The sequence below is a fragment of the Elaeis guineensis genome, chromosome 13 (genome assembly GCF_000442705.2).
Source record: "Elaeis guineensis isolate ETL-2024a chromosome 13, EG11, whole genome shotgun sequence".
Lineage (NCBI taxonomy): Eukaryota > Viridiplantae > Streptophyta > Magnoliopsida > Arecales > Arecaceae > Elaeis > Elaeis guineensis.
In genome coordinates, this window is record NC_026005.2 from 32,294,210 (window position 1) to 32,366,298 (window position 72,089).

Genomic DNA, 72,089 nt, shown 5'->3' on the forward strand with positions numbered 1-72,089 from the left:
ACACATTCTACCATATCTAGAACACCCCATACATGACTAAGTCATGAATAAGTATGAACCAAAAAATATGGATTCATGTATACAAGGTTCTATGGTAGTCTCAGGTCAAAGGATTACATGCACAACTCCCACTATAAGAAAACATCTCTTGACAGGTAAGTAAATTCCATAAGATGTTTCTTAAGTCGGATCAATTCAGTGAACTCATTCTCTAATGAGCACCCACTTCCTTGTATTAGTGTCTCACACAAGTGGCATATGAGATCTGCCACCCTCTCCATCGAGCATACATAGAAAGTGCTAATCTATCCGGAACATTGATCTCCTACTCAATGCTCCTATGACTAGAAATATTCTAAATCAGAATTTTTAGGATTTTAGATCTCATAGGTATGATCTCATCATAACCCTAAACCCATTTTTCTGATTTATGGAGTTCATCATAATCATTACTAAAGTAAGATGCAATATATGATGAAAATGTCTTTTATTATTTAAAGAGTCAATACATAAGTCTGAAAGATTACAAGAAAAACCCATCAAAATATAAATTTTGATTGGCTTGTAGGGCATATTCCTTTCATCCACACCACTTGGTTATGAGGATAACTAACGCATATGGCATACAACGACCTACACTTGATAAGTTATCATCCTTGTTAATAACTTATCATTTGATCATGAACAATTTAAGAACCATCCGATGAATCCTCCTTTATCGATTGATTATGGTTCTAAGGATTTCATCATAATTTAGAAGTTTATTTAAGGAAGATAAAATTTTTATGATGAACCTACCAAATAACTATTATTATTAGATAATTCATATACTAATTCCAATCATCTACCACTTAGATGATAGGCTTTAGGACACATTTTCCAATAGACTAAGCCCATAATGCCAAAGATAGACATCCATGACATTATCTAACTTGGGTTGTATATTACACTTAATAGGCTGTGTAAATGTTAAATATCATTTCTTTATTGTCCATGTATTATTGTAACATTATTCATAATAATATCATAATAATCTTCCTTTATTAATGAATGATGATCATCTTTGGCCAAAAGGCCAACAAAGATTATATTTATCATAAACAATGGACAATAGTAACAATTACTCTAAATGATAATATTTGAAAACAAGCTCTACAATTCCTAAAGTTGGGATTGGAATAAGACTTCCATCCCTAACATTCAAGAATTTCTCAATATTTTTAAATATTCCACTTTCTTGTAGTCCTAGCAATAAATTGCATAAGTCCATAGTATCTAATACCTAGGTAGTAAAATTATATAGAGAAACTTTAAGGTGTTATTATATAATATCCTTGATGAGCAACTCTTGCTCCTTTCCCTTGTTCAGCCTATTATGGTCAAGGGAAGTAAGACAATTCTTCTTCCTATGATCCTGCTTCTAACAGTAGAAGCAACATGCTTGATTTGGATCAACTTTGGACTAATTATTTTGACTGGACTAAGAAACTCCAATACGAACCCATTCGTACTACTAAACCAAATTCAACTTGTGATACTAATTGACAAAGTTGGGTCCCATAAGTCATTACTGTCTAACATCGACTGGAGCAATTAAGGTTTAGCCTTATTTTGAGAAAAGAGAACAATGACCTAATGTATGAATTATTTTAAGCCTAGACACTTGGATTTTAGTCTCAAGGTTCTCCCACTATTTTATTCAAATTAGTAGCCTCTACGTCCAATTCGAGGAATTACTTTAATTTTCTAGTAGGTACTAGAATCCACATAGACTACACACAAGTCCGACTTTGGTCGGCCAACCCATCTGCATCTACAGATAGGATCATTAACCAATTGTTTCTCCAAACAACTTCTTGTAATTTAATTTTGCCCCAGAAACCTAATCAGTAGGCTTTGGCCTCCACTGTAAAGATTCGGTTAGGTCCAACCATTAACATGAGCATACTTGGTGCATCTAACCAACGAATGATTAAGCCCAACTTTGGTTGACCAACCTAACCACCATTGGAGAGACACTTCCAATTTATCATATGATGAGTGATAATTCCATTAGTCAACAAGCACCAGGCCTTTGGGTCTGTAATGATTATTGAGTTAATGGACCTATTATCAAACACCTTAATTGGAGGCTATGACTCAGTTATCTTCATAATTTTATCATTTTTAGAACCTAATAATTTTAGAAGATTTAAAATTATTAGTGATTTAACGATAGAAAGGACATGGATCAATTTGCTCCCACTGACTTCATCAAGTCAAGTCCTCCCACTGACTTCTCAAGTCATTAACAAGGACTAGGATCAAATTTGGTCTATGGGCACCTAGATCAGTCTAACTGAATGAAATTAGACTCACTGATTTCCTATGTGACATGGGTTAGCACGAATCAATGAGCAACCTAATCAAGACCTGATTAACCATATTGGCCAGGTAAGTATGATCGGTGGGAGGGTTTGCCAAAGCTTGCCTTAGACACCATAAGAAATGGCCAGGTAAGTGGGCTGCCAATTAAAAACCATCGGTCAGGTTTACCTTAAATACTAATTGGTTTATCAGTTTTGATTTGGTCTACCTAAAGACTTGGGCTCAGCTGCTGAGCCACGATCAGTGTCCATTTGTTAGATATATGGACTTTGATTAACTACAACTATTGAAGTGATCTATAGAAATGACCTAATCTTAATTAACTTTTAATTAGGTTTGATCAATTTTTTAACTTAGTCCATATTTAATCTAACCCTAGGTCTAACCCAGTTAATGACCTGATCAAAGCTAACCCATTACCCTTTAATCCATGTTTTATGAAATTATCTTAGGATCTTTAAATCACAAACCTAGATCCTAAACAATCACTTAATTCTTTTAATTAAGTTCATGGCTCAGGGTTGGGGTTCGGCATTTCGAAAATTATTTTCATCTTTTGAAAGGTTTAATACAATCTAGTGTTGTTTCACTAAATAGGTCGATTCATTTCAAAAATGGGTCGGCTTATTTCATTAACAAACACTAATTGTAGGTTGAAATAATTAAAATTAGTCAGAAAAATAAGTCAGCCAACTTTTCAGTCGAGCTGGCATGCTAGTCGAGTCGGCCTGATTTTTGAGAGCGCTGACTCGATCAGCAAACAGAACCTTCGCAAGATCCTGTTTTTAGCTGATTTTAATCTATGTACATTACATAAAAATTTATGAAATGAAATAGACCTAATCTAAAACATTCATGATAAGATTTATTTAAACTCTTTTTAATTTTCTAGATTGCAACATACCAAGACAACCTTTTGCATTGTAAGGGATAAACCTTACAGCAGGACAACCTACAGTCCGTGCGATCATTTTTTTATTTTTTGGATTTATTTTAATGCAATCATGAATATGTTATAAAAGAACCTAGATGCTCTGATACCTCTGATGGAAAAAGTGCAGGGTTTCATGCATGAATTTCATAATATTTTTGAAATGTAACGCAGTGGAATATGTAAATTAAATAATTTAATATACAAATGCATGTAATCAGATTACTAAACCCTACAACTAAGACCTATAACATGTCATATTATATTTATAAGTCAGAAAATAAAAGCTTTGGTATTGATCAAATCAATACCCTAGATCTAAAATAATTTTAGATCTAAAATCTAGATCACATCTAGATAAGAGAAGAGATCAGATCTCTTACCTTTATGCGGGTCAAGAACTCTGTGATTGATTTTCTTTATTATTTTTGGATCCGTACATGCATCCGACCTCTACAGGTGATTCACACTAGGTTGCAATAAAATTGGAGGTTCGTCGAATGAAGATCTGCTCAAAGTGCTAGCTTTTGTGGATCCCTCCGGATGGTTAATCTAAAAATATTCTCCGGATCTCTTGGACATTCCAAGAGATGAAGAATATGAGAAGGAATGAGGGAAAAGTCAAACCCTTTGACTTTCCTAAAATCAAAAATAATATATAATAGAAAAGATCCTAAGAGAAGATAGTTCTTCTCTTTCAGGACATCAACAATTGATGTCCTGAGAACATCTCTATGCTAGGACATGAGGTTCTTTCCTAGATGTTTCCCAAACTTCCAGATCTTATGTTATCTGATTTTTCTCATAAAAAAATCTCATGATTGATGAAGAAGAAGAGTTCTAAAAAAAACCATAAGAGAAGACCTTCTTTTCTTCTCTTCTCTCATCAGGACATGATCAGATCATGTCCAAAATCAGATCACCATGCCCCAACTCATTGGAGCATAGATCCACCACGCCATCCCTCTTTCTCTTTTAGATTTTTACTACATAAAAATATAAAAATAAAGAGAAAATAAATTGAAAAAAAAATAATAACAGAAAACAATCTTCTCTCTTACCTTTTGTCTCTACAAGACATCAACTTTTGATGTCTTGATAGAAGACTCTCCTCCAAGAAAATTGATGCCTCAAAACACCCATGCCATTCTCTTTCTTCTCTACTTTTTCTATGAAAAAATCATAGATTTTTGACTCCCTAAATCAACATATAGGAGGCACCACTATATAAGGTAGACTAGGTCAAAAGACCTAGTCAAACAAGGAAACTATGGGGCGTCCAACTCTTGTACGCCCCTTCGTCATAAAGAGAAGGTAGGCATGGAGAAAGTTGGCGCAAGAGAAAGGAGAGCAATTCTTGTGAGGGATGCCCCTTCGTCATAAAGAGAAGGTAGGCATGGAGAAAGTTGGTGCAAGAGAGGGGAGAGCAATTCTTGTGAGTTGGATGCCCCTTTGTCATAAAGAGAAGGTAGGCATAGAGAAAGTTGGTGCAAGAGAGGGGAGAGGAATTCTTGTGAAGAGAGACTTTTTAAAAAGAAATAAACCCAAACCACTTTCTATAATAAACCCAATCACTTTCCATAATGAACCAAATCAAATCTGATTCAAATCTCTAGAATAAGTAGTGTGAGATTACTTTTCTTAGGCATAAATATCACATAAAAAATATCTAAAAATAAATATATGGGTGTGGGCTTTCTTAGGTGGTGCAAGGGAGAAGATGGAATCCTAGTCTAACTAGGATTCTCATGTAGACTAGGTCAAACTCTTTAAACCCAATCCAAATTAATTGCAACCTAATTAAAGGTGATCCCAGTTCAATTAGGAGTCCAATTAAATTAGATTAAACTATATTTAATTCTGATTTAGATCCTAACTTAATTAGGAATTAAGTGCATACAAGTCCTAGTCGAACAGGGACTTATTCTCCCATGCAACTGGCTTATCCAATAAACCAATTAGACTTGATCCAATTAAATTCAAATAAATTCTAATTGAATCAAATTCATTTAAACTTGATCTCAGTCTAATTGCTCAATCAAATTGAGCCAATTAGCAATCTAATTGCTAATTGATCCTCCTGCAACACTTGCATTAGGTCAAACGTCAATCACATTGATTGTTTAACCTTAGAACGATTATCAATCATCGATTAACTATTTGATTAGGTTACAACCTCTTATGTGTATGACCCTATAGGTTTGAACTTCAGTCGATAGTATAAAAACTAATTTCTATACCAATCGAAGTAACCATCTAGCAATGGTTTCCGACGTCCAGATAAGTCGAATGTATGCAAAGCAACATTCTAAGAACCCTAACCCATGGTTACCATATAATTCATACCTTTGACCAATAATGCTTAATATGATATCGAGTATGCTGTCAACACTCATACAAGTCATCTCTATTGTGTTTCAAAATTTTGTAAATCCCGTGACTCCTCACGAGGATTATCCAGGCTTAGGTTTTGCTAAATTAAAATACAGTGAGACATTCTCTTCCTGAAGTTAATCAGGAGTGGTTTATCCCATCTTGACTCACACACTGACTTCACAAGTACTTGACTGTACCCAAAAATCTTTCGAACCTATATTAAAAATACAGACAGTCCGGCACCAAAGTACAATGAGTTGCTTGCAAGTCACCATGGTGATCTCAGATTGGAGGGACACTTATACCCATTGGCCTTAGCTAGCTACTCTTGACAGTAGAGTGTTACATTGATCATGTTCAGTATAGATGTACTCCTACATCTCACCTGGATAGCATACCAGTGTCTCTACACCACTTGATTATGAGGACAACCAATGCATATGGCATACAGCGATCTACACTTGATAAGTTATCGTCCTTGTTAATAACTTATCATTTGATCATGAATAATTTAAGAACCATCCGATAAATCCTCCTTTATTGATTGATTGTGGTTCTAAGGACTTCATCATAATTTAGGAGTTCATTTAAGGAAGATAGAACTTTTATGATGAACCTGCCAAATAACTATTATTATTAGATAATTCATATACTAATTCCAATCATCTACCACTTAGATGATTGGCTTTAGGACATATTTTTCAACACTTTCAAAGTTCGATATCACCTTAACAGATTTTTCGAATAAGGTGGTAGCGATGCAAAATGCTTGGTAAGCTAATGAAACTTTGATTTCTTGGCATGAGCTATGGCTCCAATGCTGTACAATATAGTAAGACCATCATTTGAAGGTGCCACTCCTAGCTTGCCAGTGAACCTGTATAATCATATAGCTTCCTTGCAAGCATCAAATGCTGTAATATATTCTACCTCATAAATTGAATTTGGTTATAATTTTTTGCTTGAAATTTTTCTAGTAGATTGCTCCATTATTTAGGATAAAGATATATTTTGACACGTTCTTGCTATTATTATATCTAAATAAAAACTGAAGTCAAACTCTACAAGTTTTAAGTTAGATTCTCCATAACCAAGTCACATGTTCTTAATATTTCTCAAATACTTAAGGATGATTTTCTAGTGATTCTTATCCGGATCTTGCAGGTATCCACTCACTACTCTAGTGAGTATACCATATTCTATCTTATACATGGTGTAAATAATAGAATAAATTCTACTCATAAATACTCTATATACATAGACTGGGATAACCTAAGTAGCCTATTAGATCTATCTCAATAGATCTTCATCCCTAGGATAAGGGATGCTTTTCTGAAGTTCTTTATGGAGAACAATGATAATAGTAAAATTTTTATTTTCTATAATATAAAGAATGTTATTTCTGATTAAGAAAGTTTTATTCATATATAAAACAAAAAATAGACTTACAAAACTATTAACCCATTTGTATTTGTAGAGTTCTTCATTCTTAATGAAGCCATGCATTTTGATCACTTATCAAAATGCATGTTCCAACTTCGAAATATTTTAACATAGTCATAGGAGAAAATTATCTCATTATGGTCAATACCATAATATTGACAATATCTTTAGGCAACCAGACAGATATGTATGTCTCTACCTTCTCATTTGCACCTTCTAATCCTATTGAAGATCCACTTACACCCTATGGATTTTATCCCTTCGAGTGGATCAATTAGTGTCCATACACCGTTGACCTTTATAGACACCATTTTGAACTTTATGGCTCCAAGCCATTAATCAAAGTCGGACCTCTGCATGGCATCTATATAGGTGATCTGATCCTTGTTATTCTCATCGAGTTCAACAGGATTATGTCTCAAAATTAGAAATCGAAATATCTATCCGATAAATACGGTACTCTACTGGATCTCCTTAATGGTGCTTCTACAATGGGTTTTGAGTTTGATTTAATCAAATCTGATTTTATGGTTTTACTAGATTGTATTAGTTCTTCTATCTGTTGAACTTCACAAGTTCTACACTAAAAGCATTAGTTCCTTCACTAAGATACTCCTTTTCTAAAAAGAATGTCGAACAACTTTTGTTCTTCAGCAAGGTAGAAGTAATATCCCCTAGATTCTTTGGGGTTATCCTACAAAATAATACATATAGGATAGGAATTCAAGCTAGTCGGTCTACAAATGCTTGACATAAACTAAACACTCCCAAATCCTAAGGTAAGAAAGTATCGGCTTATGCATAGTTGATATCTCATATGGAGTCTTTATGACTGATCAATTTAGAATCCAGTTCAGAACATAACAAGCAGTCTTAAAAGCATAACCCTAAAAGAAATTGACAGACTTGTAAACCCCATCATAGATCAAACTATATTTAACAAAATTGATTCCAATAAGAGAGAATTCTTATTCTTTTTTAGATATGTCAAAAACCTCACTGGAAAGGTATTGTCCTCCTTGATCTGATCGAAGAGTTTCAATGCTCTTCCTGTTAGATTCCAACCACATAGTGGAAAGAGATTTTCAAAAATTTTAAAATCATATAAATCAGTAGTTCTATCATATAAAACTATTGAGCTAGAATTCAAATCCTAGAATCACCTTGCTGATATCGATCAAAGCAAAAACAAGCATGCATCGGGATAGAATTTTATACTTTCACCAAAATAAAAAATTGACACATTGGCCTTCTTTCAATTTTTGCCACTCAAATTCTCCTTTGTTTTTTCTCATAATTTTTCCAAATTTTTTTTTATATTTATCACATCCCTTCTCTCTAATTTTAGCCAAAAATTTTAGTAGGAAACCATGTGGGGTATCCTCTATAAATAGGAGACCAAGAGATGTCACATGGGATGAAGGGGCACCAACCTTTGGTGCTCCAACTTTCCATGCACCAAACAAATTCACCAAGTAAATTTTGGTATTTTAGATACTTGCAATAGAAGGACTCTTCCTTCTCTACATTCCACAAAAAATCTAATTAATTTTAGCATCAAAACATAGGAGATCTGATTGAAAAATTATGGCAATGCATAAAAGTTAAGAGCCTTCTTTAAGAAGGACTTTTCCTTTCACATGCCAAAAATAAAAGGGGCGGCATTTATTTTATGTGTGGGTTCTAGTGCGTAAAGAGGAGTCCTTCTCCACTTAAATTTGGTCCAAGTTAGATAAGGATCCAATCTAAATTGACCCAATCCCATTAGGTCAAAGGCAACTGGTCTAGGATAGCTCAAACAATTTGATCTAAACCAATTTAGGAACTTGGGTTAATACAATGTACTAGCATATCAAATTAACCTATAGAATTTATATTAAACTCTAATTAAATTAGATTAAGGCTAAATTTCAAAGTGTGTGACCCATTGGGTTCTAAATCTAGCCAGCAGTACATCAAGACTTTCGACGTAACCCTAATCCGATGAGATTAGGTCATCCGAAGAGTCCCAATCAACTTGGACTCTTCCAAATTGACTCTAAAATTAAACTTTTTTGATTGTGATAAATTTACAAGTCAAGATTGACATCTAGCAATTTATCATGACTACCCAAAAGATTTAAAATTTTGATAAAAAATTATCAAAATACCCTTCAGTGGCAAGTTCACATGTAATTCAATCCTTCAGTCAAACAACATCTCAGATGAGCTGTGGGCATAAAAATATATCAAACCTAATCACTTATCATTATATATCTCGATTAGAAGGCGATGATTCAGTTGATGATATATTAAAAATCTTTTCTAATTATCATCCTGCTTTGACTAAAGACTTCCAAATCAATGACCTATGAGATCACATAGAATGTTCGCTCCCCTTATTAGGAGTGACTGATTCCTTATTAGTCACTCGCAACCTTCATACACACTTCACCATATCTAAAACATCCCACACAAGGATCAAAGAATCAAATTTGATAGTGAATCAAAATATGGATCCATGTACATAAGGTACCACGGTGACCTCAGGTCTAAGGATCACTTATACAACTCTCACTAGAGAATCATCAGTTGACATGTAAATAAAACTCCATCTGATATTCTCTCACAGATCAATTCAGTGAACTTATTCTCTAATGAGCACCCATATCCTTGTATTAGTGTCATCACACAAATGATTGTGAGATCAACCACCCTCTTTTCTAAGCATACATAGGACATGCCAGTTTTACTAGTATCATTGATCCCTGACTCAAGTACCAACGACTAAAAATATTTTAGGTTAGGGCTATCAAAGAATTAAGTCTCACTGGCATGATCTCATCATGATTCTAAAATCATTGTCCAAATCTATGAGGTTCATTATAATCTTAAAATAAATAAGATGCAGCATATAATGAAATAAAAATATCTTATTTTATTAATCATATATGTCAATTATATGAGTCTGGAAGATAATTACAATAAACATCCTATCACATCTCATATGCGATTGGCTTGTAGGGTATTATTCTTTCAATCTTCCACTTGCACTTAAAGCCAATCGCCCCTATACTTGATACCCATGCTATCAAGATGGCAGTCAAACTATTGTATTGACAAGGTCTTAGTGAACAGATCCACTATATTGTTCTTGGTGTTAACTCGCTCCATAATCACATCGCATCTTTCGACTATCTCCCGAACGAAGAGGAATCATCTTAGGATGTGCTTGAATTTATAGTGAGACCTTAGTTCTTTAGCTTGAGCAACTGCTCCAGTATGACGATAATAAAGGGCCACTGATTGTTCAATCCCTGAAACTACATCCAACTCTGTGATGAATTTCTTCATCCAGATGACCTCCTTAGTAGCCTCACTTGCAGAATATACTCAGCCTCAATGATTGAGTCAGCAACCATTTGCTGTTTGAATTTTTTTCAACTTACTGCACCACTATACAGCATGAACACATACCCAAATATCGATTTGCTATCATCTGGATTAGATTGAAAACTAGAATCGGTATAATCTTTCAGTTTTAAATCAGATCCACCATATATCAAAAAAATATATCTAGTCCTTCTCAAGTACTTGAGTATATTTTTCACAGCTTTCTAATGATCCTCCTCGGGATTAGCCTGAAATCTACTTACAATGCCCAAGGTATAAGCCACATCAGGCTTGGTACATAACATAGCCTACATTATCGATCCTACAGCCGAAACATAAGGAATAGAACACATTCTATTTCTCTCTTCAGGTGTGTTGGAGACATCTTCTTAGAGAGTTGTATGCCATGACCTATGGGCAAATAACCTCTTTTACTTCCCTCCATGTTGAACCTCTTCAACATCAGGTTAATGTACCTAGACTAAGACATGCCTAGCATCCTTTTCGATCTATCCTTATAGATCTTTATACCAAGTATAAAGGACACCTCACCCAAGTCTTTCATGAAAAACTTTTATGATAGCCAAGTCTTGACTGATTGCAACATCACGATATCATTTCCAATGAGCAGTATATCATCCATATACAAAATCAAGAAGACAATAGCACTCCCACTATTCTTCTTGTACACACAAGGTTCATCCATATTTTTGATGAAGCCAAATGATTTGACTGTCCCATCAAAACATATGTTCCAGCTCCTTGATTCTTACTTTAATCCATAAATGGAACTATTGAGCTTGCATACCTGATTTGCTCTCGCACTTGAGATAAATCTCTCTGACTGAGTCATATAGACTTCTTCCTCAAGGTTTCCATTAAGGAAGGTAGTCTTGACATCTATCTGCCAGATCTCATAGTCATGGTATGCTGCTATAGCAAGCATTATCTGAATAGACTTGAGCATAACTACTGATGAAAAGGTTTCTTCATAATCAACACCTTATTTTTGTCTGAAATATTTTGCCACTAGTCTGACCTTATAGGTCTCTACCTAGCCATTTGCTCCAATCTTCTTTTTGAAGATCCATTTGTATCCTATTGGGGTCACACCCTCAGGTGCATCAACCAAAGTCCATACTTGGTTGGCATATATGGAGTCCATTTCGGATTTCATAGCATTGAGCTACTTGTCAGAGTCACTACTTATGACAGCTTCCGAATAGGTCACGGGATCATCATTCTCAATGATGTGGGTTGTATTGTCATTCTCAATGATAAATCCATACTTGAGTGGTACATTACGTACTCTACTCGATCTTTAGAGAGGAGGTGTGTGTAGTGGCTGTCATAAGTAGTGACTTTTTCTCCAAGAAAAAGTCATGCCTACCAACAAACACCTTTTATTGAGTAGGGTTATAGAAGTAGTATCATATCTTCTCCTTGGGATAACCTACAAACCTGCACATGTTTGATCTAGCATCCAGCTTATGTCCATCAATATTTTTCAGATAAGCTGGGCAACCTCAAATCTTAAGATGCTTAAGATTGGGTCTTTTTTCTTTTCATATTCTATATGGAGTGCTAAAAATAGATTTTGAAAGTACTTTATTTAAGATATACGTTGCAGCCTTGAGGGCGTATCTCCAAAAGGATATCGAAAGATCTGTAAAACACATCATGGACCACACTATATCTAATAAGGTATGATTCCTCCTTTCCACATTTTTATTTAATTATAGAGTATAAAGAGGTGTCCATTGAGAGAGTGTTCCATTTTATTTCAAATGATCGAGAAACTCACTAGATAAGTATTCTCCTCCTCGATCTGATCGAAGAGTTTTAATATTTTTATCAGTTTATTTTTTGACTATTCTTTGATACTCTTTAAATTTGTCAAAAGTTTTAGATTTGTATTTCATTAAATACACATATCCAAATCTAGACCTATCATCAGTAAATATGATGACATAAGAATATTCACCTCTGGCTTGAGTTGACATTGGACCACACACATCAGTATGTATAAGGTCCAAAATGTCACTTGCCCTTTCTCTATGTCTAGTAAATGGAGTCTTGATCATTTTACCTATGAGGTAAGATTCATAAGTTCCATATGATTCATAATCATAATGATCAAAAAAATTATCTGCAGAACTTTGAGAAGGACCACCAGCTCCATAAGGAGTCGGTAAATATTATGGGAGGGTCTTCTTCTGGTCGTCAACCCTTTAAGAAAGGGAAGAAGAACAAGAAGAAGAAGAATAAGAAGGTGCAACCGCATGCTGGGATGTCTGCACAGGGTCAGACCAAGAAATGCAAGCCCGACCAGAGCCAGGCAGAGTGCTTCTTTTGCAAGAAGCAGGAGCACTGAAAGAGGAACAGTCCTCTATACATTGCCTCCCTGGACCCGAACATGCCGAAGAAGAAGCAAGGTACTTATATGATAACACATTGCAACTTTTCCATTTGTGATACTACTGCCTAGGTATTAGATACCGGAAGCCCTTATCATATTTACAATTCGATGCAGGGTCTGCAGGTCAATAGGAGATTTGATGAAGGCGAGAGGTTCCTGAACGTTGGAGATGGAAGCAAAGTTTCAGTTCTAGCATTAGAAATCATGAATCTTGTAATCAATTCTCGAAACATAATTCTGAGTGAATGTCACTATTGTCTAAGCTTTTTATTAAATATTATTTCTGTAGGCCTTTTGGCCATGAACGGTTATCAATTTTTAATAAAAAAAAATGTTTGCAATATCATTTTGAATGGTGTTACAATGTTTGTTGGATAATTTAATAATGGAATTTACTTTCTATCATAACCTGTTAATGTGGTTCAAACCTCCGATAAACATCCTAGAATAGATAATGTGTCAGAAGTCTACCTTTGGCACTGTAGGCTAGGTCATATCAATAAGAACAGGATAAACAGGTTGGCACAAGAAGGAATTCTTGAAGTAGGTGATTGTGAATCACTTCCAACCTGTGAGTCCTATCTTCTTGGTAAAATGACTAAATCACCTTTTACTGGAAAAGGTGAGCGAGCTAGTGAACTCTTGGGTCTGGTACACTCTGATGTATGTGGACCCATGAGCTCAAGTGCAAAAGGTGGATATTTCTACTTCATAACCTTCACAGACGACCTATCGAGGTATGGGTATGTCTATTTAATGAAGCATAAGTCGGAGTCGTTTGAAATATTCAAACTATTCCGAAATGAGGTAGAAAAATAAATTAGAAAGTGTATTAAAATTTTTCGATCTGATCGAGGAGGTGAATACCTTTCCAATGATTTTCTGACATATCTTGGGGAGAATGGGATTCTCTCTCAGTGGACACCTCCTGGAACACCACAACATAATGGTGTATCTGAAAGGAGGAATCAGACCTTGTTGGATATGGTTCGATCCATGATGGAGTTTGTTGGTCTGCCAATCTCCCTCTGGGGATATGCACTCGAATCAGCTTGTTACCTTCTAAATAGAGTTTCGAGTAAGTCTGTAACCAAAACGCCATATGAGATATGGATAGGACGTAAGCCAGTACTCTCGCACCTTAGGGTTTGGGGGTGTCTGACTTATGTTAAACGTTTAATTACGAACAAGCTTGGACCTAGGTCTGACAAGTGTAATTTTATAGGGTACCCAAAAGAGACCAAAATGTATTACTTCTACCTAGCTGATGAGCAAAAAATGTTTGTCAGCCTTAAGGCAATCTTTTTGGAAAAGGAGTTCCTTGGTGAAGGGACTGTTGCCTCTAAGGTCGAACTTGACGAAGTTCGATAGGTGAAAAAATCGACACTAGTTGCTGAACCTGAACCGGATTTGATTAGATCAGATCCGGAGCCCATTGTTCAAGCACCCTTAAGGCGATCTGGTAGAGTACCACGTCAACCGGACAGATACTATGGTTTCTTGGTCCGGGATGATGATCCTATCGAACTTGATGAAAACGATGAGGATCCAATCACCTACATGGATGCAATGCAGAGACCCGACTCTAAGAAATGGCTAGAAGCCATGAAATTCGAAATGGAGTCCATGAAGGTCAATGATGTGTGGACATTGGTTGACCTACCCGAAGGAGTAAAAACCATAGGATGTAAGTGGGTCTTCAAGAGGAAGAGGGGCACAGACGGAAAGGTGGAAATCTATAAAGCCCTTCTGGTTGCCAAAAGATATCGTCAACGTTATGGTATAGACTATGACGAGACATTTTCTCCTGTGGCAATGCTCAAATCCATTCGGATTATGCTTGCATTAGCTGCTCATCTGAACTATGAAATCTGGCAGATGGATGTGAAGACAGCTTTCCTAAATGGAGAGCTGGATGAAGAGGTGTATATGATACAACCTGAAGGATTCACATCCATAGATGAGTCTAAGGTGTGCAGGCTACAGAGGTCCATTTATGGACTTAAGCAGACATCACAGAGTTGGAACATACATTTTGATAAGACGATCAAGACGTATGGCTTCGTTAAGAACGGAGAATAGCCATGCATTTATAAGTGGGCTAATGGTCCAGTAGTAGTATTTCTTGTATTGTATGTGGATGACATTCTCTTAATCGAGAATGATGTCCCTACATTACAGGGAATAAAGATTTGGCTGTCGTCACAGTTCTCCATGAAGGATCTGGGAGAAGCTTCCTACATCCTAAGGATGAGGATCTATAAGGATAGATCTAAAAGGTTGCTTGGTTTATCTCAGTCCACGTACATTGATACTATGCTGAAGAGGTTCAGCATGGAGAATTCCAAGAAAGGTTATCTTCCGATAGGCCATGGAATTTCTCTCTCGAAGAGGGATTGTCCGACAACACCTCAAGAGAGAGAGCGTATGGGTAGGATTCTATATGCTTCGACAGTGGGATCTATCATGTACGCCATGACATGTACACGACCAGATATGGCATACTCACTAGGGGTAGTGAGTAGATACCAATCTGATCCAGGGGAGAATCACTGGAAGGTTGTTAAAACCATCCTGAAGTATTTAAGAAATACTAAGGAGCAGTGGCTTGTTTATGGTGAATCGAACTTGAGACTTATAGGGTTTACAGACTCTAGTTTCCAGTCTGATCATGATGACAGCAAAAGTGTGTCGGGATTTATTTTTACCCTTAATGGTGGGGCTATCTGCTGGAAAAGTTCCAAGCAGCACACAGTGGCGGATTCAGTTTGCGAGGTGGAGTATGTCGCCGCATCAGATGCTGCCAAAGAAGCGGTGTGGCTGGAAAAATTCATCACCGAGCTCGGAGTAGCACCCTCCCTTGTTGGTCCAGTTCTGCTCTACTGTGATAGCTCTGGAGCCATAGCTCAGGCGAAGGAACCAAAGGCACACCAGCGGACGAAGCATATTCTGCGCCGCTACCATCTCATCCGAGAAATTATGGATCGAGGTGACGTCGATCTTTAGAAGATCAACGGAAAGGAGAACCTGGCTGACCCATTCACTAAAGCCATTGCAGTGAAGGAGTTCGACAACTACAAGTCGAAGATGGGTATTAGATACTGCACCAATTGGCTTTAGGCCAAGTGGGAGATTGTTGGGAATAGTGTCCCAAAGCCAATCGTCAGCCTGTTGACGGTTGTGTATTTGTACATGAATTATGAATTAATAAAAATTATTTTGATATTTTTCATCATAAAATATTTCATCTTCTAATGAACTCCTATGTTGTGGTGAAGTCCTTAGGACTATTTAGACTCGACAAAGGAGGATTTGTCGTTTAGTCCTTAAATCTGTTCACGACCAAATGATACGTTGTTACCAAGGATGACAATGTTTATCAAGCACAGATCGTTGTGTGCCATATAGATTGGTTGTCCTCTTAACCAATGAGTGTGGAGACACTGGCATGGCATACAGGTGAGATGTAAGGGTACATCTGCACTGAACGTGACCGACTCCGGAGCTATTTTTGCTGTCAAGATTTGCTCCGATGGAATATGGGTATAAATGTCTCTCCGACCTGAGACCACCACGGTGACTTGCAAGCAACTCACTGCACTTAGGCACTGGACTACCTGAATTTCTAATTCAGTGATGGAAGGCTACTGGGTGTAGTCAAGTACTTGACTTGTCGGTGCTTATGTCAAGATGGGATTGACCACTCCAGTTTAGGAGCTGTGTACAGTCATATTTCAATTTAGCAAAATCTTGGCCAGGGTAGTCCTTGTGAGGAGTCACAGGACTGTTTGAGTTGAGCACGATTCGGATGATCTGATCAGGGTTGACAGTTTAACCCTGAGTCATCCTAAACACAGGGGTCAAAAGGATGAATTATATGGTAACCATATTCATGTAGGTTCTGAGTGTTGCGATTGTGACTTTTCGACCTATCCGGATGTTGGGTACCATTGCTAGATGGTCACTTCGATTAGTACAGGAATTGGTTCCTGTGCTACCGGCTTAGGTTCGAACTTGTGGGGTCACACACATTAGAGGTTCCTATCTAATCTGATGGCTGATGTAGAATCCTACATATTTGGGACTCAGTGATCGAGAATCAAGATTCTCTGATCATGAGTTCCACACATTATGGGTACCAGGGTCAAGAGTCCCACTGGTTGGGACTTTTTGATTAGGGTTACATATCGATGAATTTTGATGCCCGATTGCCCATCGGATTTGGACTCAGTATTTATGAGAGGTTTAATTAGTGATTTGATCGCTAATTAACTCAATTTAATTGAGTAATTATTTTTGGATCAAGTCCAATTGAATTGGATTCAGTTGGGTTTGACCCGATTAGGTTAAGAGTTGACCTAATCGTCAAGATGGTTTGGTCCCTGATTTGATCAGGGGTTGGGCTTAGTCAGATCCTGATTTGATTAGGATTTTATTGAGCCTAATTAAGCCTAATTAAGTTGGGTTTAAATTAATCTAATTGGACCTAACTTATTTGGTTCAATTAGGTTGGTTTAAATAATTAAACCACCTTGACCTAATCTCCATGCGCCACCTCACTTCCATTGCACCCATTTGAATTCATGAGAAGGAACTTCTCATGAATTATTTTCTCACGCCAAGCCCTCTCCATGCTCCACTTTAATGTGCCATATGAATGGATAAGGATGATTGGTTGGTCATTCAAATTCTAAATAAAGTTTGAATTTGAATGGGCAATCAATCTTTGCACCTTATCCCTTTTTTTACACCCCATTTATTACATGAGAAAAGGTTTCTCATGAAATCACTCCATGCATAATTTAAGCTACGCCTCACACCTTTAGTGGATAAGGGATGAGTTGGTATCCATTTGAATTCAAAATTTGATTTGAATTCAAATGTGCAATTACTCATCTTTATCTTTTCTTTTGGATAAGACGTTTGACGTTGTTATAAAAGGAGGAGAAAAGTGGGGCATGCAAGAAGAAGATTTTTGAAAAAAAATTCTAAGGCGTGAGAAGTCTTGTGTGTGAGAAGGAAGTCCATATCCTTCCAAGAGAAAAAGAAAGAAAAGAAAGAAAAGTGGGTGCAAGGTTTCCGGTGAGTTCCCTAGAGTTTTAGCCTGGGGTTTGGGAAGTGAGAAAGTGAGCTACGAGTGTCGTGAGCCCACAAAATTTTAGAGAGATCTTCAACATCCTCTCAAGCACGTCTGTTGATGATCCAAAGCATTCGAAGAATTGACAGACATCGATCGAAGGAGTTCGATCAGCATCGACCGTCAAAAGGACTCTAGAACGAGCTCGCACTCGTGAGGAGTCGATCAGATCGGGAGCTTCATGTGGATGATCCACAGAGGCCAGACATGCTGTGTGGCTGCATCACAATGATTAGACTCTCCCGACGGTGATCAGATTGCGACGATCTACTACCCGCACAAAGGTATTGTGTTTTGAACATATTACAGTAAAGTGTTTACTGTTCGAATTTGAATTTCAAATTTAAATGCATGCATGCTATATATCATATTTAAATCCTAGTGTAGGATAAATTTATATTAATTAATTAGATTAATTAATATTTTTCCACTGTAAAATCATAATTTTGAAAAAATTTTAAAATTACCATTTTACCCCTGTACTGAATTTTGCAACACCAGATCGGTCGAATGTATAGAACAACATCCTTAGAACCCATGTGGATATAGTTTCCATATAATTCATCCTCTTGATCAAAATGCTCATAGGATACCTCAGAGTTCAACTGTCAACTCTGATTAGGTTGTCCACATTATATTTCAAAATATTAAATCCATCTGATGGATTATCCTGGTCAAGATTTTGCTAAATTGAAATACAGCGACTCATTCTTCTCCAACTCTTAGAGTGGTCAATCCCATCTTGATCACACTCCGGCTTTGCAAGTACTTGACTGTACTCAGAAGCCTTCTGTCACTGAATTAGAAATTCAGTTAGTCCAGTACCAAAGCACAGTGAGTTGCTTGCAAGTCACTGAGGCGATCTCAGATCTAAGGGACACTTATACCTATATTCCATCAAAGACATTCTCGATAGTAGAATGCTCTGGAGTTGATCACGTTCAATGATGATGTATCCTTATATCTCACCTGTATGTCATACCCGTGTCTCCACACTCCTTGGTTAAGAGGACAACCAACCTATATGGCCTACAACGACCTATGCTTGATAGAAGCTGTTGTCCTTATTAACAGCCTATCATTTGGTCGTGAACAGTTTTAAGGATTAATCGATAAATCTTCTCTTTATCAAACCTAAATAGTCCTAAGGATTTCATCACAACAATGGAGTTTATTAGAAGATGAAAACTTATGATGAAAATATCAAAAATATATTATATTTATTAACAAATTAATTATAATACAAGGTTGCTCAACCGTCAACAGACTGACGATTGGCTTTTGAGATATACTTTTCAATAACTCCCACTTGTCCTAAAGCCACTTGGCACAGTATCTAATATCCATTTTCGACTTGTAGTTGTCGAACTCCTTTATCACCAGGGCTTTAATGAAGGGGTCGGTCAGGTTCTCCTTTCCGTCGATCTTCTGTAGGTTGACATCACCTCGATCCACGATCTTTCAAACCAGGTAGAAGTGGCACAAAATGTACTTCATCCACTTGTGTGCTTTGGGTTCCTTTGCCTAAGCAATGGTTATTAGGAATAGTGTCCCAAAGCCAATCGTCAGCCTGTTGACGGTTGTGCTCATTTTTATCTATGTACATGAATTATGAATTAATAAAAATTAATTTAGCATTTTTTATCACAAAATATTTCATCTTTCAATGAACTCCTATGTTGTGGTGAAGTCCTTAGGACTATTTAGATTCGACAAAGGAGGATTTGTCGTTTAGTCCTTAAATCTGTTCGCGACCAAATGATACGTTGTTACCAAGGATGACAATATTTATCAAGCATAGGTCGTTGTGTGCCATATAGGTTGGTTGTCCTCTTAACCAATGAGTGTGGAGACACTGGTATGGCATATAGGTGAGATGTAAGGGTACATCTGCACTGAACATGACTGACTTTGGAGCTATTTCTGCTGTCAAGATTTACTCCGATGGAATATGGGTATAAATATCCCTCCACTTGAGACCGCCACGGTGACTTGCAAGCAACTCACTGTACTTAGGCACTGGACTACCTGAATTTCAAATTCAGTCACGAAAGGCTACTGGGTGTAGTCAAGTACTTGACTTGTCGGTGTGGGTGTCAAGATGGGATTGACCACTCCAGTTTAGGAGCTGTATACAGTCGTGTTTCAATTTAGCAAAACCTTGGCCAGGGTAGTCCTTGTGAGGAGTCACAGGACTGTTTGAGTTGAGCATGATTCGGATGATCTAATCAGGGTTAACAGTTTAACCCTGAGTCATCCTAAACACAGAGGTCAAAAGGATGAATTATACAGTAACCATATTCACCTAGGTTTTGAGTGTTGCGATTGCGACCATTCGACCTATCTGATCGTCGGGTACCATTGCTAGATGGTCACTTCGATTAGTACAGGAATTGGTTCCTATGCTACCGGCTTAGGTTCGAACCTGTGGGGTCACACACATTAGAGGTTCCTATCTGATCTGATAGCTGGTGAAGAGTCCTTCATGTCTAGGATTCTATGATCAAGAATCAGGATTCTCTGATCATGAATTTCACACATTTTGGATGCCGGGGTCAAGAGTCCCACTGGTTTAGGACTCTTCGATCAGGGTTACATATCGATGAATTCTGATGCCCGATTACCCATCAGATTTGGATTCAATATTTATGAGAAATTTAATTAGTAATTTGATCACTAATTAACTCAATTTGATTAAGTAATTAATTTTGGATCAAGTCCAATTGAATTGGATTCAGTTGGGTTTGACCCGATTAGGTTAAGAGTTGACCTAATCGTCGAGATGGTTTGGTCCCTGATATGATCAGGGGTTGGGCTTAATCAATTCCTGATTTGATTAAGATTTTATTGAGCCTAATTAAGCCTAATTAATTTGGATTTAAATTAGTCTAATTGGGCCTAACTTATTTGGTTCAATTAGGTTGGTTTAAATAATGAAACCACCTTAACCCATTCTCCCTGCGCCACCTCACTTCCACTGCGCCCATTTGAATTCACGAGAAGGAAGTTCTCATAAATTTTTCCTCACACAAAGCCCTCCTCACGCCCTACTTTAATGCACCATATGAGTGGATAAGGATGATTGGTTGGCCATTCAAATTCAAAATAAAGTTTGAATTTGAATGAGCAACCAATCTTAGCACCTTAACCTTATCCTCTTTTAACGCCCCATTTATTACACGAGAAAATATTTCTCATGAAATCACTCATGCACAAATTAAGCCACGCCCTCCTCTTCTTACGCCCTTAGTGGATAGGGATAAATTGATTTCCATTTGAATTCAAAATTTGATTTGAATTCAAATGTGTAATTACTCATCTTTATCCTCTCACGTGGATAAGACGTTTGACATTGTTTTAAAAGGAGGAGAAGAGTGGGGCTTGTGTAAAAAAAGAAAAATTTTGGAGAGAAAATCTGGGCATGAGAAATCCTTGTGTGCAAGGTGAAGGTCAATATTTTTCCGAGAGAAAAAGAAAGAAAAGAAAGAAAAAGTGTACGTAGGGTTTCAGTGAGTTCTTCAGGGTTTCAGCCTGGAGTTCGAAAAGTGAGAAGGTGAGCTACGAGTGTCGTGAGCCCACCAAATTTTAGACAGATCTTCAACATCCTATCAAGCATGTCTGCTGATGATCTAGAGTATCCAAAGAATCGACAAACGTCGATCGAAGGAGTTCGATCAGCATCGGCCGTTGAAAGAGCTCTACAACGAGCTAGCACTCGTGAGGAGTCGATCAGATCGGAAGCTTCGTGTGGATGATCTACAGAGGTCAGACATACTGTATGGCTGTATCACGATGATCAGACTCTCCCGACGATGATCAGATTGTGGCGATCTACTACCTGCACAAAGGTATTGTGTTCTGAACACATTACAGTAAAGTGTTTACTGTTCAAATTCGAATTTCAAATTTAAATGCATGCATGCTAAATATCATATTTAGATCCTAGTGTAGGATAAATTTTTATTAATTAGTTAGATTAATTAATAATTTTTACAATAAAATAGTGATTTTGAAAAAGTTTTAAAATTATCATTTTTCCCCTGCATTGATTTTTCCCATAAATGGTATCAGAGCAAGGTTCTAAGATATGATATATATATTTGCATGCATAGATTAAATTATAATCTAAAAGTTTAAATTTGAAATTTAAAATTCAAAATTTGAAATTTAAATTTTGAAAGTTGTTCAAAATTCAAAATTCAAAAATTTGAAATTCAAAATTTAAAATTTATTTGAAATTTGAAATTCATAATTTAAAATGCAAAATTTTGAAATTCAAAACTTGAAATTTGATAGAAATTTCAAATTTGAAATTCAAAATTTAAAATTCAAAATTTGAAATTCAAAATTTGAAATTCAAAAATTTAAAATTTGAAATTCAAAATTTAAAATTTAAAATTTAAAATTTAAATTTTAAAATTGATATATTTAGATATACTTGATCCAAGTAGCAAGTAATCGAATTGGGTTGGTTGCTATGGTCGTCAGGTCATAGGAGAAAAGTAGGATTTAAAGGCCCTCTCCTCCCTTTCGATGGGGTCTCCTATGGCGGTAGGGGTGCCGCTGCAATATATCCCATGCAGATGAAGCAACGAAAGAAATTAATTGTATAGGTTCAATTATGAAATTTATCATGAATGTGTTAGATTAGATCTAAAGGAATATTCATGATTTTTTTGATTGGGTTATTTTCTGTTATATAATTAGCAACAGGATTGCTACTTATGAAATGTGCTGATCTATTTGTGAAATGAGTCAACATATTTGGTGAACAGAAAATAAAATCTTTCAAATTTGAAAATTATTTTTGAAATATCAAACCCTGACCCATCAGCCCAAATACTTAATTAAAAAAATTAAGTGTTGTCTAGTAGGTCTAGAATTGTGAATTAAGACCTAAGATAATTGCATAAACTTGTGGGTCAATGGGCTAGATGGATTAGATTCATAATTGGGTTAGACCTAAGGTTAGCTTAAAGAAATAGACTAAATTAGAGTAATTGGTCAAATCTAATCAAAAATTGAATTAGATTAGGTCAAGGATACTCTAGACTCAACTCCAATAGTTGTAGTTGAATGGATCCATGTCCTTAACTAGATCAAGATGGACTTAATTCATGGCTACATGGTGGAATCCTATTTACTAAGTTGATAAAATTAAAACTAATGAACCGATTGGTGTCTAAGGTAAGTTTGGTAGTTTGACCAGTGATTTTTAAGCGGGAGCTACTCGCAGTGATTTGATCTTTGATGAGTTAATGGCTTATCCCCACCATTGATCTCACTTACCTGGCCAACCTGGTGAATTAGATTTTGATTAGATCACTTGGTGATTAGGGCTCACCCATGTCATTAGGTAAATCAGTTTGAATGATTTATGTGCTCCTAATGCCAGCTTTAAGTAAATCCTTTTTAATCTGACTTGGTGAAGTCAGTGGGAGGATTGAAATTGGTTGGATATTTTTTTCTCATCTATTCTTTAATAAAATCCTCAAAAAAATTATTAGGTCCTAAAAATGATTAAGTTATATTGATAACTAAGTCATAGCCTCTCATTAAGTGAGTGATAATGAGTCCATTAGTTTAATAATCATTGGAGGCCCAAAGGCCTGGTGCTAGTTGACTAATGAAATTATCATTCATAATATGATAATTTGGTTTGAGTCTTTCTGTTGGTGGTTAGGTTGGCCGACCAAAGTCGGGCTTGATCATTTATTGGTCCGATTCACCAAATCAAATCATGTTAATGGTTGGACCTAACCAGATTTTTTCAGTGGAGGCCAAAGCCTACTGATTAGGTTCTGGGGCAAAATTAATTACTAGAAGTTATTTAGAGAAACAACTGGTTATGAACCTACCCATAGATGCACATGAGTTGAACAACCAAAGTTGGGCTCATGTGTAGTCTGTGTGGATTCTAATACCCACTAAGAAATTAAAGTAATTCCTCGAATTGGAGGTTGAGGCTACCAATTCGTAAAAATACTGGAAGAAACTTTAGACTAAAGTCCAAGTCTTTAGTATTAATAATTTATGTACTTATATAGGTCTGGTTTTCCTTTATGCAGCTATGGCCACTACCCTTTCGCTCTGGTCATTATTAGATAATGACAAGCTCATGGGACCTAATTTCGATAGCTGGTATCGAGAATTAAAAATCATCCTTGAGCATGAGTGGATCCTTTATGTAGTAACAGATCCGGTACCTAAGGAGCCAGCCCCGAACGCTAGAGGGGTGGTCCAAGATACTTACCAGAAGTGGCTCAACGATCGCACCACCATTCGGTGCCTTATGCTGGCGGCAATGAATGATGAGTTCAGTCACAGGTTCGAGAATGCCCAACCACAGGAGATGCTTCAAATGTTGAATGACTCCTTTGGCACGCTTGACGATGTTGAAAGGCACAAAACTAGTTGTGCCATTTTCAATGCTCGGATGAGGGATGGAGCCTCAGTCACTGATCATATACTGTACATGATCGAAATGATTGAGCGCCTAAGTAAACTGGACTTTCCCCTGCACGAGCAGCTCGGTAAGGATGCGATCCTTAATTCTCTGTCCAAGTCCTACCTTCCCTTCCTTACTCATTTTCGAATGACAAAGCCTGCAGTGAACTACCACGGCTTGTTGGGGTTGCTGCAGAACTTTGAGAAGGACCACCATCTCCATAAGGAGTCTGTAAATATTGTGGGAGGGTCTTCTTCTGGTCGTCGACCCTTTAAGAAAGGGAAGAAGAACAAGAAGAAGAAGAATAAGAAGGTGCAGCCACATGCTGGGATGTCTGCACAGGGTCAGACCAAGAAGTGCAAGCCTGACCAGAGCCAGGTGGAGTGCTTCTTTTGCAAGAAGCAGGGGTACTGAAAGAGAAACTATCCTCTATACATTGCCTCACTGGATCCGAACAGGCCAAAGAAGAAGCAAGGTACTTATATGATAACACCTTGCAACTTTTCCATTTGTGATACTACTGCTTGAGTATTGGATACCGGAAGCCCTTATCATATTTGCAATTCGATGCAGGGTCTGTAGGTCAGTAGGAGATTTGATGAAGGCGAGAGATTGCTGAACGTTGGAGATGGAAGCAAAGTTCCAGTTCTAGCATTAGGAATCATGAACCTTGTAATCAATTCTCAAAATATAATTCTGAGTGAATATCACTATTGTCCAAGCTTTTTATTAAATATTATTTCTGTAGGCCTTTTGCCCATGAACGGTTATCAATTTTTAAAAAAAAAAGTATTTGTAATATCATTTTGAATGGTGTTACAATGTTTGTTGGACAACTTAATAATGAAATTTACTTTCAATCACAACCTGTTAATGTGGTTCAAACCTCCGGTAAACATCCTAGAATAGATAATGTGTCAGAAGTCTACCTTTGGCACTGTAGGCTAGGTCATATCAATAAGAACAGGATAAACAGGTTAGCTCAAGAAGGAATTCTTGAAGTAGGTGATTATGAATCACTTCCAACCTGTGAGTCCTGTCTTCTTGGTAAAATGACCAAGTCACCTTTTACTGAAAAAGGTGAGCGAGCCAGTGAACTCTTGGCTCTGGTACATTCTGATGTATGTGGACCCATGAGCTCAAGTGCAAGAGGTGGATATTTCTACTTCATAACCTTCACAAACGACTTATCGAGGTATGGGTATGTCTATTTAATGAAGCATAAGTCGGAGTCGTTTGAAATGTTCAAACTATACCGAAATGAGGTAGAAAAACAAACTGAAAAGTGTATTAAAACTCTTCGATCTGATCAAGGAGGTGAATACCTTTCCAATGATTTTCTGACATATCTTGGGGAGAATGGGATTCTCTCTCAGTGGATACCTCCTGGAACACAACAGCATAATGGTGTGTCTGAAAGGAGGAATCGGACCGTGTTGGACATGGTTCGATCCATGTTGGGGTTTGCTGGTCTGCCGATCTCCCTTTGGGGATATGCGCTCGAATCGGCTTGTTACCTTCTAAATCGGGTTCCGAGTAAGTCTGTAACCAAAATGTCATATGAGATATGGATAGGACGTAAGCCAGTACTCTCGCACCTTAGGGTTTGGGGGTGTCCGGCTTATGTTAAATGTTTAATTACGGACAAGCTTGGACCTAGGTCTGACAAGTGTAATTTTATAGGGTACCCAAAAGAGACCAAAGGGTATTACTTCTACCTAGCTGATGAGCAAAAAGTGTTTGTCAGCCTTAAGGCAATCTTTTTGGAAAGAAAGTTCCTTGGTGAAGGGACTGTTGCCTCTAAGGTCGAACTTGACGAAATTCGACAGGTAAAAAATCTGACGCAAGTTACTGAACCTGATCCGAATTTGATTAGATCAGATCCGGAGCCCATTGATCAAGTACCCTTAAGGCGATCTGGTAGAGTACCACGTCAACTGAACAGATACTATGGTTTCTTGGTCCGAGACGACGATCCTATCAAACTTGATAAAAATGATGAGGATCCGATCACCTACATGGATGCAATGCAGAGACCCGACTCTGAGAAATGGCTAGAGGCCATGAAATCCAAAATGGAGTCCATAAAGGTCAACGATGTGTGGACATTGGTTGACCCACCCGAAGGAGTAAAACCCATAGGGTCTAAGTGGGTCTTCAAGAGGAAGAGGGGCACAGACGGAAAGGTGGAAACCTATAAAGCCCATCTGGTTGCCAAGGGATATCGTCAACGTTATGGTATAGACTATGACGAGATATTTTCTCCTGTGGCAATGCTCAAATCCATTCAGATTATGCTTGCGATAGCTGCTCATCTGGACTATGAAATCTGACAGATGGATGTGAAGACAGCTTTCCTAAATGGAGAGCTGGATGAAGAGGTGTATATGATACAACCTGAAGGATTCACATCCACTGATTAGTCTAAGGTGTGCAGACTACAGAGGTCATTTATGGACTTAAGCAGGAATCCCGGAGTTAGAACATATGTTTTGATAGGACGATCAAGACGTATGGCTTCGTTAAAAATGGAGAAGAGCCCTGCATTTATAAGTGGGCTAATAGTCCAGTAGTGATATTTCTTGTATTGTATGTGGATGATATTCTCTTAATCGGGAATAATGTCCCTGCATTACAAGGAATAAAGATTTGGCTGTTGTCACAGTTCTCCACGAAGGATTTGGGAGAAGCTTCCTACATTTTAGGGATGAGGATCTATAGGGATAGATCTAAAAGGTTGATTGGTTTATCCCAGTCTACATACATAGATACTATGCCGAAGAGGTTCAGGATGGAGAATTCCAAGAAAGGCTATCTATCGATAGGCTATGAAATTTCTCTCTCGAAGAGGGATTGTCCGACAACACCTCAAGAGAGAGAGCGTATGGGTAGGATTCCATATGCTTCGACAGTGGGATCTATCATGTACGCCATGACATGTACACGACCAGATGTGGCATACTCACTAGGGGTAGTGAGTAGATACCAATCTGATCTAGAGGAGAATCACTGGAAGGTTGTTAAAATCATCCTGAAGTATTTAAGAAATACTAAGGACCAGTGGCTTGTTTATGGTGAATCGGACTTGAGACTTATAGGGTTTACAGACTTTAGTTTCCAGTCTGATCACGATGACAGAAAAAGTATGTCGGAATTTATTTTTACCCTTAATGATGGGGCTATCTGCTGGAAGAGTTTCAAGCAACACACTGTGGCTGATTCAATTTGCGAGGCGGAGTATGTCGCTGCATCAGATGCTGCCAAAGAAGTAGTGTGGCTGAAAAAATTCATCATCGGGCTCGGAGTAGCACCCTCCCTTGTTGGTCCAGTTCTGCTCTACTGTGACAGCCCTGGAGCCATTGCTCAGGCGAAGGAACCCAAGGCACACCAATGAACGAAGCATATTCTGCACCGCTACCATCTTATCCAAAAAATTGTGGATCGAGGTGACGTCGACCTTCTGAAGATCGACGGAAAGGAGAACCTGGCCGACCCATTCACTAAAGCCATTGCGGTGAAAAAGTTCGATGACTACAAGTCGAAGATGGGTATTAGATACTGCACTGATTGGCTTTAGGCCAAGTGGGAGATTGTTGGGAATAGAGTCCCAAAAGCAATCGTCAGCCTGTTGATGGTTGTGCTCATTTTTGTATATGTACAAGAATTATGAATTAATAAAAATTATTTTGACATTTTTCATCGCAAAATGTTTCATCTTCTAATGAACTCCTATGTTGTGGTGAAGTCTTTAGGACTATTTAGACTCGATAAAGGAGGATTTATCGTTTAGTCCTTAAATCTGTTCGCGATCAAATGATACGTTGTTACCAAAGACGACAACGTTTATCAAGCATAGGTCATTTTGTGCCATATAGGTTGGTTGTCCTCTTAACCAATGAGTGTGGAGACACTGGTATGGCATACAGGTGAGATGTAAGGATACATCTGCACTGAACGTGACCAACTCTAGAGCTATTTCTGCTGTCAAGATTTGCTCAGATGGAATATGGATATAAATATCCCTCCGACCTGAGACCGCCACGGTGACTTGCAAGCAACTCACTGCACTTAGGCACTGGACTACCTGAATTTCAAATTCAGTGACGGAAGGCTGTTGAGTGTAGTCAAGTACTTGACTTGTCGGTACATGTGTCAAGATGGGATTGACCACTCCAGTTTAGGAGCTATGTACAGTCATGTTTCAATTTAGCAAAATCTTGGCCAGGGTAGTCTTTGTAAGGAGTCACAGGACTATTTGAGTTGAGCACGATTCGGATGATCTAATCAGGGTTGACAGTTTAACCCTGAGTCATCCTAAACAAAGAGGTCAAAAGGATGAATTATACTGTAATCATATTCACGTAGGTTTTGAGTGTTGCTATTACAACCATTCGATCTATCCAGTCATCGGGTACCATTGCTAGATGGTTACTTCGATTAGTACAGGAATTGGTTCCTGTGCTACCGACTTAGGTTCGAACCTGCGGGGTCACACACATTAGAAGTTCCTATCTGATCTGATAGCTGGTGAAGAGTCTTTCATATCTGATATTCTATGATTGAGAATCAAGATTCTCTGATCACAAATTTTGCACATTTTGGGTACTGGGGTCAAGAGTTCCACTGATTTAGGACTCTTCGATCAGGGTTACATATCGATGAATTCTGATGCCCAATTATCCATCGGATTTGGACTCAATATTTATGAGAGATTTAATTAGTGATTTGATCACTAATTAACTCAATTTAATTAAGTAATTAATTTTGGATCAAGTCCAATTGAATTGGATTCAGTTGGATTTGACCTGATTAGGTTAAGAGTTGACCTAATCGTTGAGATGGTTTAGTCCCTGATATGATCAGGGGTTGGGCTTAATCAATTTCTGATTTGATTAGGATTTTATTAAGCCTAATTAAGCCTAATTAAGTTATGTTTAAATTAGTCTAATTGGGCCTAACTTTTTTGGTTCAATTAGGTTGGTTTAAATAATGAAACCACCTTGACCCATTCTCCCTGCGCTACCTCACTTCCACTGCACCCATTTGAATTCATCAGAAGGAAGTTCTCATGAATTTTTTCTCATGCAAAGCCCTCCTCACGCCCTACTTTAATGTGCCATATGAGTGGATAAGGATGATTGGTTGGCCATTCAAATTCAAAATAAAGTTTGAATTTGAATGAGCAACCAATCTTAGCGTCTTGGCCTTATCCTCTTTTAACGCTCCATTTATTACACGAGAAAATATTTCTCATGAAATCACTCATGCACAAATTAAGCCATGCCCTCCTCTTCTCACACCCTTAGTGGATAGGGATAAATTGATTTCCATTTGAATTCAAAATTTGATTTGAATTCAAATGTGCAATTACTCATCTTTATCCTCTCACATGGATAAGACGTTTGACATTGTTTTAAAAGGAGGAGAAGAGTGGGGCGTGTGTAAAAAAAGAAAAATTTTGGAGAGAAAATCTAGGCATGAGGAATCCTTGTGTGCAAGGTGAAGGTCAATATCCTTCCGAGAGAAAAAGAAAGAAAAGAAAGAAAAAGTGTGCGCAGGGTTTCAGTGAGTTCTTCAAGGTTTCAGCCTAGAGTTCGGGAAGTGAGAAGGTGAGCTACGAGTGTCGTGAGCCCACCAAATTTCAGAAAGATCTTCAACATCCTATCAAGCATGTCTGCTGACGATCTGGAGTATCCAAAGAATCGACAGACATCGATCGAAGGAGTTCGATCAGCATCGGCCGTCGAAAGGGCTCTACAATGAGCTAGCACTCGTGAGGAGTCGATCAGACCGGAAGCTTCGTGTGGATGATCTATAGAGGTCAGACATACTGTATGGCTGTATCACGATGATCAGACTCTCTCGATGGTGATCAGATTGTGGTGATCTACTACCCGCATAAAGGTATTATGTTCTGAACACATTACAGTAAAGTGTTTACTGTTCAAATTCGAAAGGACAAAAGTGCATTCACTTAGAACAATTACATTAGACTTGAATACAAGCTTAATAGTTCCTAACGTTAGAACTGGTCTTCCATCTCCAACATTAAGAAATTTTTCACCTTGTTCAAATCTCTTATTGACCTACAGACCCTGCAATGAATTAAAAATATTAAAAGAGCTTCCGATATCTAATACTCAGATAGTAGAATCACAAATTGATAAATTACAAGGTGTTATCATATAATTATCTTGTCCAGCAACAACTTGCTTCTTTCTCGATCTGTTTGGATCTAGGGAGGTAATGTATTGAGGTTAATTCTTCTTTTAGTGCCCCTGCTTCTTACAGTAGAAGCATTCTGTCTGACTCTGATCGGACTTGAGATTTTGGTCTGACAGGGCTTGGGTGCCCCAGCACTTTGCACCCTTTTCTTGTTCTTCTTCTCTTTCTTAAAGGATCGACGTCCAGAAAAAGACCATCCAATAACATTCACCAACTCCTTGTGGAGCTGGTGATCCTTCTCGAAGTTCTGTAGCAACCCCAGCAAATCATGGTAGTTGATTGCAGGCTTTATCATTTGGAAATGAGTGAGAAAAGGGAGGTAGGACTTGGACAGAGAGTTCAGAATAGCATCTTTCTCCAACTGCTTATGCAGGAAAAAGCTGAGCTTGCTTAGGTGCTCAATCATCTCGATCATATATAATACATTATCAGTGACTAATGCTCCTTCCTTCATTCGAGCGTTGAAGATGGCACAGCTAATCTTGTGCCTCTCAACATCATCTAGTTTTGCTAAAGGACTCATTCAATATTTGCAACATGTCCTATGGCAGAGCATTCTCGAAATGATGGCTGAACTCATCATTCATTACCGCCAGCATAATACAATGAACCATAGTTTGATCGTTGAGCCACTTCTGATAAATGTCTTTGACTATGCTACGCGCATTCGGAGATGGCTCCTCGAGTGTCAGATCTGTCAACACATACAAGATCTGTTCGTTCTTCAGGATAATTTTGAGCTTTCGATATCAATTATCAAAATTTGGTCCCATCAGTTTATCACTATCTAATAGTGATCGGAGTGACAAGGTGGTGGCCATAACTGCAAAAGAAAAATCAGAACCCAATCAGTATATGAATTGATTAAGCTTAAAGACATGAATTTTAATCTAAAAGTTCTTCCACTATTTTATTCGAATTGATAGCCTCTACCTTCAATTCGAAGAATTACACTAATTTCTTAGTAGGTACTAGAATCTACATGAACTGCATATGGGCCCGAGTGTGGCTCGGCCAATCCTTGTGCACCTATGGATAAGTTCTTAACTAATTATTTCACCAAACAATTTCTAGTATTCAATTTTACCTCAGACACCTCTTCAGTAAGCAGTGGCGCCTCCACTAAAAGTTCTGGTTAGGTCCAACCATTAACATGTCAGAATTTAGTGCATCTAACGAGTGAGTGATCAGGTCCGAGTGTGGCTTGGCCAAGCTGACCATTATTAGAAAGACAACTAAATCAATATATTATGAATGATAATTCTGACAGCCAGATGAGCACCAGGCATGTGGCACCTCCAATGATCATCTAAACTATTGGATGTATTATCACCCAACTTAATGGGAGGCTATGATCTAGTTATTACCATAACTATTTCATTTTTAGGGACCTAACAATTTTAGAAGATTTAATTAGTTGAATTGAGAGAAAAGAAAAGACTTGACAAGTTAATCTTAATCCTCCCACTGACTTCATCAAGTCAGATTAAAGAAGATTAGGCAAAAGCTGGTCCAGCCAACCAGTCATAAATTCTCCCACTGACTTCATCAAGTCATGAAGAGGACTCAAAACAAGTTGAACTAGGGGCACCTAAATCAGTCATACTGATTTTTTAATTAGCATGGGTCAACTCCAATCATTAAGTGATCTAACCAAAACATAATTTAGCATGTTGGCCAGGTAAGTGAGATCGGTGGGAGGGATATGCCATTAACTCGACATAGATTCAATCTATGTGAGTAGCTCCCAATTAATGACCACCGATCAAAGCTGCCATATTTACCTTAAATACCAACTGGTTAGTCAATTTCAATTTGATCAACTTATAGACTTAGATTCGACCACGGAGCTATGATCAAAGTCCATATTGATCTAATCAAAGATATGGACTTGACCAACTATAACTATTAAAATTGATCAAGAAAAAAATTTGATCCAGTTAGAATTAACTTTTAATTAGATTTGATCAATTACTAACATAGTTCATTATTAATGATTTCCAACCCTAGGTCTAACCCAGTTAAATGAACTTGACTTGAGCTAACCCATTAACCTATGAATTATGAAATTAATGTCTTAGATCTTTGATTCTCAAATCTAGATCACTTAATTCTCAATTAAGTTTTGGACTGACATGGGTTTGGATTTGGTGTTTGAAAATAATTTTTAATTTTATAAAATATTTTTATAATCAATCATCTAATGATCAAGACTTTCATTTAATATCTAATATATATTATTTTAGATTTAAAATAAAATTTTAAATTTTTTTTATTGTTTATCATCATGAAAAAGATCGTATAGCACCCCTACATACCATAGGAGATCCCATCGAATGGATAAATAGGATTATGAAATCTTGATTTCTCCTATGACCGGATGGCTATGAGGTTCTATCCAATTAGATTACTATACTACATAGATTCAAAATTAATTATTTAGATCCAATCAGATTATATGCAAAAAGTTTATGTCATAAGAAACCTGACTCTGATACCATCTGAAAGAAAAATGGGTAGTTCAAAGCATGTATTTTTAAAATTTTACAGCAGAATAATAAAAAATTAAACACTTTAATCTTCTAAACATATCTTAGATCAGATCTAAACTACCATTAAAAATCTATGACATAAAAAATTTATATATAAAATATGATATAAAATAGAAAACTGCATTGATCACATCGATATCCTGAATCTGATCTAACCTTTAGATCATATTGGTTGAGTTCAGAACTCATCACCTTTTTATGGATTGATGATCTCCACTATTGATAGGCATGGTATGAAGCTCTTGCTGATATCGAACAGTCATATAGATCGTCCGACCTCTACAGATCATCCACTCGAAGTCCTGACTTCGTAGGAGTACTAGCTCTCATCGAAGGCTCTGGATGGCTGATCCAAGCTCTTTTTTTCCGATCTCCCAGACTCTTTCGGATAAAAAAATAAAACTTTACAAGGAGGTGATGGTGTGAAAGATTGGATAAGACTCACTCTTGTAATTTCTTCTCATAAAACCTAGAGTTGAAACCCTAGACCCTACAGCTCACGCCCGAAGGGAAGAACACTTCCTCTGTTTCTCATGCATGGAAGCCCAACACACTCTCAACTTTTCATATCTCCACTCTCAAGTTTCTCATGTCAACAATCACTCTTCATCTTGCACAAAATTGATCCTCTTTTATGGTTGGCGTCCCACGGAAGATAAAGATAAGAAAGAGGTAGTTTCGATTCAAATTCAAACATTGGTTGATCCTTATCATCAATTCAAATTAAATTTGAATTAAATTTTAAATCAAACTTTATTCTCATCTTATGAACTTAGAGAGGGGTCAACCAACATTAGAATGGTGTAAAAAATCTCATGCAAAAATACTTTATACATAGAGAAAGGTGGTGGGGTGAAGAAGAGAGTTCAACTCAATTTGGACTCTAGGTTTTCATTCAAATTCAAACCCATTTAAACTAAAATTTAAATCAATCAATTTTTAATTTAAAAAAATTAGATGAGAATATAGAAAAGGCTTCTGGGCATGAGAAAAATTATATAAAAATATTTTTCATGTGAAGAATAAGAGGGTGCAGAGAAAGGAGGAGAAAGGGATTCGAATTTGAATTATTTTCTCATCCAATTATATTCTTAACCCAACCAAATTAGGTTAAACTCAATTGGATCACTAAATCTAATCTAATTAGGTAGTAAATAGCTTTGATTAAAAACTAATCAAGCTCAAGTCTTGATCATATCAAGAATCAAACACCTTTAGCGATTAGGTCATCTCATAACCTAATCGGGTCAAACCAAATTAAATCCAATTCAATTAGATTTGATCCAAAACTCAATACTAAATTAAATTAAGTTAATTAATAATCTAATTACTAATCAATTCTCCTATAATTTACCAATAATTAGTGAATTGATTTATTACAATTTTTGCATAGAGTTAATCATCAATTGAATTGACTGTTTTACCCTAGAATGATTCTTAATCGTTGATCAGCTATATGATCAGTCAGAAATTTCTTTTGAGTGTGACTCCATAGGTTCGAACTTAAGCTGGTAGTATAAGAATAATCTTTCTATACCAATCAAAGTGACCATTTAGCAATGATACCCGACATCCGGATAGGTCGAAAGATTTCAAAGCATCATTCAAGAACCTATTGGCATATGGTTACCGTATAACTCATCTCTTTGATCCAAATTCTCAAGGTGATCTAGGATTTAACTGTCAATCCTAGTATGATCATCTATATTATATTTTAATTTTTAAAATTTATCACATAGATTATCCCGATCAAGATTTTACTGAATTGAAACACACTGATACATTAACTCCTACTTATTCAGAGGGGTCAATTCCATCTTGACTCACACACAGACTTCACAAGTACTTGACTGTGCTCAAAAATCTTTCATCACTAAATTAAAAATTCAGATAGTCCAGTACTAAAGTACAGTGAGTTACTTGCAAGTCACCATGGTGATCTCAGATCGGAGGGATACTTATACCCATATCTTTTGTGAGCTACTCTTGACAGTAAAGTGCTTAGTAATTGGTCATGTTCAGTGAGATGTACTCCTACATCTCACTTGCATGCCATGCTAGTGTCTCCATACTCTTTGGTTAAGAGGACAACCAACATACATAGTACATAACGACCTATACTTGATATAGCTATCGTCCTAATAATAGTATATCATTTGGTCGTAAACTTAAGATTTAAGGACTAAACGATATATCCTCCTATATCGAATCAAATAGTCTTAAGAACTTCATCACATAATAGGAGTTTAAAATAAGATGTACATAGTGATGAAAAAATTAAATAATATTTATTAATTTAATAATTTATATATAATTATAATAATAAGCTCAACCGTCAATAGGCTGATGATTGGCTTTGGGACATAATTTCCAATAAGACCTCTGCTGAGGTAATCTATGTGATTGATCACAAGATTTGAAAAAGATTGAAATACAATGTGGATGACTAATCTAGGGTTGATAGTTAAATCGTAGATCATCCGGAGTATTCAGGATCAAAGGGATGAATTATGCAGTAATCATATTCTTAGGTTCTTGAGTATTATCTTGCAAACGTTTAACCTATCCGAATATCGAAAACCATTGCTAGATAGTAACTTTGATTAGTATAGAAAATAGTTTCTGTGCTATCAGCTTAGTGTTCGAACCTATGGAGTCACGCATAAAATCAGACAAAGTAGGAAAGAATTGACCTAAGTCTATGAGTTCATTTTGGAAGTATGTGATTTGATTGAACAAATAAATTAGCTTAATTAAAAATTAAGTTAGAGGTCATACAGGATTAAACAGTTGACTATATCTAGCTAGTACTGGACATGAGGTTCATATTTAATTTTGGAGATAATAATGATCTGATCAATGATCCAAGAGATTCATGAAAGATTAAACTTATATCCTAATTAATTTTAGATTAAATTTTATTTAATTAAAGCTTAATTGGGTTAGAAATTTAAGTTAGACTTGGATCAGAATCCTAATTAGATTAGGATTGACAGTCTCTTCGAGTTTGGTTCAAATTTGATTCGAATCAGGATCGAATTGGACTCAATATAGACCCAAATTGGATGAGATTCTTTGAGTTCCAAATAGTGGGGACTCTCTCTCATAAAGGGTCAACGAAGGAAGTGTGGGAGTGCTGATTTTCTTCCACCACTTATTTTGTGCATGCGTGAGATGAGAGGGCGTGCGCTAAGTTGGTGTTTCTCCCTCGAGTTTCCTTTGGACAAGGATAGCAACCTAATTCAAATCAGATTTGAACTTGTGTCCTAAATTAGTTGGGACATTAATCAGATGGGGCATCACCTATTTAAGGGAAGAGATTTAACCATCGATAATCAAGAACTTATTTTTGTGCGATAAACAAAAGTGAGGAACAACCAGTGAGGAAGTAGGGTGTGCGACAAAAGGGTTTTGGGTGCTAGTTTTCTTGGCGTGGAGTCTTTTAGGCATCTTTCTTTTGGGCATGGAGATTTCCTTCTAAGATCACATTAGGCCATGAGATTGGATCTCCAGCCTCTCTTACTTCTCTTCTAAAGATTAATGCCCAAGAAAGAGTCTAAGATTAACCTAATCTGGAAGAGTCCCTTGACCCGAGCAGGCTAAGCTAGAGAAATAGCAAAAGATTGCTGGACAAGGTAGTTATATGATAATTTCTTATGATTTCTCTATCTATGATACTACTACCTACGTATTGGATATCGAAATTTCATGCAAATTGTTGCAACAACTTCAGATTAGTAGAAAATTTGAAAATAAAAAGAGGTTCCTGAACATTGAAGATGGAAGTTATGTTCCAATCTGGGCTTTAGAAATCGTGGAGCCTATTTTCAATTCTAACAATGTCATTTCAGTGATTGTCACCATTGTCTATTTTGATAAATATAATTTCATAGGCCTTCTGGCCAAGAATGAATTTACATTATCAGTATAAAATAATTTTTATGATATCATTATAAATGATGTCAAAATCATAGGGGACAACTCAGAAATGATATTTACATAGCCTGTTATGTAATGTACATATTAATCAAACTCCTTAAAGTAGATAATATCATGAAAGCCTACCTTTGACAATTTAAGTTCGATCATATAAACAAGAATAGGATTAACAGGAGATAATTTTCGATGTCAATGATTGTGAATCATTATCAATTTATCAATCCTATCTCCTCAGTAAGATGACCAAGTTACCTTTTGTTGGAAAAGATGAACGAGCTAATGATGTTCTGAGTCTGATACACATTAATGTATTGGATCTATGAATATATTTGCCATAAATTTAGATTATCTGAAATATTTAAATATTTTTTTAATAAAGTAGAGAAATAAATTAAAAAGAGCATTAAAACTCTTCAGTCAGATCAAATAGAAGAATACCTTTTCGGTGAGATTTTTGACATATCTAGAAGGGAATAAGGATTCTCTCTTATTGCAATTGACTTTGTTAGATATAGCTCGATCTATGATTAGATTTACAAGTCTATCAGTTCTTTTTAGGATTATGCTCTAAAGACTACTTGTTATGTTCTGAACTGGATTCCAAATTAATCAGTTGTAAAGATTTCATATGAGATATGGACTATGCGTAAGCCGATACTTTCTTACCTTAGGGTTTGGGAGTGTTCATTTTATGTCAAGCATTTGTAGATCAACTAGCTTGAATTTTAGTCCTATATGTATTATTTTATAGGATAATCCCAAAGAATCTAGGAGATATTACTTCTACCTTGTTGAAGAACAAAAGTTGTTCGACATTCTTTTTTAGGAAATGAGTACCTTAGTGAAGGAATTGATGCTTTTAATGTTGAACTTATGAAGTTCAATGGGTAGAAAAATTGACACAATCTAGTGAACCCATAGAATCAGATTTGATTAGATCAAACTCGAAACCCATTATAAAAGCACCATTAAGGAGATCCGATAGAGTACCATATCCGTCGGATAGATACTTTGATTTCTAGTTTTGAAATATAATCCTGTTGAACTCGATGATAACAACAAGGATCTGATCACCTATATAGATACCATGCAGAGGTCCAACTTCGATTAGTGGCTTAGAGCCATAAAGTCCAAAATAGAGTCCTTGAAGGCTAATGATGTATGGACACTCGTTGATCCACTCGAAGGGATAAAATCCATAAGGTGTAAGTGGATCTTCAATAGAATCAGAGGGTATAGACAAGAAGGTGGAGACCTACATGTCCATTTGTTTGTCTAAGAATATTGTCAACATTATGGTGTTGACCATAACGAGATAATTTTCTCCTGTGGCAATGCTGAAATATTTCAGAGTTGGAACATATATTTTGATAAGTGATCAAAATGCATGTCTTCAATGAGAACGAAGAAGAACTCTGTAAATATAAATGGGTTAATAGTTATGTGAGTCTATTTCTTATTTTGTATGTGAATAAAATTTTCTTAATCGAGAATGACATTCCTTACATTATAGAAAATAAAGGTTTTGTTGTTATCATTGTTCTCCATAAAGGACTTGAGAAAAGCATCCCTCATCCTAGGGATGAAGATCTATAGAGATAGATTTAATAGGCTGCTTAGGTTATCCTAGTCTATGTACGTAGAGTATTTATGAGTAGAATTTATTCTATCATGTATACCATGTATAAGACAGAATATAGTAAACTCACTAGAGTAGTGAGTGGATACCTACAAAATTTGGATAAAAATCACTAGAAGATCATCCTTAAGTATTTGAGAAATACTGAGGACAAGTGACTCGATTATGGAGAATCTAGCTTAAAACTTGTAGAGTTTGACTCCAGTTTTTACTTGGACATAATAATAGCAAGAATGTGTCGGAATATATTCTTACCCTAAATAATGAAGCAATCTGCTAGAAAAATTTCAATCAAAAAATTATAGCCAAATTCAATTTGTGAGACAGAATGTATTACAGCATTCGATGCTTGCAAGAAAGCTATATGATTATACAGATTCACTGGCAAGCTAAGAGTGGCACCCTCCATGATGGTCCTCTTGTATTATCCATTTTGACGGATATAATTTTCATAGACCTTCTGGGCAAAGATAGATTTACATTGTCAACATAAAATAATTTTTGTGATATTATTATAGATGATGTCAAAATCATAGTAGAGAACTCAAAAATGATATTTACATAGCCTGTTGTGTAATGTACACATTAATCAAACTCCCTAAAGTAGATAATGTCATGGAAGCCTATCTTTGGCAAATTAGGCTCGATCATATAAACAAAAATAGGATCAATAAGAGATAATTCTCAAAGTCAGTGATTATAAATTATTATCAATTTATCAATCCTCTCTCCTTAGTAAGATGATCAAATCATCTTTTACTGAAAAAGATGAATGAGCCAATGATGTTCTGAGTCTGATACATATTGATGTATTGGATCTACGAACATGTTCGTTATAAATTTAGATTATTTAAAATATTCAAATAATTTCTTAATAAGGTAGAAAAATAAACTAAAAGTGAAAGAATAATGCCCTACAAGTTAATCGCATATGAGATGAAATAGGATGTTTATTGTAATTATCTTCCAGACTCATGTAATTGACATTTATGATTAATAAAATAAGATATTTTTATTTCATTATATGCTGCATCTTATTTATTTTAAGATTATAATGAACTCCATAGGTTTGGACAACGATTTTAGGACCATGATGAGATCACGCCAGTAAGACCTAATTTCTTGATAGCCCTAATCTAAAATGTTCTTAGTCATTGGTACCTTAAGTCGGAGATCAATGATATTGGTAAGACTGGCATATCCTATATATGCTCAGAAATGAGGGTGGTGGATCTCACAATCACTTGTATGGTGACACTACTACAAGGATATGGGTGCTCATTAGAGAATGAGTTCACTGAATTGACCTACAAGAGAATATTAGATGGAGTCTTATTTACATATCAACTGATGATTCACTAGTGGGAGTGTAAATGATCCTTAGACCTAAGGTCACAATGGTATTTTTTATACATAGATCCATATTTTGGTTCACTACCTAACTTGGCTCTTTGATCTCTACTGGGATATTCTGAATATAGTGAAGTGTGCATGGAGGTTGTGAGTGACTAATAAGGGATCAGTCACTCCTAATAAGGAGAGCGAACATCCTAAGTGATCTCATAGGTCGTTGATTCGAAAATCTTTGGCCAAAGTAGGATGATAATTAAAAAAAAAATTTCTAATATATCATCAACTAAATCATCACCTTCTAATTGAGATATATAATGATAAGTGATTGGATTTGATATATTTTTATATTCACAGCTCATCTGGGATGTTGTTTGACTAAAAGATTAAATTACATGGAAATTTGCCATTGAAGGGTATTTTGACAATTTTTTATCAAAATTTTAAATCTTTTGGATAGTCATGACATGTTGGTAGACATTAATCTTGACTTGTAGATTCATCAAAATTAAAAGAGTTTAATTCTGAAGTCAATTTGGAAGAGTCCAAGTTGATTGGGACTCTTTGGATGACCTAATCTCATCGGATTAGGGTTACGTCGAAAGTCTTGATTCACTGCTGGCTAGATTTGGAATCCAATAGGTTACACACTTTAAAATTTGATATTGATTTGATTTAATTAGAGTTTAATATAAATTTTATGGGTTAATTTGATATGCTAGCATATTGTATTAACCCAAGTTTCTAAATTGGTTTAGATCAAATTGTTTGAGCTAACCTACACTAATTGCCTTTGATCTAATGGGATTGGGTCAATTTAGATTGGATCCTTATCCAACTTGGATCAATTTTAAGTGGAGAAGGACTTCTCTATGCCCACCAGAATCCACGCATAAAATAAATGCTGCCCCCTTTATTTTTGGCGTGTGAAAGGAAGAGTCTTTAAAGAAGGCTCTTAACTTTTACACATTGCCATACTTTCCCAACCAGATCTCCTATGTTTTGATGCTAAAATTAATTAGATTTTTTATGACATGTAGAGAAGGAAGTGTCCTTCTATCGAAAAAATCTAGAACACTAAAAATTCACTTGGTGAATTTATTTGGTGCATGGGAATTTGGAGTGCCAATGGTTGGCGCCCCTTCATGCCATGTGACATCCCTTGGTCTCCTATTTATAGCGAATGCCCCACATAGTTTCCTACTAAGATTTTTGACTAAAATTAGAGAGAAGAAATGTGGTAAAAATAAATAAAATTCAAGAAAAAATTTTGAGAAAAAAGAAAGCAGAATTTGAGTGGCAAAAGTTGAAAGAAGGGTGGTAAGATTTTCAGCAAGTGTTGCTTGAGTGCCTTAAGGTTTGATTTTTCTATATGTTGAAGGCTAAAAATAAAATTTTAAATTATATGACATCTAAAGAGTATCTTCTTGGTGTCATTCTGGTGATAAGATTGAAAGTAACTGGGCTTTGGCACGATCGTGACGTAAGTTTGAAGCTGACAGTATTCTTGAGAAGATAAGACTGTGATAGCATACCAATTGGGAAGGACCTTGGCTAACTTTTGTGTGGATCACTGTTAGAGGATTTCTACCTTGGATTCTTGTAGAAAACACCAACAAGCCACTTTTTTATTTTGGTGAAAGTATAAAATTCTATCCCCATGCATGCTTGTTTTTGCTTTGATCGATATCGGCAAGGTGATTCTAGAGTTTGGATTCCGGCTCGAAAGTTTTATGTGATAGAACTACTGATTTGTATGATTTTAAAATTTTTGAAAATCTCTTTTCACTGCATGGTTGGAACCCAACAGTGGTACCAGAGCCACCCTTGTCTGATTCAATCAAACAAGTACAATTTGATAGCATAGAATCATTCTTGTTCATATCTTGCCAAAAATGTAGCATTATTTTTAGCATCGATTCTTCAAACTCAAAAAATTATTTTTGACTTTTAGTGAACCATGATTCTAAATTTTAATTATTAAATTATAAATTTATGATAATTTAAAATTTTTATTATCATGGTATCATGTTGCTTAAATCAATGTATAGAAAATAAGGGTGTTATGAAAGAAGAGTGCCCTATAAGCCAATCGTAAGTGTGTTGCGATGGAATTTTTTTTAAAATTTTTTAACTCATGAAATGATATTTATTATTTAAGGTATTGATTCATCATATTAGCTATATCTTAATATGTCTAAGATTATGATAAACCCCAAAGATTAGGATAATGGTTTTAGGAGACAAGAATGGGTCATGCTAGTGAGACTTAAAATCTTAATCTTAAATATTTCTGATCGTAGGAGTATTGAGTCAGAGATCAATATTCCAGATAGACTGGCACATCCTATGTATGCTCAGTGGAGAGGGTGGCGATCTCACTAGCCACTTGTGTGAGACACTAATACAAGGATGTGGGTGCTCATTTGAGAAATGAGTCTACTGAATTGACTCGATGAAAGAGAATATCTAATGGAAGCCTTATTTGCATGTCAAAGATGGTTGTCTAAGTAGTTGTGCAAGTGATCCTTAGATCTGAAACCATCATAGAATCTTGTGCACATGAACTCATATTTTGGTTCATACCTAGGCATGGCATTAAGACATGTACGGGGTGTTCTGGATATGGTGGAGTGTGTATGAAGGTTGTGAGTAGGTCAATATGGAATTGATCACTCTTAGTAAGAGGAGATCACATCCTGTGTATTCTCAATCCTAGATGACTCAGAAAAATCTTTTGGCCAAAAGCAGGAAGAAGATTAGAAAGAATTTCTAATACTTCTTCATTGGAGTCATTATTGGTTAATTAAGAATCGATATGAATATGTGTTTGAGTTTGATATGATTCTATACTCATGAACATATTCAGGGTGCAAAGATGATCAAAGGATTGAATTGCACGATAATTTGCCACTGAAGGGTAAATTTGATATTTCTACCAAATTTTATATCTTCTAGGTAGTTATGATACGTTGCTAGATGTTAATCTTGATTTGTAAGTTTTTGATCGAATTAAAGAGTTTAATTCGATTGCCAATTAGAAATGATTCTAATTATTGAACTCGGGTTAGCTCGATTGGACCAAAATCGATTAGATTGAAATCTAATCAAATTTGGTCATCTTATATCCAGACCTACTACCGATTAGATGTGGAATCCAATGGATCACACACATATAGAAATTGGCCAAAGACCCTTTTGAAAAAGGTTGATTGAAATTTTAGATTCAATCAGGGTTCCAGTAAGCATGCTAGCATGTGTGGAAACCCTTGCTCCTTTGGAGACCAATTTGGTTCCATCCCTTGCTAATTAGCTAGCCCAATTTGGTAAGACATTTGGGTCAGAACATGTCACTTGGAAGCAGGCCAAATTAGGGCACCACATCCCATGTTAACACCAATTATGAAGAGTCCAAGTTGTGGTGGACTCTTGGTGCAAAACAGGTTCTGCGTACAAGTGTTGGCGTGGGCAGAAGAAAAAATATTATTTTTTGTGGAATTAAAATTATGTGTGATAGCTCACATCACCCTTCATCCTCTGGTACATATCTCAAAGTATGAGATATATTTTTTTTGAAATTTTTGGGGAAGATAAGAAATTGGAAAAAGAAGGATGTCTCATGCGTGCGCGCAGAAGGGTCACATCTCTCTGTGATTTGGAGAGTCCTTCTCCCTATCAAATACTTTCAGATTGAAATAATTTTTGGTGATAATGTTTCAAATTTGATAAGATATTTTTTATAATTTTTTTTAGAATTTTTTTAGACTTATCTGAATGCCACACGGATGCCATAAGTTGGTCCTAATGCCTGCACGCATGGTGATCAGCACTCACATGAAGAGGTGCGAGCATAGCATCCTTCCGTGAGAATTTTATCATCATTTTTGATTTTATCATATTTAGATCTTAATGTAGGATAAATTTTTATTAATTAATTAGATTAATTAATAATTTTTACTGTAAAATAGTGATTTTGAAAAAGTTTTAAAATTATCATTTTACCCCTGCACTGATTTTCCCCACAATGGTACCAGTGCTGTCGCAGTAGAGCAGGACCGAACTATTGAGGAAGGGTGCTACTCCAAACTCGATGATGAATTTCTTCAATCATACAGCTTTCTTCACGATATCCGATGCTGCGATGTACTCCACCTCACAAACAGAGTCTGCCACAGTATGCTACTTGAAACTCTTCCAGCATATGGCTCCACCATTCAGAGTAAAGATATAACCCAACACGCTTCTGCTGTCATCATGGTCAGATTAAAAGCTGGAGTATGTGAACCCTACAAGTTTCAGATCTGGCTCGCCATAAACCAACCATTGGTCCTTAGTATTTCTCAAATACTTAAGAATGGCTTTAATCACTTTCCAGTGGTTTTCTCCAGGATCAGATTGGTATCTACTCACCACTCCTAGTGAGTATGCCACATCTGGTCTTGTACATGTCATGACGTACATGAGATCCCACGATCGAAGCATATGGGACTCTACTCATATGCTCTCTCTCTTCAGGAGTTATCGGACAATCCTTCTTAGAGAGAAAAATTTCATGCCCTATCGATAGATAGCCCTTCTTGAAATTCTTCATGCTAAACCTCTTCAGCACAATATCTATGTACGTGGATTGAGATAACCCAAGCATTCTTTTAGATCTATCCTTATAGATCTTCATCCCTAAGATGTAGGATGCTTCACCCAAGTCCTTCATAGAGAACTGCGATGACAACCAAACTTTTATTCCCTGTAGTGCGGGGATGTCATTCTCGATTAAGAGAATATCATCTACGTACAAGATAAGGAATACCACAACTGGATCATTTGTCCATTTATAGATGCAGGGCTCTTCTCCGTTCTTAATGAAGCCATACGCTTTGATCACCTTATCAAAATGCATGTTCCAACTTCGAGAAACTTGCTTCAATCCATAAATGGATCTCTGAAGCTTGCATACCTTGGACTCATCTGTGGATGTAAATCCCTCAGGTTGTATCATATACACATCTTCGATCAGCTCTCCATTCAGGAAAGCTATCTTTACATCCATCTGCCAGATCTTATAATCCAGATGGGCAGCTATTGCAAGCATTATCTGAATAGATTTGAGCATTGCCACAGGGGAGAACGTCTCGTTATAGTCAATACCATAATGTTGACGATATCCCTTGACAACCAGACCAGCTTTATAGGTCTCCACCTTTTCGTCTATGCCCCTCTTCCTTTTCAAGACCCATTTACACCCAATGGATTTAACCCCTTCAGGTGGGTCAACCAATGTCCATACATCGTTGACCTTCATGCACTCTATTTTGGATTTTATGGCTTCAAGCTATTTTTTGGAATCAGATCTCTGCATTGCATCTATATAGGTGATCAGATCCTCATCATTCTCATCAAGTTCGATGGGATCACCATCCCGAACTAAAAAATCATAGTATCTATCTGGCTGATGTGGTACTCTATCGGATCTTCTTAATGATGCAGGTACATTAGGCTTTAGATCTGATCTAATCAAATCCGACTCAGGTTCAGCTATTGGTGTCGGTCCTTCTATCTTGTTGGTGCAGAATTCCACCAAAGCTGGAGAAGCTAGAGCTGAGATGACCGCGGCCGCCATCAGAACCTGCAAGAAAAGTCTAAACCGGAGTTGGGGGTGCTCCGGCAAGACCCTCCGATGCTCAGGTCAATACTCTGCTTCAACAGAAATGGAGTTCTCGAGCAAAAATTTTAGTAGAGTTTCGAGATAAAGTTTAGAGCTTAGAGAAGAACGTATCTGAAGGTCCCTTTTTATAGATGGAGAGCGTAACTGATTGACAGCGACGTCTGTAATCGCCTGGTAGTGAGCCATTCAGAGCCATGCAGAGTTTGTTACGGAGAGTAGTGGCGTCAGGAGCCATTCAGGGCCACGTGGAGTTTGTTACGGAGAGTGGAGTGGTGTCCATTGTCGCGACTTGCTAGAGAGTGGAGTATGGTAGTGGCCCTTGTTGTGGCTTGCCAGAGAATGGTGGAGCCACATGAAATCCGTTACAAAGTGTGGGGTGAGGTAGCAGCCATTGTCGTGACTTGTCAGAGAGTTCGGATCTACCGACTGAAACTCGACTGGGATGTCTGATAGAGCAGAATCACTCTCTATCTCGTTGATCTAAGAGAAGCTCGAATATTTTTGATATTGTGATGGGTCTACTGTTATTGGGTGCCTAGAGCATTGATGCTGCAGGTGGGAACCGTCTGTTGTAGAAGCTCGGACGGGGACTTTCTGTTGGGGAAGTCCGATTTCATGAAGAATCTGATGGAGGGTCAGCCGGCGGTGGACTTTGGATAGCGTTGGGGAGGTTCATCCGCTGGAGGAGTCTGGAGATCCTGTGGAAGTCTAGATGGCGTTGTTGAAGTCCGGCTGACGCTATTGAAGGTTGATGGCTGGGGAGGTTCGACAGACACCGAAGGTGATCGACCGTTGTAGAAATTCAGCTACTGGAGCCCGTCTGTTGTAGAAGCTCGTCCGAAATCCATCCGCTATGGAAGTTCGAACGGAGTCTGGCTCTTGCAGAAGGCTGAAAGGAGGCCGCTTATTGTAGAATCTCAGTTGAAGATCGATTGTCGTGGAAGCTCGGAGTAGTGACCTGACCGGTGGAGCCTGTCCCATTGTAGAAGCTCATCTGGGATCCGAAGTAGATATCTGAAGTAGACCGCCTGCAGTAGGAATTCAGAGTAGACTGCTTGCTGTAGAAATTCAGCTCTCGCAGGAGCTCAGGTGGAATCCGGAAGGCGGTCGACCATCTTAGAAACTTGGATGGAATCTGGTTCCTATAGAAATCTTGTTGTCGGAGAAGCTCGGATATTGACTAAGTCCGAAAGAAGTTCGGAGTAGGGTCGTCCGTGGCCGGAAGAAGTCTGGAAGGGATTCAGAGAATAGTTGATCATTGTAGAAGATCAGCTGATAGTAAAGCCCAGAGAGCCTTTGGAGCAGTCCGGTAGATGAATGGAGAAGCTCATTATCGAAGAAGTCTGGATGGTATTATGGAAGCTTGGACGGTCGAGGGGGTTCAGAAAGATGCCACACAAGGTCGAAAGCTGGAAAAGTCCTGGAAGGGTCGGTCCTTTACAAACTTTGGCTGGGGGTATTTTATACCCAACACCAGTCCTCCTACTTTCAAGTTCGGGTTCCAAATGAAAGAAGTACAGAAAAATTCTCACAGCCGAAGTTGCCCCCCTCGATTTTTGCACTCGGTGGTTTTCGGATATTTTGGCGTTTGGCACGCTGGTGCCGAAGTCTTTTCAAATTAAGAAGATCCGAAAAGATTTTTTTGAAATTTCTATCAGAGCGTGGCTCTAGGTACGGTGCAATAATAACTTTGTCAGCTATCAGCTATTTTCAGCAGTCTGTCATGGTGAGTGGGACACGCGACGAGTGCAGGTCGACCAGAGGAGATCCACAATCATTACTGCACCGGGCCCTGTTGCCTATTTAAACACGTCCTCCTCCTTTAGGGGTTTCACTTTTTCTGAGAGATTCCTTTGGTCCCTCTCCTCTTCTCTGAGAGCTCCAACTTCCTCTAGCATCTTTCTCGGCCTTAGGCATCCTTCGGGTCGACTTCCATCGTCCTTGCCATCTTCCTGCACTCCTTGGGCCAACCTAGGTTAGTTCCAAAACTTCTTGTCATTTTTTTATTCTTTCTTCTTCGTATTCCATTCATTTAGCTTCCTCGAGAGCTTGTTTGCTATTTTTCTCAATTTTTTTTGGGATTTTTGTGGCTTCCATTTGATCCAAAATATCTTTCGATATCTCCTTTTCTAGCAATTCTAGGAGTTCGTCAGCCCCAGTTCCCCAAAGTCCTTGTACCGTAGACGAATCCGTAGTTAGGATCGAACCTCGTCTAGTCTTTGCACCGAATACCATCCCCAGCTCTTTGACTCCGAATGAACTCTCATTGATAAGGATTCAGTATGGAGTTCCTCTGGAGCATGAGCTGGAGCTTTCCGGGCCAACTGACCGAGCTAGCGCCTCTCCTCCCGGCCGCTTCTGTCTGTACCAGGAGACCTTCCATGCCAGACTTCAGCTTTCACTTCTGTCTTTTGTTGTCGCTCTCTTTCATTTTCTAAATATTTTCCTGGTCTCAGTAGCACCGAACTCCTTTAGGTTTTTGATAAGATTTCTTTCTCTTTGTAGTTTAGCTGAAGTTTGACCGACTCTCTCTTTGTTTAGAAATTTCTACACCTTCAAGCGTCATCCCTCGACAAAAGACTGGTGGTACTTCTCCCCTCAGTTCGGTAGAAAGGGGTTGATGAAAGGCGCCCCCTCTTCTATCCATAACTGGAAGGAGAGTTTCTTCTATGTCCGATGCCCAATCTTGGAGCTAGGATTACCCCCTTGGGGCTCTCTGAGGGATTCTGTCCATCGGGCTTCTAGCCTGGAAAGGGACGACCTCGAAGCCTCTGAAAAGCTTGAGGCCTATCAAGCCCCCCTCTGCTCTGAACTTCTGAAGGAACAACTCTTGTTCTACGTCGGTCTGAGTCCTCTTAACCCTGTCGGTACCATTATATTTTTATTTTTATTTTTTTTTTGTTGCTTCTCCTTTTTCTTATTCTATCTCTGAGCCATGCTGATCTTCTTTTATTGCAGACATGGATGCAGGCGTGGCTCGGAGGTTAGCCCAGGGTCTCAAGACCCACAAGAGAAAAGGTACCTCGACTTCGGGGTCGGCGAAGAGGGCCAGGACAGAAGGGACAAGCTCGATCGTGCCTGCTCAGATGGCCATTGCCGTCGACGTCCCTTCCGATATCGAACCCAAAGTCCCTCGAGCCCCTTCAAGGAGCCCCTCGATCGAGGATCCCGCTCCAGAGGCTCGTCCCGAGGGGGCATCCGGGGCCGAAGGGAGGAGGAGAAAGAAGACCCTGACCCGGAAGAGCCGCAGCCGCAAGGCTGCCGTCGAGGGGGCCGGTGGCTCCGAGGAAGTGTTGGGAAATGTGTCCCAAAAAGCCAATCGTCAAGCTGTTGACGGTTGAGCAACCAAGTATTGTAATTGATTTGTTAATAAATAAAATATATTTGGCATTTTCATCATAAGCTTTCATCTTCTAATGAACTCCGTTGTTATGATGAAGTCCTTAGGACTATTTAAGTTCGATAAAGAGAGGATTTATCGATTAGTCCTTAAAACTGTTCACGACCAAATGATAGGCTGTTAATAAGGACGACAGCTTCTATCAAGCATAGGTCGCTGTAGGCCATATGGGTTGGTTGTCCTCTTAACCAAGGAGTGTGGAGACACTGGTATGGCATACAGGTGAGATGTAAGGGTACATCATCATTGAACGTGACCAACTCTAGAGCATTCTGTTGTCGAGAATGTCTCTGATGGGATATAGGTATAAGTGTCCCTTAGACTTGAGATCACCTCAGTGACTTGCAAGCAACTCACTGTGCTTTGGTACCGGACTAACTGAATTTCTAATTCAGGGACAGAAGGCTTCTGGGCATAGTCAAGTACTTGCGAAGTCAGAGTGTGATCGAGATGGGATTGACCACTCCAAGAGTTGGAGAAGAATGAGTCGCTGTATTTCAATTTAGCAAAACCTTGGCCAGGGTAATCCATCAGATGGATTTGATATTTTGAAATACAATGTGGACAACCTGATCAGAGTTGACAGTTGAGCTTTGGGGTGTCCTATGATCATTTTGGTCAAGGGGATGAATTATATGAAAACTATATCCGCATGGGTTCTAAGGATGTTGTTCTACACATTCGACCTATCCGGTCGTCGGGTATCATTGCTAGATGGTCACTTCGATTGGTATAGGAATTTATTCCTATGCTACCGGCTTAGGTTCGGACCTATGAGGTCACACACATTAGAGTTCATGATCCGATCGGATGGTTGATCAACGATTAAGAATCATTATAGGGTTAAATAATCAATACGATTGACATTTAACCCAGTGCAAGTGTTGCAGGAGGATCGATTAGCAATTCGATTGCTAATTAGCTTAATTTGATTAAGCCAATGGGCTGAGATTAAGTCTAATTAAATATGATTTAATTAGATTTGATTTGGGCTTGATTGGATCAAGTCCAATTGGTTTATTGGATAAGCCAAGTGCAAGGAAAGACTAGTCCTAGTTCAACTAGGACTTGGGTCAATCTAATTTCTAATTTGATTAGAAAATTAAATCAGATTTAAATCTAATTTAATCTGATTAAATTAGGTTCTTAATTAGGTTAATACCTATTTTAATTAGGTTGATCTAATTTTGATTTGATTTGGTTTGGGAAACCAAATTAAAACAAGTTATGAGACAGAATCCTAGTAGGACTAGGATTCCACCTTGCGCCACATAAACCTTCTCCACGCCCTCTCTCTTGTTCAACGCCAATCTCCACTTATTTTGTGCGACAAAAGCCCTCTCCCAGATCTCTCCCACGTTCACAAAAGGTCTCCTCTCTTCTTTCTTACATGGAAGGTGATTTGGATCAAATCTAAAAGGAATAAGTTTGGATTTCGAATTCTATGAGATAGAGTTTTAGAAATTCAAAACTCTTTCAATTTTGCACCGAATTTATCCAAATTTTTTTTGGAATTTTCGTGGCTTTTAGGGTTTACATTATGCACCCTTTTCTGTTGATCCATCCACGAAAATATGAAGGAGGTGCTCAAGAGTTGGGCGTCCCTTTACTTGCCATGTTTGGATAAGCCTTGACTAGGTGTTTGACCTAGACAAGGACTCTATCATATCTCTCTATATAAGACGAGTTTCTTCGTGAAATTTTAAGGAGAGATATATATTTGAGAGACCTTTCTGCCATCCAAAAATCAGAGAGAAATACCTTTGGGTCGTGGAGATATAAAAGATGCAAGTTTGGGTGTCTAGAGAGAAAAATGTGAAGAAGAAGAGGGTCTTCTTCTAGGGTTTTCATTTTCATATCTTTCCTCCTTCCATCTTGAGTTTCCTGAGAGCGTCTCAGATCTGAAACTCCTCCTTCTATTTCCATCTTTGGAAGAGTCCAAATCAAGAAGAAGGAGGCACCTGATCAACCATCAAAGAAGGATCAGCGCAGTACTAGCATACTGTGCTGATTTCCTGAAGCAGGACTTCTGATCGAGATTCGTGGGCTCGTGTGGACGACTCCTAGAGGCCGAACGCGTGTGCGGCTTGCAACATCATCCTTAAGCCCGGATCAGCGAGGTTAGAGCGTCTAACTTGCAAGGTAATAGATCTGATCTATTATTTAATACATACATTAGATGTAGCTAGCATAGAAACATGTTGATATGATCAACATGTAGTTCATACTATATTTATATATATTTAATTTCTGATTTAATGCCATGTAATAATCATGTAATAGAATCTTAGATCTAGGGATTTTTTGATCTTAGAAAATAAATTTTGATTTATTTTAGTCTTCCGCTGTATGATCTTGAAAAAGTTTCAAGATCTAACCCTGAAACCCTAGATCTGGTTCCTTCAATTGGTATCAGAGCCAGGTTCTTTATTACATGATTATTTATACATGCTTAGATTATTTTTAGATTAGATCTAATTTATAATCTGATTATTAAATCTAAATTAAAATTTTAGATCAATCACAAACTGCAAGGTTGTCCTGCTGTAAGGTTTACCCCTTACAGTGCAAAGGTTGTCCTAGTTTGTGTAGATCTATCTTTAATCATAAATTTGTTAGATATGATCTAGATTAAATTTATGATTTATTAGATTTAAAAGATGTTTAAATCTGAAATAAAATCTCTTTGTTAATAATTTTTATGCAAAGAAATTATTTAAAGTTGAAATTGTTTCAATTACATGAACCTGTTTAGATTAGATCTAAAGTAGTTTCATGTTTATTTCACTTGCATCTTGATTATGAATCAAACATGCAATATGATTGGTAGAATCATATTGTAAAATTGTTTTACAAATATGAAAATTATTTTTTGAAAAGCCGAACCCAACCCTCAGCCCAAAACTTAATTAAGAATTAAGAAGTTGTTTGATTAGGTTCTAGGATTGTGAATTGAAGAACCTAAGACACAAATCATAACACATTGGGTTAATGGGTTAGTGGAAATTAGGTCCATTAATTGGGTTAGACCTATGGTTAGATTAAAGATGGACTTAATTAGAGAATTGACTAAATCTAATCAATTGTTGTCTTAGATTAGGTCAAAGATTCTCTAGATCAATTACAATAGTTGTAGTTGGTCAAGTCCATGTCTTTAACGAGAACCAAATGGACTTGATTCTTGGCTAAGCGGTCTAGCACGAACTGTTAGGTTGATCTAATCGAAACTAATTAAACCAGTTGGTGTCTAAGGTAAACCAGACCGGTGGTTTTTAATTGGGAGCCTGCTTACCTGGCCATTCATGATGGTGTCTAAGGCAAGCTTTGGCAGACCCTCCCACTGATCGAACTTACCTGGCCTCTTGGTGAAATTATGTTTTGATCGGATCACTTGACTATTCGAGCTGACCCATGTCAGCTAGGTAAATCAGTGTGACTGATTTAGATGCTCCTAGACCAGCCCTGGTCTCCCTTAAGCTGACTTGGTGAAGCCAGTGGGAGGATCATGATAAGCTGGTTCATCTGACCTCATCCTCTATATTATTTAAATCCTCTAAAATTATTAGGTCCTTAAAATGATAAAGTTATGGAGATAACTGAGTCATAGCCTCCCATTAAGGTGTTTGATAATGAGTCCATGAACTCAATAATCATTGCAGACCCAAAGGCCTGGTGCTTGTTGACTAATGGAATTATCACTCATCATATGATGACTTGAAAGTGTCTCTCTAATGGTGGTTAGGTGAGCCAACCAAAGTTGGGCTTAATCATTCGTTGGTTGGATACACCAAGTATGATCATGTTAATGGTTGGACCTAACCGGATCCTTACAGTGGAGGCCAAAGCCTACTGATTAGGTTTCTGGGGCAAAATTAAAATTACTAGAAATTGTTTAGAGAAACAATTGGTTATGAACCTACCCTTAGATGTACATGGGTTGGCCAACCAAAGTTGGGCTTGTGTGCAGTCTAAGTGGATTCTAGTACCCGCTAAGAATTAGGGTAATTCCTCGAATTGAAGGTAGAGGCTACCAATTCGAATAAAATAGTGGGAGAAACCTTTTGATTAAAGTCCAAATCTTTAGGTTTAATGAATCAATTACTAATTAGGTTATGGTTCTCCTTTGTGCAAATATGGCCACTTCCCTATCACTCCGATCATTGTTGGACAATGATAAGTTGGTGGGATCCAACTTCGATAGCTGGTATCGAAAGTTGAAGATAGTCCTGGAGCATGAACGGATCCTATATGTGATATTAGATCCTGCACCTGAGGAGCCAGCTGTCAATGCATGTGGAACAGTCAGAGACACTTACCAGAAGTGGCTCAGTGATCGGACCACGATGTGCTGTATCATGCTAGCTGCTATCATGAGCGACGAGTTCAGTCGTAGATTCGAGACGGCTCAGTCAAAGGACATGCTTCAAGTGTTGGAGGATACCTTTGGCACACCCGATGACGTAGAGAGGCACAAGACTAGTTGTGCCATCTTCAATGCCAAAATACGGGATGGAGTCTCTATCACTGATCATGTATTGTACATGATCGAGCTGATGGAACGATTGAGCAAGCTCGGCTTTCCCTTGCATGAGCAGTTTGGAAAAGATGCAATACTGAACTCGCTGCCCAAGTCTTGTCTCCCATTCCTCACTCATTATAGAATGACAAAGCCTGAAGTAAACTACCATGGGTTAATGGGGTTGCTTCAGAACTTTGAGAAGGATCACCAACTCCTCAAGGAGTCGGTGAACTCAGTGAACTCAGTGGGAGGTTCATCTTCTGGTTCTCGACCCTTTGAGAAAGGAAAGAAGAACAAGAAGAAGAAAGTCAAGAAGGTGCAAGTTCAGGCTAGGACATCTGTGCAGAGCCAGACCAAAAAGATCAAGCCTGATAAGAGTCTATTCTACTGGCAAGCACCCTAGATTAGATAGTGTGTCAAATATCTACTTATGGCATTGGAGGCTAGGTCATATAAATAAGAACAGAATAAACAGGTTGACTCAAGAGGGAATCCTCAAAGTCAGTGATTGTGAATCACTTCCAACCTATGAGTTCTGTCTTCTTGGTAAAATGACCAAGTCACCTTTTACTGGAAAAGGTGAGAGAGCTACTGAGCTCTTGGGCCTAGTACATACTGATGTATGCGGGCCCATGAGCACCAGTGCTAGAGGTGGATATTTCTACTTCATAGCTTTCACGGATGACCTATCCCAATATGGATATGTCTATCTGATGAAACATAAGTCGGATTCATTTGAAATGTTCAAACGATTCCGAAGTGAAGTAGAAAAATAAACTGGGAAGAGTATTAAAACTCTTCGATCTGATCGAGGAGGAGAATACCTTTCTAGTGAATTTCTCACATATCTAGGAGAGAATGGGATTCTCTCCCAATGGACTCCTCCAGGAACACCACAGCATAATGGTGTGTCTGAAAGGAGGAATCGGACTCTGTTAGACATGGTCCGATCCATGATGGGTGTTGCTAGCTTGCCGATATCCTTCTGGGGATATGCACTCGAATCGGCTTGTTATCTGTTAAATAGGATTCCAAGTAAGTCTGTAATTAAGACTCCATATGAGATATGGACGGGATATAAGCCAGCACTTTCACACCTTAGGGTCTGGGGGTGCCCGGCCTATGTCAAACGATTAGTCACAGACAAACTTGGACCTAGGTCTGACAAATGCTCATTCATAGGGTACCCCAAAGAGATAAAAAGATATTTTTTCTACCATGCTGATGAACAAAAGGTGTTCGTCAGCCTTAAGGCAATCTTTTTAGAAAAGGAGTTCCTTGGTGAAGGAACCGTTGCCTCTAATGTTGAACTTGATGAAGTTCAACAGGTAGAAGGACCGACACCAATAGCTGAACATGAGTCGGATATGATTAGATCAGATCCGGAGCCCAATATACCTGCACCATTAAGGCGATCCGGTAGAGTACCACGTCAGTCGGACAGATACTACGGTTTCTTGGTCCGGGATGGTGATCCCATCAAACTTGATGAGAATAATGAGGATCCGATCACCTATATGGATGCTATGCAGAGACCTGATTCCGAGAAATGGCTTGAAGCCATGAAATCCGAAATGGAGTCCATGAAGGTCAACGATGTATGGACATTGGTTGACCCACCTGAAGGGGTTAAACCCATTGGGTGTAAATGGGTCTTCAAAAGGAAGAGGGGCGCAGACGGAAAGGTGGAGACCTATAAAGCCCGTCTGGTTGCCAAGGGGTATCGTCAACGTTATGGTATTGACTATGACGAGACGTTTTCCCCTGTGGCAATGCTCAAATCTATTCGGATAATGCTTGCAATAGCTGCCCATCTGGATTATGAGATCTGGCAGATGGATGTAAAGACAGCTTTCCTGATGGGAGAGCTGACTGAAGAGGTGTATATGATACAACCTGAAGGGTTTACATCCACAGATGAGTCCAAGGTGTGCAAGCTTCAGAGATCCATTTATGGATTGAAGCAAGCTTCTCGGAGTTGGAACATGCGTTTTGATAAGGTGATCAAAACGTATGGCTTCATTAAGAATGGAGAAGAGCCCTGCATCTATAAATGGGCAAATGGTCCAGTTATGGTATTCCTTGTCTTGTACGTGGATGACATTCTCTTAATCGGGAATGACATCCCCGCACTACAGGGAATAAAAGTTTGGTTGTCATCACAGTTCTCCATGAAGGACTTGGGTGAAGCATCCTACATCCTAGGGATGAAGATCTATAGGGATAGATCTAAAAGGATGCTTGGGTTATCCCAGTCCATGTACATAGATACTGTGCTGAAGAGGTTCAGCATGAAGAATTCCAAGAAGGGCTATCTACTGATAGGCCAAGGAATTTCTCTCTCTAAGAAGGATTGTCCGACAACTCCTGAAGAGAGAGAGCGTATGAGTAGAGTCCCATATGCTTCAGCCGTGGGATCTATCATGTACGCCATGACATGTACAAGACCAGATGTGGCATACTCACTAGGAGTAGTGAGTAGATACCAATCTGATCCTGGAGAAAACCACTGGAAAGTGGTTAAAGCCATCCTTAAGTATTTGAGAAATACTAAGGACCAATGGTTGATTTATGGCGAGTCAGATCTGAAACTTGTGGGGTTCACAGACTCTAGCTTCCAATCTGACCATGATGACAGCAGGAGTGTGTCGGGTTATATCTTTACTCTGAATGGTGGAGCCATCTGCTGGAAGAGTTCCAAGCAGCATACTGTGACGGACTCTGTTTGTGAAGTGGAGTACATCGCAGCATCGGATGCCGCGAAGGAAGCTGTGTGGCTGAGGAAATTCATCAATGAGCTTGGAGTAGCATCCTCCTTCGATGGTCCAGTCCTGCTCTACTGCGACAGCACTGGTACCATAGCTCAGGTGAAGGAACCCAAAGCACATCAGCGGATGAAGCACATCTTTCACCGCTTCCACCTGGTCTGGGAGATCGTGGATCGAGGTGACGTCGACCTTCAGAAGATCGATGGAAAGGAGAACCTAGCCGACCCCTTCACTAAAGCCGTGGCAATAAAGGAGTTCGACAATCATAAGTCGAAGATGGGTATTAGATACTGTGCCGAGTGGCTTTAGGACAAGTGGGAGTTGTTGGGAAATGTGTCCCAAAAAGCCAATCGTCAAGTTGTTGACGGTTGAGCAACCAAGTATTGTAATTGATTTGTTAATAAATAAAATATATTTGGCATTTTCATCATAAGCTTTCATCTTCTAATGAACTCCGTTGTTATGATGAAGTCCTTAGGACTATTTAAGTTCGATAAAGAGAGGATTTATCGATTAGTCCTTAAAACTGTTCACGACCAAATGATAGGCTGTTAATAAGGACGACAGCTTCTATCAAGCATAGGTCGCTGTAGGCCATATGGGTTGGTTGTCCTCTTAACCAAGGAGTGTGGAGACACTGGTATGGCATACAGGTGAGATGTAAGGGTACATCATCATTGAACGTGACCAACTCCAGAGCATTCTGCTGTCGAGAATGTCTCTGATGGGATATAGGTATAAGTGTCCCTTAGACTTGAGATCACCTCAGTGACTTGCAAGCAACTCACTGTGCTTTGGTACCGGACTAACTGAATTTCTAATTCAGGGACGGAAGGCTTCTGGGCATAGTCAAGTACTTGCGAAGTCAGAGTGTGATCGAGATGGGATTGACCACTCCAAGAGTTGGAGAAGAATGAGTCGCTGTATTTCAATTTAGCAAAACCTTGGCCAGGGTAATCCATCAGATGGATTTGATATTTTGAAATACAATGTGGACAACCTGATCAGAGTTGACAGTTGAGCTCTGGGGTGTCCTATGATCATTTTGGTCAAGGGGATGAATTATATGAAAACTATATCCGCATGGGTTCTAAGGATGTTGTTCTACACATTCAACCTATCCGGTCGTCGGGTATCATTGCTAGATGGTCACTTCGATTGGTATAGAAATTTATTTTTATGCTACCGGCTTAGGTTCGGACCTATGAGGTCACACACATTAGAGTTCATGATCCGATCGGATGGTTGATCAACGATTAAGAATCATTATAGGGTTAAATAATCAATACGATTGACATTTAACCCAGTGCAAGTGTTGCAGGAGGATCGATTAGCAATTCGATTGCTAATTAGCTTAATTTGATTAAGCCAATGGGCTGAGATTAAGTCTAATTAAATATGATTTAATTAGATTTGATTTGGGCTTGATTGGATCAAGTCCAATTGGTTTATTGGATAAGCCAAGTGCAAGGAAAGACTAGTCCTAGTTCAACTAGGACTTGGGTCAATCTAATTTCTAATTTGATTAGAAAATTAAATCAGATTTAAATCTAATTTAATCTGATTAAATTAGGTTCTTAATTAGGTTAAGACCTATTTTAATTGGGTTGATCTAATTTTGATTTGATTTGGTTTGGGAAACCAAATTAAAACAAGTTATGAGACAGAATCCTAGTAGGACTAGGATTCCACCTTGCGCCACATAAACCTTCTCCACGCCCTCTCTCTTGTTCAACGCCAATCTCCACTTATTTTGTGTGACAAAAGCCCTCTCCCAGATCTCTCCCACGTTCACAAAAGGTCTCCTCTCTTCTTTCTTACATGGAAGGTGATTTGGATCAAATCTAAAAGGAATAAGTTTGGATTTCGAATTCTATGAGATAGAGTTTTAGAAATCCAAAACTCTTTCAATTTTGCACCGAATTTATCCAAATTTTTTTTGGAATTTTCGTGGCTTTTAGGGTTTACATTGTGCACCCTTTTCTGTTGATCCATCCACGAAAATATGAAGGAGGTGCTCAAGAGTTGGGCGTCCCTTTACTTGCCATGTTTGGATAAGCCTTGACTAGGTGTTTGACCTAGATAAGGACTCTATCATATCTCTCTATATAAGATGATTTTCTTCATGAAATTTTAAGAGGAGATAGATATTTGAGATGCCTTTCTGCCATCCAAAAATCAGAGAGAAATACCTTTGGTTCGTGGAGATATAAAAGACGCAAGTTTGGGTGTCTAGAGAGAAAAATGTGAAGAAGAAGAGGGTCTTCTTCTAGGGTTTTCATTTTCATATCTTTCCTCCTTCCATCTTGAGTTTCCTGAGAGCGTCTCAGATCTGAAACTCCTCCTTCTACTTTCCATCTTTGGAAGAGTCCAAATCAAGAAGAAGGAGGCACCTGATCAACCATCAAAGAAGGATCAGCGCAGTACTAGCATACTGTGCTGATTTCCTGAAGCAGGACTTCTGATCGAGATTCGTGGGCTCGTGTGGACGACTCCTAGAGGCCGGACGCGTGTGCGGCTTGCAACATCATCCTTAAGCCCGGATCAGCGAGGTTAGAGCGTCTAACTTGCAAGGTAATAGATCTGATCTATTATTTAATACATACATTAGATGTAGCTAGCATAGAAACATGTTGATATGATCAACATGTAGTTCATACTATATTTATATATATTTTAATTTCTGATTTAATGCCATGTAATAATCATGTAATAGAATCTTAGATCTAGGGATTTTTTGATCTTAGAAAATAAATTTTGATTTATTTTAGTCTTCCGCTGTATGATCTTGAAAAAGTTTCAAGATCTAACCCTGAAACCCTAGATCTGGTTCCTTCAGGAAGACCTGGGGGAAAATCCCTTCAACAACAGGGATTTAATAAAGAGGCTGGTCGAAGGGTGCATTCTGCCTGTGGTCGTCCAGAGGATCGTCCTTGCGGATCCTGAGCTGCGAGTCTGGGACTCTCTGGGATCTTTCCTCGAAGTAGGTTAATTCATTTTTTTCTCCTTCTTGCTTCTTTACATAATTTACTCCTTAGCCTTTATATTGACTCTCCGGCCTCTCTTGTAGATTGGGCACCAGCTTGTTGCCAACATCGAGGCGGTGAAGATCGCCAAGAGGGAGGCAGCTCGGGCGGAGGAAGGTCGCCTGGCTGAGGCTGTCTGCCTCGAGGAGAAGATCATCGAGGTCATAAGTCTTCAGGAGGTGCTGGAAAATGAGGGACAAACCTCGTCTGATCTGAGGACCGCCTTGGAGGAGGAGAGAAAGAAGGCTGAGGCCGAGGTCTCCGAACTGAAGGTGCAAGTCTCCGAACTGAAAGCACGGATCCCATCCCTGGTTTCAGAGGCAGGGGCCCGAGCAGTGGAGGAGTTCAAGGCCTCCTCCGAGATGGACGATCTATAGGTCTAGTTCGGTCAGGACGCCTTCATCAAGGGTTTCGAACTCTGCCAAGAGAAGGTGGCCGAAAGGTTTCCCAAACTGGATCTCGGCTTCCTAGACGAGGCATTAGACGATGAAGCCAGACCTTCCGAAGCCACTGTCGGTCCTCCTCCAGTCGGGACCTCGTCGATCGCTGCAGCCGCCGCTGCCGATCTTCCGGGGATGTCGAACCCCTTCACTTCTGCCCTAGAGGTCCGAAACCTCTAGTTTTGTATTTTTTCTTTGTGGTGATTTTTTTTTGTTCTCTTGTACTTGAAAATTATTTAATCAATGAAATCGGATTCTTTTTTACAGAGAGCCTCCTTTTTTCTTCTGCATTCTTTTCCTTCTTTTTTGTCTTCTTGCACTAATTTGAGTCGTGGCGCTCTTGTCTTCCAACGACAGTGCCCTGTCGAAGCTCTTCCCCTGCCAGAGCGGATTCCTCTGAAGTCGATGATTCGAGACCTCCGAAGAAAAGTTCGTCAGTTGACAAAGAAATCCAAGAAGCTGGAAGACAAACTTCACCGGCTAAGGGAGAGCCATTCAGAGGTCACTACGAAGGCTACTCGCTTTCGGGACCTCCAAAGAAAGGTTTCATGGAATACACCTGGAGGAAGGCCGACTTCGTGATGGAGCTTGTGGAACTCCGAAAATGTACCAGCGACCGATCTTGGACTCAGGCTTCCAAGATCAGCTCCCTTGAAGTCGAGCTGGCGGCCGCATAGGAGAAGATCGGCCAGTTGGAAGGGAGCTCATCCTGGCTCACAATCCAGGCCGACTGCGATCGAGACTGGTCGAAGAAGTTCTCCGACCTTCAAAAGTAATTGCAGGACGTCGAGGCGAACTATAACACCGACCGAGTCGGTTGGAGCGGACAAGTAGAGGACTATCGAAGGAAGCTCCAGACGGCGATCGACGAAGTTGCCTGCCTTCAGAGGCAGCTGTCTGAGAGAGTCCAGCCTGCCTCTGCATAAGGCTCCGATGAGCTTCGCTCCTTAAGGGAGACCATGGCAGAACTGTCTGTGGCCCTTAGACGGGAGGAGGCCGAACTACAGTACTGAAGATTCAGCTGGTCCACGAGCAGCAGGCAGTCAAAGATGCCGAGATGGAGTCCGAGGTCCTGAGGAAGAGGCTTCAGAAGTTGAAGGACGAAAGTCGGTGGTTCCACCAGATGTACCAGGAGATGCTGCTGAGAAAGATGGAACTAGAGGAAGAAATCGAAAACTTAAGACAATCCCTAATAAGGACCGAAACCGAGAGCTCGAAGTTGGAAGAAGCTGGGCTTCCTTAGAGCCCCTTTTTATTTTCTTTCATCCTTCCATGTATTCTTTTTCTTTTCTTATCGTTTCTCTTTTTTTTTTGGCCTTCAAGGCTTTGTAATGTATACTTCACTAATGAAATGAAAAGGAAATTTTTCATTACCTTGTCCATTCTGGTATTGAGTTATCATTTACCCAACTTCTTTTGTCTATTTTTTCTTGGCCTGTGTTGAGTTTCCTCTCAGCGACTGAGGGTTTTTGATAGGAATATCCTTCCTCGTTGAGACGAGGTCTCTCGTATCTTTGATGTAGTTTGTTTTTCACTTATCACTGGTGTAGTTCGTCACCTTCCCTTCTTATCTTCCTTTTTCTTTTTATTTGGGCGAGGGTTTTCTCTTTAGGCGAGGGTTTTCCCTCTACTCTTAGTGGGGTTGTGGGGATATAGAGGAGCCGCTGAGGAGGTTTTTCTCCTCATTTGGTCCTGATCGATCGGGTCTTTGTTTGTGTTAGGGCAAGGTTTTCCTCCTGTCCCCGACATAGTTAATTTCAGCTCATGCTAGGATGAGGTCCTCCTCCCGTTCCTAACAAGGCTGTGGGGGCACATAAGGACCGTTGCAAGGGCCTCTCCCCCCATCCAATCTTTAAGTAACCGGACCTTCAACTTTGCTCATGTTAGGACGAGGTTCTCCTCCTTTTCCTAACAAGGCAGTGGGGGCATATAAGGGCCGCTGCAAGGGCCTCTCGATGAGGTTCTCCTCCTGTTCCTAACAAGGTTGTGGGGGCACATAAGGGCCGTTGCAAGGGCCTATCCCCCCATCCGATCTTTAAGTAACCGGGCCTTCGACTTTGCTCATGTTAGGACGAGGTTCTCCTCTTGTTCCTAACAAGACTGTGGGGGCACACAAGGGCCGTTGCAAGGGCCTCTCCCCCAATCCGATCTTTAAGTAATCGGACCTTTGACTTTGCTCATGTTAGGACGAGGTTCTCCTCTTGTTCCTAATAAGGCTGTGAGGGCACACAAGGGCCGTGGCAAGGGCCTCTCCCCCCATCCAGTCTTTAAGTAATCGGATCTTTGACTTTGCTCATGTTAGGATGAAGTTTTCCTCCTGTTCCTAACACACTTAATTTTGATTGTATGAGGAAGTTACTTCCTGTCGTTATAAGCTCATGCTAAAAAAAAATATGCAAATATGAAACTTTTATTTAAGGCAAATACATTCGCAGATTTTTCGAATTCCATTATCACAGAAGCTCTGCTCTTTCGAGCTCTTTTGGATAGTATGTTCCGGACCGGACTACCTCCTTGACTTCATATGGGCCTTCCCAGTTCGGGGCAAGTTTTTCTTGATTCTGAGGTTGTGAGACAGCGGCTCGTCGAAGTACCAGATCCCCCGCTCTGAAGGCTTTGCTTTTGACCCAGGAATTGTAGTAGCGGGCTACTTTCTGCTTGTAAGCCACCATCCAAACTCAAGCTGTCTCCCATTTTTCTTCTAACAAGTCGAGGTTGGCTTTGAGATCTTGTGGGTTGCACTGCTCGTCGAATGCCACGACTCGTGCCGACGGAAGCTTGAGTTCAATTGGGATCACGACTTCTGTCCCGAAGGCTAAGGCAAAGGGGGTCTCCCCTGTGGGCAATCTCTGAATAGTTCGGTATGCCCATAACACATGATAAAGCTCATCTTCCCAAGTTTCCTTTACTTTTTCAAGTCTTGCCTTGATTCCTTGCAATAGAGTCCTGTTAGTCACCTCGGCCTCGCTGTTCGCCTACGGATGGACTACCGAAGTGAAGTTATGGGAGATATTTAGGTCCTCACAAAATTCAACAAACCTTACTCCAGCAAATTGTCGCCCATTATCAGTAATGAGGGTTCTGGGTAAGCTGAACCTACAAACAATTGACTTTCAGATGAAGTTCTGCACTTTAGCTCCTGTGATTTTTGTCAAAGGTTCAGCTTCGACCCACTTGGTGAAATAGTCTATTGCCACCAGGAGGAACTTCCCTGCCCGGATGTCATGGGAAAAGGTCCGAGGATATCCATCCCCCATTGTGCAAATGGCCATGGGGCATTCAATGGTGTAAGTTCGGAGGCAGGTTGCCTTTGTATATTTGCATATCTCTGACACCGATCACAGCTTTTGACATATTCGACGAAGTCGTGGTACATGGTAGGCCAGTAATAGCCTTGTCGGAGCAGCTTGTGGGATAAAGATCTGGCCCCCAAGTGACTTCCACTGTCTCCCTCATGTACCTCCCTCAAGGTGAAGTCGGCTTCAGAAGGCCGGAGATATTTCAGGAGGGGCAAAGAGTACGACCTCTTGTACAGTTTGCCTTCGTAAAGAATATATCGGGAGGCCTGGTTCCTAAGCTTTCGAGCTTCTTTTGCATCAGAAGCAAGAACCCCATCCTTGAGGTATGCAACCAGTGGGTCGATCCAGCTGGGTTCATGGCTGATCTCCATCACCAGCTGTGATTCTTCTGTACTTGGGTACTTTAGAACTTCGAAGAAGACTTTCTTAGGCAGTTCAGTCGGAGCCAGTATAGCCAACTTGGAGAGAAGGTCGGCCCTAATATTTTTTGCTCTCGGGATCTGCCTGATGTCAAAGCTGCCAAAGATAGGGATGATCTCCTTTACCTTTTCTAGATACTTGGCCATACTGTCCTCCCGAGCTTCATAATTTTTGCTGACCTGTCCCACCACTAATTGAGAGTCACTGTAGGCCTGAAGCTGATCTATTTCTAACTCTTTGGCGATCCTTAGTCCTACAATCAAAGCTTCATATTCTACTCCGTTATTTGTCACGGAGAACTTGAAGCGCAGCGCATATTCCACGATAATTCCATCTGGATTGACCAAGATCAGGCCCGCACCTGTGTCTGACATGTTGGAGGAACCGTCCATGTAGAGGGCCCAAAAACCATCAGGGAGATCTGCTCTTTCTTCAGGGGAGTTGGCTGGAGCTCTGGGTTGTCGGCTTCATCTCATCCAAGTTCGGCCTCTTCCGAGATAGTGCATTCCACCACGAAGTCTACTAATATCTGGGCTTTTATCACCGATCGAGGTCGATAGTTGATGTCGAACTCTGTGAGCTCGACTGCCCATTTCGCTATCCTCCCAGAGGCATCCGCTCGATGCAGAACTGCCTTGATTGGCTGGTCGGTGAGCAGTGTTATGGTGTGTCCTTGAAAGTAAGGTCGGAGCCTTTGAGCTGCAATCAACAAGGTGTAAGTTAGTTTCTCTAACTTAGTATACCTGGTTTCGACGTCTCTCAATACTCGACTTATGTAGTAGATCGACCGTTGAATTTTTGCTTCTTCCTTAATCAGAACTGCTGCGAGAGCCACAGGGAAGACCGCCAGGTACAGGAACAACTCCTCTCCAGGCTCGGGCTTTGCCAATAGTGGAGATGAGCTATGGTAGTTCTTCAGTTCTTTGAACGCTCACTGACATCCAGCAGTCCAACAGAAGTTCTTCGACTGCTTGAGGGTCTGAAAGAAAGGTAGGCACCGCTCGGTCGATCTTGAGATGAAGCGATTTAGAGCCGCTACTCTCCTAGTAAGGCGCTGAACTTCCTTTATTGACTTCGGGGCGGTCATTTTCTAGATGGCACGAATCCTTTTCGAATTTACTTCAATCTCGCACCTCGATACCATAAAGCTCAAGAATTTTCCTGAGGCTACTCCAAAAGTATACTTGGCTGGATTCAGCTTCATCTTGTATTTTCGAAGGGCGCCGAAGGTCTCCTCAAGGTCGGCGATGTGGTTCATCAAGGATTTACTTTTTACGAGCATATCATCCACATAGACCTCCATGTTGCAGCCGATCTACTCTTTGAAGATCTTGTTTACCAATCGTTGATAGGTCGCCCCTATATTTTTGAGGCCAAAAGGCATGACCCTGTAACAATAAAGGCCACGGTTAGTAATAAAAGCAGTTTTTTTCATCCTCTGGCACCATCTTGATTTGATTGTAGCCAGAGAATGCATCCATGAAAGTGAGAAGCTCGTGGCCCGAGGTTGCATCCATTAATTGGTCAATTCTAGGTAGAGGGTAATTGTCCTTCGGGCAGACTTTATTTAGCTTTTTGAAGTCTATACACATCCTCCATTTACCATTTGCCTTCTTAACCAAGACCACATTGGAAATCCAGCTCGAATAGTTGATCTCTCTGATGAACCCGACTTTCAGGAGTTTATCAACTTCCTCAGCTATTGCCATTTGTCTTTTCGGTGCATGACTTCGAACTTTCTCCTTCGTTGGCTAGTGTTTGGGATCAACAGCCAGACGGTGTTCCATAACTTCAGCATCGATCCCTAGCATGTCCGTCGAAACCCAAGCGAAAACATCTACATTCTTTTGCAAAAAATTGATAAGCTATGTTCACACCTCTTTCCCCAAGTTGGAGCTGATCTTCACCATGTGCTCTTCATTCCCATCATTCAAAGGAATTGAGACAAGATCTTCTATTGGCTCACCCCATTCTTCAGTCAGGTCATCGCGGGTGTCCAATCCATCAACCAGACAGGGGTCAAGCTGACCACTTATTTGTAGGGCTATATTATAGCAATGTCTTGCCAGGGCTTGATCTCCTCTGACTTCTCCGACCCCCTGGCTAGTAGAAAATTTCAATTTTAAATGGTAGGTTGATACTACAGCTCGGAGGATGTTGAGGCCAGGTCGGCCGAGTATTGCATTGTAGGCAGACGGTGCCCTCACTACCAGAAAATCTACTAGCGCTCTAGATTGTTTCGGATATCGACCTGCTACTACAATCAAAGTTATTACTCCCTCCACTGGCACAGTGTCTCCAGTAAACCCTACCAACGGGGAGCTAATCGGCCCTAACCAACCATCAAGGATGGATATTTTTGAGAATGCATCGTAAAATAAAATATCGACCGAGCTTCCACTATCAACAAGAATGCAGCATACATCATAATCAGCAATATTTAAAGAAACTACAACCACATCATTATGGGAGAATTGGATCTCCCGGGCATCTTCTTCAGTAAAGGTTATAGATCCTTCAATTCTTTGCCGCTTGGACGGTCCGACCGATCCACTGGCCACTCCCCTCCAGGGCCCTCCAGAGATGGTGTTGATGATCCCGATTGATGGTCGATTTTCAGGCTGTTCTTTCCTCCTTGGCGGCTTCGATTGTGGCAGGGCCCTCGACTGATCCTCCCTACCTTCAGGCCGACGTCGGATGAATCTGTCGAGCCGACCCCGCCTGATAAGCTTCTCGATTTCATCTCAGAGCTAGATACATTCCTCTATGTCGTGGCCATGGTCATGATGATAGAGGCAGAATTTATTTAGGTTGCACTTTTTGGGATGCGAGTGCATCCTTTCCGACCTCGGCAGCTGCTCCCTGACCTCCATCAGCACCTGAGCCTTTGGAACATTGAGAGGGACGTAGCTGTGGAATCTTTCTGGGGGAGAACCCCGTCGAACTCTGCAGTCCGGGCTCCTCTGCTTATGAGCTTGAGGAGGAGTCCGGACACACCTATATCCGGGAGGAGTTCGAGAACGTGGTCGAGCTTCACTTGGCCCTTTTTCAGCTGTGGGCTTGCTGAAGCCACCCGCCTGCCGCTCCTTCACGGCCTCCTCATCCTTCAACTTGAAGACTTTCTCTGCTCGGGTATATCCTTCGGCTCAAGCCAGCAAATCAGCGAAGTCCCTGGGATACTTCTTCTCCAGGGAGAATAGAAGATCATTCTTTTGAAGATCGCTCTTTAGGGCGGCCATTGCAACCGATTGGTCCAAGTTCCGAACCTCCAATGCGGCGGCGTTAAATTGGTTGACATAGATTTGGGTGGATTCTCCCTCCTTCTGCTTGATGTTGATAAGGGACTCTGAACCTCTCCGGAGATGCCGACTGCTAACAAAATGAGCCACAAACTGGTGGCTCATCTGGTCAAAGAAAAAGATAGTACCCGACTTCAGTGTCGAGTATCAGTTTTTTGCTGCTCCCTTCAGAGTGGATGGGAAAGCTCGGCACAAGATAGCGTCTGGTGCACCATGGAGTAGCATCATTGTCCGAAAGGCCTTCAGGTGGTCAACCGGATCCGAGGTCCCGTCGTAGCTTTCGAATTGGGGGAGCTTGAAGTTTGACGGGATCGGTTCCTGCATGATCATTTGAGAAAAAGGAGAATCAGTACAGATGTCCTCACCATAAGCAGGGGGAGCACGGTGGAGCTCTTCGATCCAATTCATCTTTTGGAGCCTTTGATCTAGGAGGTCCTCTCGATTGCGAGTCTCAAGGATCTTCTAGCAGAATGGAGGTAGGGATCCTCCGGGGGTGGAATCGTGATCAGACTGAGGGCTCTCCACCCTCGGATTCTCTTTTTTGGGGAAGACAGGGTGACTGGCCCAAGTGGCCCACCCTACCGCCAGATTTTGAAACTCCGACGATGCTCTTTCTAACCACACTGACACCTGTGGCTGTTGCTGCTGCTGTTGCATGGCCTGCACTGCTTCGGTGAGGTCTCTGACCTGCTGATCTAGCAGGTCGAACTGCTCCATATCGACTGTCGTTGCTGGAGGAGGAGGAGGAGTTTGGGAAACTGGAGACGAAGCTAGATCTTGCAGAGCTCACTGAGATCTGGCCGCGAAGGCTGTGGATCGCCTAGTGGATGCCTTTCGGGGAGGCATAGGTGGAGATCTAGTTGGAGAAGGAGAAGAGGATGTCGGAGAAGATGACTGGAGACAGTCCCATTGAGTACTCCTTTAAGAACAAAGGTACTGTGAAGACACAATCCTTCCTCTAGCGCCAATTCTGTTGGTGCAAAATTCTGCCGAAGCCGGAGAAGCTGGAGCTGAGATGACCACGACCACCGTCGGGACCTGCAAGAAAAGTCTAAACCAGAGTTGGGGGTGCTCCGGTAAGACCCTCCGACGTTCAAGTCAATACTCTACTTCAACAGAAATGGAGTGCTCGAGCAAAAATTTTAGCAGAGTTTCGAGATAGAGTTCAGAGCTTAGAGAAGAACGTATCTGAGGGTCCCTTTTTATAGATGGAGAGTGTAACTGATTGATAGCGACATCTGTAACCACCTGGTAGTGGGCCGTTCAGAGCCACACGGAGTTTGTTATGGAGAGTAGTGGCGTCAGGGGCCGTTCAGGACCACATGGAGTTTGTTATGAAGAGTGGAGTGGTGTCCATTGTTGTGACTTGCCAGAGAGTGGAGTAAGGTAGTGGCCCTTGTCGTGGCTTGCTAGAGAGTGGTGGAGCCACATGGAATCTATTACAGAGTGTGGGGTGAGGTAGCAGCCATTGTCGTGACTTGTTAGAGAGTTCGGATCTGTCAGCTAAAGATCGGCTGGGATGTCTGATGGAGCAAAATGGCTCTCTATCTCATCGATCTAGGAGAAGCTCAGATGTTTTCGAGGATGTGATGGGTCTACTGTTGTTGGGTGCCTAGAGCACTGATGCTGCAAGCGGGAACCATCTGCTGTAGAAGCTCGAACGGAGATTTTCTATTGGGAAAGTCTAGTTTCATGAAGAATCTGGCGGAGGGTCGGCCAGCGGTGGACTTCGGATGGCGTTGGGGAGGTTCGTCAACTGGAGGAGTCTGGGGATCCTATGGAAGTCTGGATGGCGTTGTTGAAGTCCAGCTGATGCTATTGAAGGTTGATGGCTAGGGAGGTTTGGCAGACACCAGAGGCGATCGGCCGTTGTAGAAATCCAGCTGCTGCAGCCCGTCTGTTGTAGAAGCTCATCCGGAATCCATCCGCTACGAAAGTTTGTATGGAGTTCGGCTCTTGCAGAAGACTGAAAGGAGGCCGCTTATTGTAGAAGCTCAGTCGAAGATCAGTTGTCGTGGAAGCTCAGAGTAGTGACCTAGTCGATGGAGCCTGTCCCATTGTAGAAGCTCGTCTGGGATCCGGAGTAAATATCCGAAGTAGACCGCCTGCAGTAGGAATTTGGAGTAGACTGCTTGCTGTAGAAATTCGGCTCTCGCAGGAGCTCGGGTGGAATCCGGAAGGCGGTCGACCGTCATAGAAACTTGGATGGAGTCTGGTTCCTATAGAAATCTTGTTGTCGGAGAAGCTCGGATATTGATGAAGTCCGAAAGAAGTTCGGAGTATGGTCATCCATGGTCGGAAGAAGTCTGGAAGGGATTCGAAGAATAGTTTATCATTGTAGAAGATCGGCTGATAGTGAAGCCCAGAGAGCCTTTGGAGCGGCCCGATGACGAATGGAGAAGCTCATTGTCGGGGAAGTCTGAATGGTATTATGGAAGCTTGGACAGTCGAGGGGGTTCAGAAAGATGCCACACAAGGTCGAAAGCCAAAAAAATCCTGGAAGGGTCGGTCCTTTACAAACTTCGGCTGGGGGTATTTTATACCCAACATACCGGTTGAACTTCATCAAGTTCAACCTTAGAGGCAACGGTTCCTTCACCAAAGAACTTCTTTTCTAAAAAAGTTGCCTTAAGGCGGACGAACATCTTTTGTTCATCAGCATGGTAGAAAAAATATCTTTTGGTCTCTTTGGGGTACCCTATGAATGTGCATTTGTCAGACCTAGGTCCAAGTTTATCTGTAGCTAACTGTTTGACATAGGCCGGGCACCCCCAGACCTTAAGGTGTGAAAGTGCTGGCTTACGCTCTGTCCATATCTCATATAGAGTCTTAATTACAGACTTACTTGGAACCTTATTTAACAGATAACAGGCCGATTCGAGTGCATATCTCCAGAAGGATATCGATAAGCTGGCAAAATCCATCATGGATCGGACCATGTCTAATCGAGTCTGATTTCTCCTTTCAGACACATCATTATGCTATGGTGTTCCTGGAGGAGTCCATTGAGAGAGAATCCCATTCTCTCCTAGATTTGTGAGAAACTCACTAGAAAGGTATTCCCCTCTTCGGTCAGACCGAAGAGTTTTAATATACTTCTCAGTTTATTTTTCTACTTCACTTTGGAATTGTTTGAATATTTTAAATGAATCCGACTTATGTTTCATCAGATAGACATATCCATATCTGGATAGATCATCCGTGAAAGTGATGAAGTAGAAATATCTACCTCTAGCACTTGTGCTCATGAGCCCGCATACATTAGTATATACTAGGCCCAAGAGCTCAGTAGCTCTCTCACCTTTTCCAATAAAATGTGACTTAGTCATTTTACCAAGAAGACAGAACTCACAGGTTGGAAGTGATTCACAATCACTGACTTCGAAGATTTTCTCTTGAGTCAACCTGTTTATCCTATTCTTGTTTATATGACCTAGCCTATAGTGTCATAAGTAGATATCTGATACACTATCTAATCTAGGGTGCTTGCCAGTAGAATAGACTATGTTAACAAGTTGTGATAACATATACACACCATTATTCAAATGTCCACAAAAAATAATAACACCATTCATAATGATATTATAAATTTATTTCTTTATTAAAATTTCATAATCATTTTTGGCTAGAAGGCCTACAGAAATAACATTTAAAAAGAAACTGGGACAGAAATGATAATTGTTGGAGCAAAAATCCGCTTGCGTCGGAGAAGCTGGAGTCGAGGAAGTCACGGTCGCCGTCGGGACCTGCAAAGGAAGTCTAAACCGAAGGTGGAGTTGCTCCGGCAAGACCCTCCGACACTCAAGTCAGTTCTCTGCCTCAACAAGAATGGAGTGCTCGAACAGAGAATTTAGCAGAGTTTTTAGATGAAAGATGAGAGCTTATAGAATAACGTATCTGGAGCCTCCTTTTATAGGCAGAGGGGGCAGTAGCCTGACAGCGACATCTGTAACCGTCTGGCAGTGGGCTGCCCAGGGTCAGGCGGAGTTTGCTACGAAAAGTAGTGGAGTGGACCCGTGGCTATCACCGGGGTGTGCCATGTGGAGTCTGTCGCGGGGAGTGGAGCGGCGTTTGTTGTCATGACTTGTCAGCGGATAGGAGAATCGCGCGGTATCCGTCGCAGAAAGTGGAGCAGGATTATGGCCGTTATTGTGGCCTGCCAGGGAGTAGTGGAGCTGTGCGAAATCCATCGTAGGAAGTGGAGCAGAGCTGCGACCGTTACTGTGGCCTGTCGGGGAGTGATGGAGCTGCGCGAAATCCACCGCAGGAAGTGGAGCAGGATCGTGGCCGTTATGGTGGCCTGCCAGGGAGTGCAGATCCGTCGGCTGAAGTTCGGCAGCGGTCGGAGTCTGGCTTCCGTAGGGGTCCGGGCGGAGTCCTCTTTGCAGTTGGGGTTGTGGGTGGAGCCCGGCTCCCGTAGGAGTCCAGACGAAGTCTGTCTGCAGTCGTTGGAGTCGAGGATGAAGCCCGGCTCCCGTAGGAGTCCGGGCGGAGTCTTCCTGCAATTAAAGTTAAAGGCGAAGTCTGGCTCCCGTAGGAGTCCGGACAAGGCTTACCGGCAACTGATGTTGAGGACGGAGCCCGGCTCCTGTAGGAGTCTGGACGGAGTCTACTTGCGGTTGAGGTTGTTGGCGGAGTCTGGCTCCTGTAGGAGTCCGGACGAAGTCTGTCTGCAGCCGTTGGAGTCGAGGATGAAGCCCGGCTCCCGTAAAAGTCCGGGCGGAGTCTTCCTGCAATTAAAGTTAAAGGCGAAGTCTGGCTCCCGTAGGAGTCCGGACAAGGCTTACCGGTAGCTGATGTTGAGGATGGAGCACGGCTCCTGTAGGAGTCCGGGCGGAGTCTACTAGCGGTTGAGGTTGTTGGCGGAGTCCGGCTCCCATAGGAGTCCGGACGAAGTCTGTCTGTAGCCATTGGAGTCGAGGACGAAGCCCGACTCCCGTAGGAGTCCGGGCGGAGTCTTCCTGCAATTAAAGTTAAAGGCGAAGTCCGGCTCCCGTAGGAGTCTGGACAAGGCTTACCGATAGCTGATGTTGAGGATGGAGCCCGGCTCCTGTAGGA